The 72,089-nt window shown below is 36.1% G+C and overlaps 5 protein-coding genes across 8 annotated transcripts; 4 read left to right on the top strand and 1 right to left on the bottom strand.

Moving 5' to 3' along the window:
* Positions 8,657-9,710, bottom strand: LOC18779301 (stigma-specific STIG1-like protein 1). The gene has a single exon (XM_007212877.2). The coding sequence runs from the start codon at positions 9,434-9,436 to the stop codon at positions 8,945-8,947; it is 492 nt and encodes a 163-aa protein (XP_007212939.1). The 5' UTR covers positions 9,437-9,710; the 3' UTR covers positions 8,657-8,944.
* Positions 25,674-39,291, top strand: LOC18780404 (UPF0505 protein C16orf62 homolog). Of its 3 annotated transcripts, XM_020562590.1 has the most exons (23): positions 25,677-25,854; positions 26,220-26,441; positions 27,043-27,073; positions 27,205-27,389; positions 27,988-28,147; positions 28,583-28,679; positions 29,013-29,182; positions 30,266-30,432; positions 30,879-31,067; positions 31,249-31,335; positions 31,495-31,575; positions 32,707-32,850; positions 33,065-33,147; positions 33,364-33,502; positions 33,599-33,682; positions 33,950-34,111; positions 34,192-34,279; positions 34,984-35,061; positions 36,776-36,842; positions 36,923-37,022; positions 37,252-37,368; positions 37,455-37,511; positions 38,907-39,291. In XM_020562590.1, exons 1-23 carry the CDS (start codon positions 25,744-25,746, stop codon positions 39,039-39,041), a joined length of 2,754 nt encoding a protein of 917 aa, XP_020418179.1. In that variant the 5' UTR covers positions 25,677-25,743; the 3' UTR covers positions 39,042-39,291. The 3 variants fall into 3 exon arrangements, with proteins under 3 accessions (XP_020418181.1, XP_020418180.1, XP_020418179.1); XM_020562591.1 differs by lacking the exon at positions 38,907-39,291 and having other exon boundaries at positions 25,675-25,854; positions 37,437-37,517; XM_020562592.1 differs by lacking the exons at positions 37,455-37,511; positions 38,907-39,291 and having other exon boundaries at positions 25,674-25,854; positions 37,012-37,022; positions 37,252-37,329.
* LOC18779743 (splicing factor, suppressor of white-apricot homolog) lies at positions 40,878-46,096 on the top strand. Its single transcript, XM_020561533.1, has 4 exons — positions 40,878-41,338; positions 42,355-42,512; positions 42,961-43,773; positions 44,392-46,096. Exons 1-4 carry the CDS (start codon positions 41,056-41,058, stop codon positions 45,868-45,870), a joined length of 2,733 nt encoding a protein of 910 aa, XP_020417122.1. The 5' UTR covers positions 40,878-41,055; the 3' UTR covers positions 45,871-46,096.
* On the top strand, positions 53,692-56,549 carry LOC18780663 (probable WRKY transcription factor 31). Of its 2 annotated transcripts, none has more exons than XM_020561375.1 (6): positions 53,692-54,138; positions 54,292-54,391; positions 54,585-54,757; positions 54,849-55,262; positions 55,614-55,727; positions 55,848-56,549. In XM_020561375.1, exons 1-6 carry the CDS (start codon positions 53,896-53,898, stop codon positions 56,439-56,441), a joined length of 1,638 nt encoding a protein of 545 aa, XP_020416964.1. In that variant the 5' UTR covers positions 53,692-53,895; the 3' UTR covers positions 56,442-56,549. The 2 variants fall into 2 exon arrangements, with proteins under 2 accessions (XP_020416964.1, XP_020416963.1); XM_020561374.1 differs by having other exon boundaries at positions 54,292-54,396; positions 54,587-54,757.
* Positions 58,850-62,346, top strand: LOC18781157 (60S ribosomal export protein NMD3). Its single transcript, XM_007213867.2, has 3 exons — positions 58,850-58,975; positions 59,523-59,569; positions 60,486-62,346. Exon 3 carries the CDS (start codon positions 60,488-60,490, stop codon positions 62,018-62,020), a length of 1,533 nt encoding a protein of 510 aa, XP_007213929.1. The 5' UTR covers positions 58,850-58,975; positions 59,523-59,569; positions 60,486-60,487; the 3' UTR covers positions 62,021-62,346.

Below are 72,089 nucleotides of genomic sequence, written 5' to 3'. Positions count from 1 at the left end.
TTTGAGTAGCTACTCCAAAACCAAAAATTGTCATTCATCAATTTATGATCTCACCATTCTCATGTGCATGCGCATGCATCAATTATAAGCATTTCTTTGCTTTTGGGTACCCAAGCCACTTCATGGGGCTTTTATTATGTGAGAATGTGGATTATAACCTCCAATGGAGCATTATTTTACAATAGGGCGTGGAAAATCTCCATTTAGGGAGTTGGAACATTTAGAACCCATATATCTGTCATGTTGCAGGCATGCCACAGATTAATACATACATGTCAATTAATTTCTGAGACCTTAACCCATATTATGGGACTTTAACCCATATAATTTGCTACGCATTAGGCGTGTATAATATCAATATTGACATGTCAAAGGATTGTCCTTTCGGGACTTCAATCCACATCATTTGCTACGCAACAGGCGTGCATCATATTGATCACTGCTGTACCCATATTCTGTTCTTATGGGACTTTAATCTGTGCAGTGTATTATCAATGTATCTAACTTACAATCTGTAAAATTTGCATTAATAATTCATGGATACATACAAGCCATTCTTTTGGAACGGACTTATCTTTCAAGATAAAATATCAAATAAGTATATAAGCATAAAATAACACAAGTATTGCTTACGTTCTTAGGTGGGAGAAACTTTTCTCAAGTATCATTCAAGCTTGTATCGGCCCAGTAAATGTAGCGCTTGATGATCTAGTTATATCCTGCAAGAGTAAAATCACAACTCTTTTCTCTGTCAAAAACAAATAACCCTCAGAGAGTTACAAAAAGAGAAAAAAAATGCAAAAAATTGTGATATTGATTGCAAGAGAAGGTAAGCAATTGTGATATTGATTGCAAGAGAAGGTAAGCAATCAGGGAAGGAAACTGGTGGGAGCAGACAACAAGCTCAGCAATCAAGGAAGGAAGCTGGTGGGAGCAAACAACCAGCTCTCATTTCTCCTAGTCTAGAAGAACTTCCGGAGATTAGAGCATAAGATTGCCTTCACAGTTCCCTCATGTGGCGAAAACGTGATCAGGGATAGTCTCGCTTCCTGAATGGATGATCAGAGATAGTCTTGCTTCTCGGGCATGTTAAGTGCTCACTGATAAGAAAAACAAGTAGATATCGCATCACTAGGTGTGGAGAAAAACTGGATGTCTTCTGCAAAGAAACTTGCGTTAGTAACACATTTATACACAAATAAGAGGAATAGGTAGAACCGGTGAATTTCAAATTAACCATAGGGAAATTGCGAGATTCTCGGGGCACTTTTGAAAAAGTAGCTCCGTGAAATCCGCAAAGCAAGATCGGCTTTTGACAAAAATAATACTTGAAAACGCCGAAAGTGCCGACAGGCATTATCAGAGGCCACGTGAAGTTTTGGACTCTGGGAAAGAAAATATGGGGATCCGAAAAGATATTGGGATCCTGAAAAAACTGTAGCCATATTTCCTCCTATAGATATTGCCTTTGCAAAACTTGATTGGAGCAACTGCGTTTCAACTTAACTTCCTTCATTTTCTGAAACTTTAGTTTTCTTAAGGTTTTCTTCGAAACCTTCTTAAAAATGGCTTCCTCTTCTTCCTGCCCAGATTATTTCAATTTAAATGATACTCCCACAACAACCAGTGACGCCCAAGTTTGGCGTCCATCCTTTGTATCCAAAAATCGTCATCTCACAGTTAATGATTCTGTGATGATGAATGATGCTACTGCTGTCATAGTAGCTAGGAATTTCATTACTCCAATGGATGAAATGCTGTTAACAGGGAGATCAGAGGAAGAGGCTATTGATGACTCACTGGCTTTTAGCATTCAGAGTGCTGCTTCTGTTTCTAACATGGCTGATCGTTTGCGTGCTAGAGTAAACGAGGTTCAGAATTTAACAACTGAAAATTCGTCTCTCCAAAGAATGCTTCATGAGTCTCAACAGGAGGTTGAGAAACTTAAAGGAGAGAATAATGCCTTGTTGAAACTGGTGAGTTCGTACTCTGTTGATACACTGAGAAGGCTAGACATGCTGCAGGTCTCCAATGAAAGAATTTTGGGAGACCACGAGAGGCTCATGGCAAAGCTTAAGAGGCGCCGTCCTCTTCCTTCAGAGGCTTCTAGAACATAATGTATTTTTATAAATTTTACAGGGCCTGCATCTTCATTGCAGGAAAAAAATCTATCTGTTGTATGTTCCTGTAATAATAATTGCGCACATTCTTAAATTTGCACTTGTGGTTTTTACGTCTTTTCAAAATGACGGTTTGGAACCTTGTGCCTTCTAGGTTCAAATAACCACATCGACTCTCCCAAATTTCATATTTCAACAGATGGAACTTTTGGCCTGGGCTAAACACAAACTCAGAATTTATTTGCCCTTTTCAAATGGACATGAAATATGAATTGAGTAAAAGCCATGATAATATCACAATATAGTAGTGAAGAGCATTAACTACTATATACCCACAATCTCAAATTTGGGATTTCTCATATATTTGAATCCATGTGCTTCCGGCCCAGATATATCAAAATATGTGGGGAGCATCAATTCATCATTTGAGATTTATATTGATATTATCCATTTCACGGTGTATTCTTAACAACCGAAGTTCACAAAATATATTTCTTACTTGAGGTGTCGATTATAACATAATCGAACTTTATTAAATTCATCAATTTCTTATGCCAAAGAAATATGTGGCGTACCACAATTTGCAATAATACCTCAAGAGTTGTCCATTTAATTGTTGGAACTTCAGGTTCTCAACACTGTTAGATTTTGAACGTCGGGCCAAAATCACATATTCTCATGGTATGGACATTTTTACAATTTTCTATACATATTTTTGGACTTCAAGCCCTTACATAATTGTCCATATTTTGAGGAACTTCTGACATCTCATTTAATTGCTCATCCATGAGTTTAAGGAACTGCAGGTTCCCTTTTTGAATGGTGATAGTTTACCCAAAATGGTAAATATTTATGCATACATCACTATTCATGTATACGACACTATTCATGTGTACAGTACATTTGCCAGTACAGTTATCATCCATGTGTACAGCATTATGAACCAATACGGTACTGTTACATCATTAAGGAACCCCAGGTCCTTATTTACATGTCAGGGATCAAGGACCCTCAAGTCCAATCACATGTTTACAAATATAGTACCGGAGAGACTGCCAGCTCTCATATTAACATCATCATCAAGGATCTTCAAGTCCTGATATAATTGTATGATGAGGATCAAGGAACTTCTGGTCATGATCTGCATACTGTAAAAACTCATCATACAGCACAATTAATCCATAAAATAAATTACTGGTAAATAAATTACTGGTATGGACGATAAACCCGCGCCATACTTTAAATAAAAGGAAATATAAAGTATGAGGGTTAATTCCACATCATACTTTTAATAAAAGTAAATGTGCAGTAAAGTAAATTCATAAAGTATGAGGGTTAATTCCACATCATACTTTTAATAAAAGTAAATGTACAGTAAAGTAAATTCATAAAGTATGAGGGTTAATTCCGCATCATACTTTTAATAAAAGTAAATGTACAGTAAAGTAAATTCATAAAGTATGAGGGTTAATTCCACATCATACTTTAAGTAAACGTGCTTGTATGGGCACTAATTCTGCTCCATACTTTTAAATAAAAGTAAAGGCGTGGACGATAAACCCGCACCACCCTTTTAAATAAATACTGTCGTATGGGTAATAATCCTACACCATACAGTAAATAAAATAAATGTGCGGTAAATTAAATTTCATAAAGTATGAGGGTCAATTCCACATCATACTTTAAGTAAATTTGCGATAAAGTAAAGGCAATTATTAGTGGGTTCTTATCAACACCACGATTAAATAGTATAATATTATATTAAATCATTTTATAAAGTGGAAGTCATAATTACCCGGACCGAAGTGCACGTTAAGATTCCAAAGGCAAGAGACCAAGTGGGTGGCTTTTATTTTTTTTTTATTGTTTATCCGACCCCAGCCAATTGTTGTTTGCACTTGCCATTTTGGAAAGCAAACTCACGGCCCACTTGCAAGTTGCAAGTCCATGCTATTGTTTTGGGATGAACACTGATCATCATCATCATCATCAGTACCAGAGGAGGCCAAAGTGGTCGTCTTCTTCAGCCTCACCGCCTCTGCTAGCCATGAACCCAATCTTATCGGATGCGTTGGTGCAAGATCCGCAAGCGCTACTCCTGGGCAGCCTTGTAAGCGAGCATGGTGTCTTCTGCAGCAGCCCAACAAATCGTTGAAAGTAATCGTAGGCGCCGAAGGTGAGAAAGTGGTTGATGCGTTGGATGGGCGTGCCTTCAAGATGGGCCATTGGCCACAGAGGAAGGAGACTAGAACAAGCAGTGTCACTAAGCCATGGCACAACAGAATCCACTGTACCTCCAGACCCACCTCCATTTTTTTTAATTTTTTTTTTATTAAAGCTTCTGCAGATCCTCCTTTGTGCCTCATAGACTAGCCCAGTTAAATTATGGCATTCAGGGTAGTGAGGTGCACGCTGCATGGCCTGTCTGATGGCTCCAAAGACCTGCGAAGATGAAAGATTCCCTGAACCAAGAGCAAGTTTTGCAAGACCCATTTGGAATTCGGCAAGCTGCATAGAAAGAATTAAAAATAAAGGAATAAGAAATTAAGAACACAGATTTGAAGTTAAAGACAAGAAAGCAAAGTTCAGTAATGTGAAAGCTCCTTTGAATAAATCTGCTTCTTTTAGCTGTTCTTTCGGCTCCGAGATTTGGGTTTTTTTTTTTTTTTTTTCAGAGAATTCAGCTGGTATTGTTTGAGCGAATTCGTGCTGATAACGTGTTATAAATCAAGAGGAAATTGAGAGAGAAAAGGGAATAGAAATCTGATTTCTCATTGAATGTTTTCTCAATTTCATTGTGTCTGATACAAGTAGAGGGAGAAGCCTATTGATAGGCAAGTAGAGGTGTAGAGGTGGGCTCCACCATATATTTTACAACACCTTAAAATATATATGTTAATTTTCTCGTTTCTTTTTCCTATCACTTTCCAATTTGTATCTATTTGAATTTGACATGAGGACCTTATTAAAAAGAACAGCCGTTGAATTTGTATTGTATATGCTGCTAGCTAGCAAAGCTAGCATGTCGACTCTGCTTTCAAAGTTATCCCTATAAGTGGTGGTTAACTTTATTACAATGAGATTGATGATGATCATTCCTTTCATCAATCAGTTTCCAGTTTCATATTCTATTATTTGTCAATCCTTTCCCACTATCTTAAGAGTTCAAAGTTTATGATTCTATGAACACCAATGCCAATCATTTACCTTATGATTGATACTTAAAACGATTTGATTGAATTTTTTATTTTATTGTTTTGGAATTAAGTTTCATTAATAGAAAGTCAATGGAAATTACATCATAAATCATAGAGAAACTATATATAAAAAATGAGTTCAATCAAATGCAACACAAAAGGCCTATTAAAATAATAAAACACAAACATGCTTAACGCCTAAAACTAGCATAAAGCCATAGCCAGTGGTGAATCCACAGAGAAGTAAGAGTGGTCAATTGACTTCAGCAACGCTGGACTTTGTTATAGGAGGGGAAGAAATTGACCCCTACAAGATGCCTACAACCTTCTTGATAAAATGCCCCAAAAGGCGCAGCATATGCCAGAGCGCGCTGCTTGTGCACAGTGCCCTTCCCTTTCCAATGCATTTTAAAGGACGACAATTTTCGAAATAAATGGTTGTAATTTTTATCTGAGCCATTTAAAGAATGACGGTCCCAAATGGAACCGTCATGGTTTTTTATGATTTTTTAAAACACGACGCTTTTTAGTTTTATGGTCGTCTAATACGGGTCGTAGTTTTCCATAGTTATAGTAGTGAAACCCTATTTTATTTTTACGAAACACATAAATTTTTGACAAAAAAAGCAATCCTAAATGACGCCTAGGAATCTTCTGTGAAGTTGTGTGTGTTAGTTGATGTGCTAAAGCTTTTCATATTTGTAGGGGTCTTGACCTAGGCCATCAGCGACTCATCCTTAAGATGTTATCTTGGCCTTCAAGCCAACTCTTGCAATACTTTCTATTTTCCAAATTGTTCGTTTGAATGGGTCGTGCCTAGCACATGGTCATTTCTTGCTCAATTTGTGTATGTACCCATTGCATATGTCGTGGGTGGACATTTAAGTCCGATCCATGTTACTCCTCTAATTAATCCTCAATTAATGGTCGAACATCCCCCTTCTAGCTAGAAAATTAGGGTTTCAAAAAGAATTCTAATGCCGAGATTTAGGAAAATCCACATATCTTAGTTTCAAAACTTCAAATCTTTAGAAAAATTTCAGATTGTTTAAATAATAACACACTCACATTTGTCTAATTTGGGAAGGAGAAAAATGAACAACATATGTAATTGCATCTCTCTATGTTAAATATGGCACTAGCACCTACTGGCACGCAGGGACGGACACACAATGGAGTCAATGGGAAAAAAAGACCCTATGGACTCCATGAAAGCAAGGTAGAAGGTCCCTTTGAATGAGTGTGTGACCTCATGAATGCCTGAAGGTGGAGGTTGCAGATATGAGGAAGAAGAAGCTGAACCGGGGTTTTGTTTTTTTGTTTTTTTTTAAAAAAGCTGGCCAAAACGGCATCATTTTGGACCAGCCTAGTGAATTTTTTTTTTAAAAAAAGACCTGGCCAAAACGACGTCGTTTTAGTCCAAGTCTTTAAAAAAAAAAAAAACAGATTATCCCTTCCAAGTTGAGAACTCCCAAACCTCCATTTCCTCAACCCTCAAACCTAGATCCCCAATCTCCACCCCCCACAAACCTTTAACCCTCTCCCCCACCAAGTCTTTAAGCCCCAACTCCTCCATTGCCGCTACATTTTCAAAATATGAACCTCGTTGTGGCCAATTGTACTTTTTAATGTTGTTTTTTACATTAATTATGAATGAATGTACTATAGTTTCATTTTCAATGTTATTTTAATCTTTAAAAAAAAAAAATTAAACTTTTACACTATGACTCTACGAGTCAAGATTCCTGGGTCCGTCCCTGGGATCTAGCCATGCTGCCTACCCAAAAATTGTCAGAAATAAAAATAGGTAGATATGAAGCAACAAGACCAAGGAAAAGAGAAAGGAAAGAAGAAAAAAAAAAGAAAAAATTGAGAAGGAAACAAGAAGCTCAGGGAAAAAAGAAAAAAAGGGGAGAGAGAGAGAGGGATAAAAGTAACAGGAAGTCACATAATTAGATATGAGTGGTATTGGACTCTATAATTATTTTGGACTGGACAAAATTATTTGGACACCCAATTTTTTTGTACACCCGAGCCCAATTTCTTGTACACTAGAGCACACATCGTATCGGTGCTATACACATATCCGAGTTTTTAGAAATTTTTCATATCGACGTACTCGTATCCGTATTCATACAACCTATAAATTTCGCCTACTCTACTTCTAAATTCTGAATCCGCCACAACTAGAACCATTTTTGGCGGAAACACAAAAGCTATATATATGAGGCCATGTGCTTTACAAAGCGACTTTCCTGGAAAATGTTATGGCCATTTGCTTCAACCAGAGTGTTATAGGAAGAATCGCAAATTGAGGAAATCAATGATTTCATCACCTAATTACAAAGCTGGATCTTGCTTGTTTTGTTTGCTTATCAAGTTATCACTTAGCAAACAAATGGCCTATTATTAAAGTAGGAGCAGCGCATGCATAGAGGCAGACCTTTGACTGGCCCGCACTTTTTTAAGTTCTTGCTTCGATCTCAAATGAGGCATCTATGTACATGCTGCTTATACTCCTTTAAAATAAAGAAAATTAATGATTATTTCAACGATAATAAAGTCTATGCCACTTAAAAATTAGTTTTAGTAAGTTAAAATAATGGCAACCATAAAAAAAAAAAAGGAGTATAATTCTAATTTTAGGGATTGAGGAATAAATTTGTTTGGGATTATCCCACTTCTCTCCGGAGAAGAGTTTTCTTACGGTGGACGCATGAGAGGCGTAACTGTCTAATGTGAGAGTAGTTCTTGCATACAATTAGTTGTATATAGTTAAGCATTTGCTCCGATAACATGAGAACTAAAAAAAATTGATTAATGTTTTACAGTCCTATTAACGGCAACTTACAGTGTTACTTGGAACAATTAAATACTAAATATAAGAAATAATTACAGAAATAAATCTTTTAATAAAAGAGCGATTGTATTTTATTGATAAGATAAGCAAAAACAAGTAAAAAACAACTACGGTTGAGCAATAGTATTCAATCTTTAAAATGAATATTGGTTGTCAGTGGGGTATAACTCAGTTGGTTGATTTCTTTTAGCTAAAATATTTGTGTAAACAAACCCCCAACCGCTTGTACTAGGAAAAAAAAAGAAAAGTGACGGTTGGCTAGTTCATGTGAAGTATTTTAATTATTTTTGGGGAATTGTTTTGAAATTATGTTAAAACAAAAACTAAGTCACCCTATTAACTAAATATTTCTTTGTTATGTAAAAAATGAAATAAAATAAAACAATGGGCACCAAAGGAATCTCTTATTATAACAATATCCATATTATATTGAACAAAGTATAATTTACAGTGGTCTCCCTATGCAGACTCTCTACATCTCTCGAACAAAAAATGTATAAGTATTGAATAATTATAAGTTATTGATTCATACAAATTCCGTACTCATAAATCAAGTTCTTAAATAGATCATAACATCGATCATAACATTTAGAGAAAAGCACTCGAGGACTGTATAATTAATAATAAAAGTAGTAATAACTACATAATTATTTGAGAGAACCACCGATTTCCTTTTTCTTCTTCTTCTTATTGTGGTTGTTTTATTGCATAATCAGTAAAATTACGAACCTCAGGAGCACTCACAATCCCTTAATGGACCGTCTTAATCACGCATAATCACAGAGACCATACACGCAATACGTTCCATTCTTGCAGGGATGGTCGCACTGGCCACAATGCCTCTTGTCAAAACTCAGGTCCACGCACTGCCCTCTGCAACACGACTGCGTGTACTTGCAGCAATTCTTGCATGCACCACAGTTTTCCTTGTTTACGGACAAATCCACGCACTTCTTGTTGCAGCAGGTGAAGTTCCGATGGCCCGGCAGCACGTTGGAGCATGTGTCATAGTCATTGCGGCACTGGGAAGCTGCTTTAAGGCTTCTTGAAACCAGATCCTTTTCAGAAAGGAAGCGACTCACCCTCTTGGAGGGCACTATCAACTTGTTTTCATCGTCAGCCGACGGTTGCTCTTTCCATGGGTCGGTGAAAGGGGATTTGCCTTCTTCTTCTTGATGGCTAACCCTTGTCACGGTCGTGAGAGTGATAGACAAAGCCATGGTTGTTGCTATGATCACTAGAATCTTGATGACCTTCATGGCTTTGTCTCTCTCTTTGTGTTCGTGTGTTTTTTTTGTGTCCGTCTGGGTGAGAGAGAGAGATGGTATTGGATTCTGTGGAGAGTTTGATTTGATGGGAGGAGGGGAAAACTCAGGTTTTATAGTAGCGAGGGGTTGACGCGGGAAAGGTGGTAAAAGCTGGTGGTTATTTGGGATGTGACGCAAAGAGTGTGGTCAAATTCTAGGCCCTAGGGCATAGTATATTAGTCTTACTTGTTAAAGAAACTTAATTGATATGGGCACTCAAACTCAACCCCTCCATTTCAAAGACCCTATGATGCATGTAAAATTGCATAGTATGTTGTAATATCAAAAAGATCATTTCTCTTGGACCAATTACCAGATCGTGATCATATTATATGATAGATGATCTGTTTTATTTATTTATTTTAAATTTATAATACGAGCGATATTAGAAGAATGAATTCTTCTTATGAGAATTCGAATCCGATTAACGGTTTGCATCCACTGATCTGCTTATTAAAACTAAAAGGTCTATAATTAATGTAACACGAATGAACCATAGATGCTAGATCTAATGTGATTCAAGCATGAAGCATATTGTTCTTCGCATCTGAATGATCTCACTATCAATGTCACACCAATAAAGTCAAAGGGTAGTTTTGACATTTCACTACCCTTGATCCCTTCCGACCGTGGGGTGCCCGAAATATGAGAATCAAATGTGCCGAAATGGGCGAACCTGAAGAAATTTAGGCATGCTGTGAGGGGAAGCAAAGGGATTGGCCATTGATGAAACGCTACATACACAACGAAGCAAACAGATCGCCCAAACCTTAAAAAACGTTTTTCTACATGACGTGTCCTTTTCTAAACTATACTTGATCTCTAAGTAGGGTGCTCTGTGCACAGCTTATAAATCAAGGGAAAAAAAAACATGTAAATGCAATTATGCAAGTAAACTAGCCCTGAAGGCTTAATACTTCTACCCGCGTTTGTTGTGTAGCACGTAATTATAGAGTATGCCAAGTATCACGGGGAGCCCCCGGCAAATGAATGACCGCCACGTACGCTTTTTAGGCAGCTTAATTTGACACAAGTTTCGTATATTTTAGTATTGCCCTATTTTCAAATCATGTGTTTTAATTGATTTCTACGAGTTCATCAAGCTTGTTCCATTTTTTGTGTATGGAGAAATATTCAGAATGAACATGAATCAAGTGTGTTTTTAAAAGAAGAATTCTGGAATATTCTTTTAACCCAAGGACAAGTTAACTAATTGATGAATCCAATCAATTTCTTTAATCAACTTTTTTTTTCTTCCCAAGTCTCAAATTGTTAATTATGTGTTCTTTGTTTTTGTTTTTTGTTTTTTTTGTTTTAGTTAAGTTGAAAGTAATATGTTCGTAGAACTTGTACTGTCTCTGTTATTTAGTTTTGTGTGTTTAGGAGTTAATCCCCCCTATTTCAAAAAAAAAAAAGTAATATGTTCGTCTTGAGCCACTATAGTTAGTCCTATAATCAACCAACAATAGCGTAAGGATTATATGAATGGATATCCTTGAATGTAAACTCATAAAATGAACGATTCATATCATAAAATTACGTTTTGGAATGAGACTGAACGAGTGATTAACATTGTATTAATATTAATATGTTATATTTACATATACGTTGAGTCTGAATATTATTAACCCACAAACTGCTTTTAGAGAATAGACCTTCTAATGGCTGATGGGTTACTTGCATGGTTTTTTTATTTTTTATTTATTTATATGAACATGCATTGGTTAATTACTTGTATTGTAGATCAACATAGCTTAAAATATGTGCCGATGATATCTAAGATTAAAAAAGATAATAGTTTGAATATTTCAAATGCCATATTCGAAAAGCATTAATAGTATGACTTCATCATGTTCTCTATGAAAGGAATATTCAGGTCAATTCCTTTCGCTCATTTCAACCACATTTGATGTTATTGGTTATAACGCTTTGGGAGGTCAAGATCCGTCTTCTTCTAGAGAGAGAATATAAAATACACCCAATGGACCAATAAGAATGCATGTTAATCACCTGATAAGCCATACTTATTCATTTTCATGATGATCTGTGAGGAACAAATCCCATATAGTTGAAATTCTATGGATCTAATTGGGATATTGTTGTTATAAGAAACTTATGACAAAATGGCATGCGCTCAAATTTGATGTTAATTAATGTGGCATTTATTGCTTAGATTATGATAGCGCTACTCCTACTATCGGTTTACCAAAAATTAAAACCGCCACCGACCGATTTGAAGTCGGTTCTTTGACTGTCGGTAATACCACAAGTAGCGGTCGGGCCGGTTCGATGATGGGCCTACCGAAACAGACAGATTAGACTTTTTTGACCAAAACTTTTAAGCCCACTTTACATTTTCTGGACTGCAATTTGAGATTTGAATGCAGTTTTTAATCCAGTTTTGTTGGGCAATGTTTTAAGGATTGTTTTGGACAGCTACTTGGGCAAACATGATAAAATAAGAAATTTAAGCCTAATTTTTGTAAAACTACATTTAAACACATGCTCAAAACATAAATTGATGCCTAAAACTAAACTAAACATCCAAATCCAAAGTGAAAGTATGACATAGTTAAACTTAAGTTATAAGTTACAACCCAATAAAAGAAGAAGTTTGAATTAGTTTACAACCCAAAAAGAAAAAGTGTAAGTTTGAATTAGTTTACAACCCAAAAAAAAGTAGATGTTTTAATTAGTTTACAACCCAAAGAAAAGTAGGCACTTCACTTGAGCATTACAAATGTGATGGAGTTGGAGGAGGCAAAATACTTGTTGAAGTTGAAACTTGAGCATTACCACCTTGAGCCTTAGTGGCCACTACATGAAAAAAATATATAAGACAATGTACATATTAGAAGAAGCATTAAACTATCAAAGCATCAATAAAATCTAAAGATAAATAATTGAAATACTTACTTGCTTGAATTTCTTCAAGTTCCTTATAAAAAGCAATTTCCTCATCTATTGGTTCCTTGTATAAGTTAAATTCGTCCGCCCTAAGCCAATCATGAGTACACACTAATGCCTCTACCATTTTTGGAGTCAATGACCTTCTAAAAGGATCCACAATCCATTTGCCTAGGCTAAAGACATTCTCACTAGCAACCGTAGATGAAGGGATTGCAAATATGTCCCTAGCAACCTTGGAAAGGATTGGATATCTTGATTGATTCCCTTTCCACCAATCCAAAAGGTTAAAGTTTTTGTTCTTTGGGTTTTCAAATGGATCGGCAAAGTATTTATCAACTTCATTAGAAATCTCTATTTGTTGTTCCTCCTTCCTTTGAAGCAACATCTCCCTCAACATTTAAGAATGAGCATCATCACCATCAAGCTCATCTTCCAAACCTTCCTCATCCCCCTCATCTAGTGTTTGTAGAGGATCCAAGTTACCAACCCCTTTATACTCATTATACAAAGTAAGCAAGGCAATTTTGACTTGATCCCCAATAGTTTCAACCTTTGAAGGTTCGGCTTCAAGATTATGAAAGCTAATCTTGAGCAAGGCAAGCTTCCATCTAGGGTCTAACACATTCCCTATAAACACAAGTTTGTTGACACCCTCAAAGCTACCCCGATACTTATCCCACTTGAGCTTCATTGAAGAAGCCACCTTTTGCAAAGTTTCATCCCCTTCATCTTTAATTTTTCTTTCAATCTCAACTTGTAAGCACTACTTGCCCCCCCCCCCCCCCCCCCTCTTGTGCTAGCATCGATTGGTTTGCATTACCTTTTTTTATATTTATAGATATGAGTACCTTGCACCTCCTTTCTAAGTGAGTTTTCAACCCGGTTGTCCCATTTCTCTTGGGATTCGCCGGCATCTCTGCTTTGTAATAATTGCAAGCCCCAATTATTCTCTCAAACCCCGTATCATCATTCTTTCTAATTTTTGTACAGTGATCCCACACCATACTCTTATTCGGTTTCCTCTTCCCTCCCAAATGAGATGATGACACAACTTCTTCATCTTGGCCTTGTGTTTGGGATTGTGTTTGAGGTTGTGTTTGAGATTGTGGTTGGGCTTGGGGTTGTATTTGGGTTTCAATTGTAGGTGCACTAATTGAGGCATTAAGTATGTTTGATTAGCTAGACTCCATTTTCCTATCATACATAATAAATCAAACAAAATCCTAACTAATCAGCCAACTAAAACATAATTGTAACCATTCAAAAAAAATTCAAACAAAGCAAATGCAAATTTAAAACCCTAACCAACAACCAGTTATAACATTTCATATAAAAAACATACTTAAAACTATAAAAATCTTAGCCAAACACATGAAAACATATTCTAAATAAGTTAAAACAACCTTAATTAGATTCTATACAACTTTAAAAACCTAAATCAGATTCTAAACAACTTAAAAAACCTGAAACAGAGACGAAAACATCAAAGACATATTTTCAAAAACATAAAACAACATAAAACAGATTATAAACAAATTAAAATTTTCAATACCTGCCTTAATTCACCTAGCAAAGCAATAACCACAAGATTGTCAACTCCTTTTTTTTTTTCTTTTTTTTTCTCCAATGTCTATCAATTAAATCCATGAAAGAAAAATGGTTAAAATATCACAAATTCACAATAGAAATGCTCAAATTGAAACCGCAATTGCAATCACAACCCCAAACCCGAAAGCCCCAAGCCTAAAATTCCAAACCCTAATTCGAAATTCCTAGAAAAAAAACTCAAAATCAAACCCAAAATTACTTACCTCTCTTGTGTTATGTCTGTTTGCAGGTGGAGGAGGCATCGTCAGCGAGAGAGGTACGAAGAGGGAGAGACAGATAGAGAGCGAGAAACTGTGAGAGAGAGAAAGGAACAAAAAGGGAGAGATGGAGATTGATTGAGGTTGGGGGATGATGACGACTTGGAGAGGTGGCGAGGCATGGTTGATTCCGTCTTGTAGTCGCGTCAAGGCGTCGAATGGCAAATGAGGAGAGAAGAAACAGACAATTAGGGTGAGAAGAATTGGACGGTCCAGATTATTCGAGGCTTTTTTTATTAATAAGAATCAATGGTCTACATTAATAGTATATATAAATATAATTAAAAAAATATATAATTTTAATTATATCGGGTCGATTCGGTATACCGAACGTTCTCAAAATTGATAACCACTTCGACAACCGAGTTAATCGGCTAGGCCCAAAATACTGGCCCAATATTGACCAACGCCGTAAAGGCAAGTTTTTTGACCCAAATTTTCTTGTCGGTTCGATCGGTTTTTCTGAACAAAATCCCAGCCCTAGTATGTATGACATAGTAAATATTATTGTGTGCAAAAGGTACACTATTTTTCGATGCCATATGGATTCTTAGCATTAGATTTCCAAAGTTTTGAAGGGTATATGCATGCGGGCATTATCCTTAACGACCTGAGGGTGAAGGGGCATAGCGTTTTCTCTGGGTTTCGATCCCTTAAACCTCCGGAGGGAATACGTGAACATACTTTACCAATACCTTCGTGTGAGGTTTAGTCGACGAGGTGTAGCCGATAAATGGACACCCTCGCTACCATACCAGGTAAGTTGGTCATATTTTATGACTGGTAGGGTAGTTGGCCTTTAAGTGATCGGCCGTTAGACAAGCATATTTGGGCGGCCGGAAAACATTTGCGAAAGTTGTGTGAGCATACCAACTTGGATTTTGCTAGTCCTCGAGCAAAAAAAATAAAGAACAAAGAAAGAAAAAAAAAACATACAAAAAGAAATAGAAACACACGACACACAAGACTCTTTTTCGTACAAACCAAAGGTGTTAGTCTTAGTTCAATTTTTCTCCTCGCTAATTGCAATCAATCGAAAGTACATTGGAACACAAATCAGAATTCTCAACTCATAGAAAGGTTTAAAAGAAAGAACAAACTTCCAAAATTTTAAACAATTAATTCAAACAATCAAAGAGATTTACAAAAGATTAGTAAAGAACTCACATGCTTTTCTTGGTGTAGTGTGAGGCCAACATAAACGTAGAAAATTAAACCAATCTCAAGTATGCAGCACCTCTTATGTTATAAAATACGGGACTACCTAGCAAACAACTAACAAAGGCATTTTTTTTTTGGTTTTGGAACAAGCTTTCTAGTCAACCCATGCAACGAGCTTTAGGTCAGTGACTCCCAAATCAAATGACTTTAAGGCACTAAATGTGAAGACATCCCGAAGGACTTACTCACTCGAGTTGAAAAGGCTTGTATGTAATTTCTGACTTTTAGCTTTTAGCTCACTTCAATTTTCACCCTAGCTTCGTTGAATTGTACTTTGATTTTGCATAGGGCTGTGACTTCTTTGGTCACTTTCAATATAGTATACCTTTTTCTTTTAGTTAAATGCTAACTAGTCCTATATTTTATAAAAGAAAAGGATGAGCATACTCAAAACTCATTTAACTCCCTGTAAGAATGTTGGTGTGCATGTGAAAGTCTCAAGGTGAAGCATATGACTAATCCACTAATCCAACGTAAATAACTGTGACTGCAAATTTCATCCTAAATTTCATAATGGAAGCATGTTCAAACCTTTAAACTCACCTATGAATATCAAATTCAAAATTGAAATTTCACTATACTTTGAATTGTCCACAATTAACAAGAAGAACAAGCGGACTAAGAATAACAAGCTCCTTTTTTAAAAAAAAAAAAATTATTTTAATAATTCTATTTATTTTAATAATAAAAATTTTACTAAAAGAAAATAACCTAAACAAATTTTCCCACCCCCAGACTAGAACTAAACATTGTCCTCAATGTTAAGAAAAGAAAACATGCAATGCATAGTTAAGGAAGGAATCATATAGAAAAAAAAAAGAAATAAATAAATAAATAAGAGAAACAAGGAAAAGAAGAGGACTTCCCCGTTTTATGGTGAGGCATGAGGCTCTAGTGTGAGAGGCAACCCACCCCCAAACTAGTGTGAAGCAGTAGCATTTGAGAACAGCAACAGCAGCAAAATCTGGAAAAATAACCTTTAGCGACGGTTTTTCTGCAGAAAACTGCCACTAAAGGGTGTCAAGAACCTTTTCTCGGCAAAAAATCCGATGAACAACCCTTGTAAAAGGGGTTTAGCGATGAAAAATCCAATGAACAGCCAGAAAATATAGCAGTATCAATTTTGGTATTTTGGCCCATTTTTTAACTTCCAATCCACCTAAAACACAATGTATGCCATATGGGACCCCCAAAATTAGTCCAAATCATCACCATAACCATTTGCAACATGTCTGAAACCTTGAATTCACGTGAAACATTCCATAATGAATATTATGAGGAGAATCCAAAAATGACCATAATGGTGCCAAAAGGCAAATTTTAACAATAAAGTTCTCCAAACTAAACCAGCACCCAGAACATCTTCATGAGACCATATGTCACTTGCAGGGGCCACTCCTTGGCCCGAAAGAACTAAAGAAATGATATTGTGCATAGGAAAACTTCACAACTTCTCCAACAAAAATATCAATCAAAATAATCTTTCGTCTTGACCCAATAAAAATGCATATGTGAGCTATTTGGTATTCTTGTCCACAAAAGCCTTATGACGTGGCCCTCAAGCCTTAAAATCTACTCTCTATAGTTGGCCTAGGTGTATAGACATCCACAAAAACTAGTTTGCAGCCTTGGTAGCATTGGATCAAATCTGGGCATTGAAACCTGGAAAATCCCTTTAAATGCAGGTTGTTTATTCTCGAACTGTAATTTGCTGTCCCCCTTTGCTTTGCGGTCCAAATGAGGAGTGCCAATACATTGAAAAAGCCGCTTTAAACATGCTGTGAAGTTTTCGAATTGTTCCTACACACACAAATTAATCAAATGGTGAAGGAAATCAAAAAGACAGCAAAAGAAGCAAAAACTAGAAATTAACAAGGAAAAGTAAGAAAACTTGGGTTGCCTCACAAGAAGCGCTTGTTTAACTGGACTTAAAAATGGTGCTCGTGAATATGGTGATGGAATGGTGTCAAAGAATGACACCACCTCTTGAGGATCAAAGTGAGATTCTAGATAATGCTTGCGGCGATGACCATTCACGTTGAATTGGGTCCCAGTTGACATGTTCTGAATCTCTACAGCACCATGAGGAGAAACTTGAGTGACGAGGAAGGGGCCTGTCCATCTCGAACGCAATTTGCACTGAAAGAGTCGAAGTTTGGAGTTATAAAGAAACACTTTCTCTCCCGTCACGAATGTCTTTCTAGAAATAGCTTGATCATGCAACTTTTTGGTCTTTTCTTTGTATATCCTTGCATTCTCATAAGCCTCATGTCTGAGCTCATCGAGTTCATTAAGTTGTAGCTTCCTTTTCACACCAGCAACCTGCAAAATAGGAGTTCTAGGTGTCCCTAGTGGCTCATATGTGTGACGCCATCTTGGGAGCTGAATCCAAAGCTACTACAAGGAGTTGGGCCTCATTGGAATATGGTAAGAATTTCATCGTCGTTGACATTAGCTAGGAAAGTGGTGCGGGCAATAGTATCAATGGCATCTACACAGAAATACTCGTTCATCTCCACATGTTTCTTAATGGCTTCAAACACCTTGAACTCAACAGTTTGGCCTTGCACAGTCATGGACAATAAACCTTTCTTCACATCAATAATAGTGTCAGCAGTAGTCATAAAAGGACGTCTCATAATGATGGGAACTTCTCTATCTTCCTCTATGTCAAGGATGATAAAATCTGTTGGAAGTACAAATTTATTCACTTTGATTAGTATATCTTCAATGATTCCAAGTGGATATTTGATAGACCTATCAGCCAGTTGCAAGCTCACAAAAGTTGGTTTGATCTCTCTAATGCCTAGCTGCTGAAATACAGAATAAGGCATTAAGTTAATACTTGCACCGAAATCAATTAAAGCCTTTTCAATATGTAAATTTTTAATAATGCAAGAAATTGTAAAACTCTCTGGATCCTTAAGTTTTGATGGCAATTTCTTAAGGAGAACTGCATTGCATTCCTCGGACAACATCACTTTCTCATGTGTAGCAAAATTTCGCTTGTTTGTGCAAACATCCTTAAGGAACTTAGCATAAGTTGGGATTTGCCTCATTGCATCAAACAATTGAATATTTATTTGAATCTTTCTAAATAATTCCAGAATATCCATTGTTTGTTGATCTCTCTTGTGCTTCTATAGTCTTTGCGGAAAAGGAACTTGAGGCATATATATTCTCTCCTTGGAAGGGGCAGTTTGTAATGACCCAAACCTTAATTCATATTTAATTAGTAATTTATTAAGAGGAAAAGACAATTTTGACCTTAGAATAATTTAGCAAAGAAAAGTTGACTTTTTGACTGAGAAGAAATTTGACACTTCCACACACATCGTTGTGTAGAGCACGATGAAACGAGGTCGTAGACATGAAGTGGGCTCGAATCGGAGCTTTAATGAAGAAAATACGGTTAAAATACCCCGAAGGGCAAAATGGTGATTTGAAAAATCAAATTTTTAAAACCCTCAGTCTCTCTCTTCTCCCTCAGTTTCTCTCTCTCTCTCTCTCTCTCTCTCTCGCTCCCGTCGCCACCTTCCCTCCGCTCGATCGACATTTTGTGGCGCTGTCGCCACCACGGACCACCACCGGCCACGAGACCGGTCTTGTTCGAACCGCCACCACCTCCTCTTCTCGTCTCACTTGGTCTCCATCGCCATCAGCCACTCCAGCCGCTGGAAATTGCAGAAATCCGAGCGGGTGTGACCAAAACTTCACGGCCATCGTTCTCCGTCATCTGGCCACCAAATTGGACGAGCCAGGTATGAATTTTGAACATCTCGAGCTGTTCTAGCTGCATGTTGGGTAGGATTTAATCAGTTCTTAACGTAGGTCATTGATTTTCGAATTGGAAATTCGGTCAGTTTTCGGCCTCCGAGTTCGGCCATTTTCGGTCAGTTTTTGGGGTATGTCCAAGAACAAAAGTGGTTCCAAATATGGTGTTATACCTAGGATAGGAGTTTGGAGCCGTGGTTTTGAGATTTTCCTGCGATATGTAATCGCTTTGGACACCCAGCGCTGTCGGCGCGTGTGGTGGAGCGTGGGTGAGGGTAGTGAAGTGGCACTATGTCTTGATGAGATCCTTAGGTAGTCACGAGTGCGTAGGAATTTGCGGATCTTAATTTGGATACCGTTTGAGCCTCGAACAAATTTTACATATTGTGCGATTTCGGGTTCAATACTTTTTTAGATATGTTACTCTAGACAATGTCAGAATCGTGTAGGATTCAACGGATCGTGAATCGGAGTCCCGGATACTCCGAAATCGCGAACCCTAGGGCTAGGGTTTAGAAATTAAGCGATTGTACAATCATGATCAATCCGACCGTCCGATCGAGACCAAACCCTCGGGACATGTGTCCTAGATATATTGAACCTTTTAGCGGCTTCCGGATTATAATTGCGAGGTTATGGACCTGCGGGGTCCCGGATTGACTTTTTAGGACTTTAGCGCTTTTTGAGTCCTAAGATACTGCTAAACTTGTCCAAGTGGAAGGAAAGCCTTTATGGGCATAGGAATAACTTTAATTTTGACGCACGTACTTCTAGGGGCCGGGGGTCAGAGTTTTTAAATTAATATTATATTGTATTAATAGAATATTATGGTCATTGAATCAGGCACCCGAGCACCAGTTGACCCGCAAGAGGGACCTTCAAGAGGTCCAGCGAGCACGGACTACCAGTGAGTGGACTCTTCGTTTTTATAAATGAATTTAAGCAGTTCAATTACAGTTATTGATCTTGAATAAGTTTTATTCAAGCTTAGCGTTTTATAAACTGTTATATGCTTTTAAATACTTTGTTTTGCATGCTGCCGAGTAAAATCTCCTTTACAGGATATAGGAAAAGAAATTCTAGTTAGTTATCAGATTATCGAATAAATAGCAGCAAAGTTTTAGAGTTTACATAAATTCAGTTATTTCTTCAGAAACTTTATATTTCTCTAAACCACCTGATACCCAAGTAGACACATGTTGCCTTCGGATTTTATTGGTTGCCTTCGGTTTAGTCAGCATGCTTGACAGTTGCCCCACGAGTTCTTTGGTACTCGAACTCGTGTGGAGTGAGTAATGCGGATCAGGCTGACTACGGTCCCCTGAATCCTGCGAGTTGCGTCTCAGACTGACCTCGTGTCACTGAGACCTGCGAGTATGTGTCACCCATGGTGATGCAAGGAATTGACGGATATAAGGAATTGACAGAAATAAAGGGTACACCTATGTGGTAGTTTTAAACTGTTTTCAATGCCTTAAGAAATTAATATTGACCATGAGTATGCTTAAAATTATATGAGTGCATTGATTTCAGAAATAAAGAGAATAAGTTAGTTTGTATAACTGTTTTTACAGTGGGGTTAGTATGTTCATATGCTATTTTCTAAACTTTGTTTTTGGGTCCACTCACTCTTTTTAATGTTTTGCGCCCACAGGCAGTAGGCGTGCACAAGAATCCACCACTGGGCCGTTTTCCACCTTCCGCGCCTTTCTTTTGATGTAGGACTTTTTGTTTTGTAAAAGGATTGACTCCTTTGTAAATTCTTAGTAGTTACTCTGATGTTTTGCCCTAGACTTAGAATTGAGCTGTTGGAATGTTTATATATGTATGCTGGCAGTTGGTTGTATATATATATACTTGTTTGGCAGGTGTAAATGTTTTGGTATTGAGCCAGTTACAAGGGAAACTCTGCCTACTTTTCGGTAGAAGTCAACCTTGTTATTGTATCGTGCTTTGCATAGAAGGGCAATTAGGTCATTTGTGCCCGACATCCGCCAGGTGTCAGACAGGCACAAGGTTGAGTTTGGATTCCAAAGCGGAATTTGGATCGGGTCCTGTCACAGTTGCTGTAAGTTTCTTGGTAAGCTCAATAGCTGATGTAGGGACCTCTCTAACATTTGTTGTGGCAAGGATAGGGTGTGGCTGAAGTGTGGTGATGTCCTTTACATCAACTCAATTTCAGTAGTTTGTTTTCCCTTTGTTTCAGCCTTAGAAACATCTTCAGGTCTAGCCTCATAAGTTTGGCCACTTCTCAATGTTTTTATGCCCTTAATGTGCTCTTGGACTCTTGGATTGACTTCAGATTGGCTAGGTAACTTGTCTTTCCCCCTCTCATTGACTATATTTGCAATTTGGCTTACTTGGACTTTCAATTTCTAAATTGCAGCATGACAATTTTGGTAACGAGCTTGAAGGTTATTGTTTGTTTGTTGTTAAGTCTGGATAAACTGGGTCATAATCTCCTTCAAAGTTGGTTCTCTTGGTTCATTCGGATTGGCAGGTTTCTGCTGAGGATAAATGCGCTGCTCACACGGATTGTTGTTGCTCTATGAGAAATTAGGGTGGTTCTTCCATTCCGGGTTATATGTGTTGAAGTAGGGATTATGTCGTGGCTTTTGAAATGAATTTATTTGATTAGCCTACTCCTGCGCAAGATCACTCAAAGGGGAATTATTAGTTGGATAAGAATTGTTAGAGCAAATAGCACAAACAGAGGAAGGAGAAACAAATCTGGTCATTAACTGCATGAAATTTTCAAGCTTCTTTTCCAAGTTGGATACTTGAGATGCTGAAGCAACTCCAGGATTTGTATCGACACTATGCACACTAATCTTCCTTGTGAATCTGTCATCTCCCCATTGCATAGAGTTGGCACCAACTCTCTCAAAAGTTTTGAAGCACTCCTTAGGATCTTTCTCACTCAAAGCTCCTCCACACGCAGCATCGACATTGTTTCTACTAGCTGAGGTTAGTCCTTGGTAAAAGATTTGCATTTGCATCCAAGTTTCCACTCCATGATGAGGACATTGTTGTAGTAGATAATAAAATCTCTCCCAACACTCATGAAAAAATTCTTGAGGTTTTTGTTCAAAGTTCGTGATTTTCTCCCTAAGTAGCAACGTTTTTGAGGCAGGGAAAATTTTCAACATGAATTTTTGAGCAAGTTCTTCCCATGATGTGATGGATCCATCAGGAAGATAGGTGAATCATGATTTGGCCTTGTCTTTGAGAGTGAAGGGGAACAATCTTAGGCCCTCTATTTCTTGTGAAACTCCCTTGATATGGACCGTATCACAAGCTATGTAAAAATCCTTAATATGAATGTTGGGATCTTCATTTGATTTACTATAGAACGAAGGAAGAAGACCAACGGTGCCGGATTTCAGCTCAAACGAAACATCATCAATTTCAGGAATGTGATACATGAAGGCTCTTCTAAAATTGTGAGCTGTGAATACTCCTTCACTGGCTGCCATTAGCTTTGTGTCAGACTCTAAAACAGTAACAAATGCTACAAAGGATATAAAGACTAAAAAGTGCTATTTGTATAATAATCAGTTTTTGAATGTTTGGTAAATTTTTTGTGAAAGTGCTGTGAGCTGTGTATAATAACTAAAAATGGCATTATGTTGAATTGGCTTTTATGTTTAAGTGTTTGGTAAAAGAAAAAGAACTTTCACTTTATCTTATATATATATATATATATTTGTATTACACATGTTCCATCACACCATAAATTTTATTTTAATGATACAATTAATAAAGTTTCCATTAAAAACAAATATATTGTAAAAAATATGGTCATAACAAAAATTAAGCTAGTCATAAACAAGCAATCATATACATTTCTAAGTAGATGAACTCATTAAAATTGCGGCTATATGATTTCTCAATGCCTCCATTTCTTGTGTTGCAGGACCATCTTCTTGTTGTGCATCAACCTCTATCTCAATCTCTTTACCTTGAATACCATTTAGGTCATCTTCAATTTCATCAAAATGATAGTCACGTTTGGCATATCTTCTTATATAGTTATGAAGTGCCATGGTTGCAATAATGATTTTTACTTGTTTTGCAAAAGGATAACTAGGCATGTCTCGTAAAATACTCCATCTCTTTTTCCATATTCCAAAAGTGCGTTCAATAACACTTCTAAGGGATAAGTGTGCATGATTGAATACCTCTTTATGTCCCATCGGTTGAACACCCCTACGAAAATTAGGAAGATGATATCTTTCACCTTTATATGGTCCCAAGTAGCCTCTCATTTGTGGGTATCCCGTATCTACTAGATAATATTTCCCTACAAAAGAAATTTAATTGATTATTCACAGTGTAAAAAACTGAAATATAAATTATATGAATTTTTTTAGTTAGATAGAAATAATACCAGATGGAGGTTTAGGAAAATTCAAACTTTGATAACGTAAAGCCGATAGAAATATCTTTGTGTCATGGGCTGTGCCTTCCCATCCGGCATATGCAAATATAAATTGCATGTCAAAATTGCATGCAGCCATCACATTTTGGGTATGTATCCCTTTTTTACCAATAAATGGTATTTGATTAGAATGGGTTACTATGGCTTGGACATGAACCCCATCTATAGCACAAATACAATCCTACAAGAGATAAAAAGACAAACATAATATTAATTATAGCATAATAAAACATAGATAAATATTTAAGAGTCGCAGATGCAATAGTTACCTTGAAATGAGGCATATATCTAGACAGTAAAATAGATGGGTTCACTAAATCCCTAAATTCCTTTGTTCCTAAATTCCAACATTAGAAAGAAATAATAAAAAGAAGAAATACGCTAGAATTGAAGAACCTGAAAAGAAGAAGTTATGCCCAAGATAATAATAGAAAATTCCAAGTAAAAAATACAGCTTCATGCTTTGGAGGTTGACCCTATTTGCCTCGAAATCTATTTGCCTATTTCCAAGTAGAAAATTCCAAGTAAGAAAATTCCAAGAAGTTATGACCTCCTCGAAATCTATTTGCTATTTCCCTATTCTATACCAATTCAACCAGTTTATAGGAACTTGACCCTATCAGGAAAGGGCCCTAACAAAAGTAGTCTAGGTATGAATTGAATATTTGGTTTAGGTGGTCAAGAAGGCAGAAGAATAAAATACTTATAAGCATATATGATATGATAATTCAGAAAGAAAAAAAAAGTCGCCCACTACGTACGATAACTCCTACTCACACACACACTGTAGTCATATCATCAGTACAAGAGTATGACTAGAGAGAGAGATGGAAGAGTAGCAGCAGGAAAGGGCCCTAAAACCGAAATGGAAAAATGCCATTCTCATGCCAATACGTAATATAGAAAACCAACAGCAGCTACAATTGAAAGTTAAAATCCTAGAAATCAAAGAGAAAGAGGGAACAAGGAAATTGAAAAGAAATAAACATAATATGCGGCTCTTACCTGAGTCTTGTAGCTTAGCAGTGCGATTCAATTGATCCAACTAGAAAAAATCGTAGGCAGTATGTGGAAGAGAAGGAGATAAGTGATCTCTATGAAGAGATGGCGTGAAGAAGAACCAAGATAGTTAAAAACCTAAAAATTAAAGAGAAAAAGGGAAGAATGAAATTGAGAAGAAATAAACACAATATGCCTCTTACTTGAGTCTTGTGGCTTCTTAGGAGTGCACTTCAATTGATCAAACAAGAAAAAAAATGGAAGAAGAATGGAAGAGAAGGAGAAGAGTGCTATGTGGGGTGGGATAGAGAAGACGCACAAAGAAAAGGAGAGCGTGAAATCATATTGGGGTATTTTTGGAATTTTTTAATTTTCATTAAACCCAACGCTTCCTCAAATCTGATTATCGCATAATCAGAAATTGAAAACAGCTCATTATTGCTTTCCTTTATTACTTTCTTCCACAACAATTTTTAGTAATAAGTGATTTTATCTTAGGTTACCAAACGGGCTGGGCTTCCCAAATTTTTTAAAAAATCACTTATCATCCCAAATAAGCAATGCCAAACGAGTACTAAGTCCTTGAAAAGTATATTAACCAAGACATTTATATATATATATTAACTGTTAATACATGAGTACTAATTGGGTATATATACACTATTTTAAATGATTTTTGTTATTGTACAATGAAATTTTTATTTATGTAGGTGATTAGAACTTAGATAAAGGCGATAAGCTCACTACCCTAGCCAATTGGCCTATTTACATCTGCTTCCGTATAATGGATTTTTGAGACTTGTTTATGAGAAAAAATTAGGGGTATAAATTATGATTTAATAACTATTTTCTTGGGAAAAAGCAAGATTTAACATACACTAGCAATTGACAAAAAATGCTTTCTCAACGACATGACGTTTTCTAGTTCTTACGGCCATTTTCCCAAGAAAACGACATCTGGCCAGAACGGCAAACGGCCGTCGCGATACCACCTTTGACATCTTTCTCCACAGAAAAAGAAGCAGCGCGGTCCCATAGTTTGCTTCACCATGGAGTTCAGACCTCGCAATTACAGTGCCGAAAAGCAAGCCCACGCGCTTCCGCGAGTAAGAGCGGGCGATCACCCTCTCTCCGCTCCATCGTCTCTACCTCACCTCCAGGTTCCAATCACATCGATCATATATTCAAATTTTCGTTATTTCGTTACCTCTGCCACTAAGCATCTGTTTGGTTGCATAGAAAGCGTAGGAAATTCAAATTCGTGATCGCAGATAGTAAAAGAATTTTACTTGCTTGAGCAATTTGGTTTGTTAGACAGGCTTGAGCTTGAGCTTGAACTATCATCTACTTGAGCACAATTTGTTTTTGTTAATCATAGATGGATGCAATGTCTCATTTTTATTCTCTAAGTGTGAAAATTCCATGTCAAATTATAGTAAATCTGATTACTTCTTTGGTCTTGTGCTTTGATTATGATATCTTTGAAAGTCTTGGATTGTTTAGAAATTGCAGTATTTTGATATAGGTTGAGGTCGTGGACCATTGGGATACGGAGTTTTTGGACCCGCTAAGAAGGTCCGATAACAATGCCGAAGCTGCTAGAGAGGATTTAGTAGACATTGAAACCAGTTCTGGGGCAGGGCTCTCCAGTGAAGCTTCTATTCAAAATCCATCTAAAGAATGGGCCTCTTTTAAGAGATCCCTGATGCAGAGGTTTCCAGTCTCCAAAACAGTTTCAACTTCTTCAGTAAGCATTTCATGCTTCTTGATTTTTTTTTGAGTTCCACATTCTGTGCTATATTCAAATTTTGTGCAATATTCAAATTTTGTGCAATCTTCTGTGGCTTGATGGTATCTTGAGTAATTTTCAAGCTAGTATATCTGGGTTGCCTTTGTGTCTGACACCATTTTCAATTCTGTATATTTCGTAATGAATTAGAGTTTGGTTCCTGGATGAATGCCACTTCAATTGTTGCTAGCTAGTTTTCAAAACAAAAGCATGAAATATCTTAGCAGGCAAGGCTTATGTTTCTGACATCGGTTTCAGATTCTATATGTTTTTCATATTGAAATAGAGTTTTATTTTTGGGTTTCCTGGATTAATGTTACTGCACTTGTTGCTGGCTAGTTTTCAAAAGTATGAAGTATGCTATGGGAATTCAAATCTTCTTATCTATATCTCTTTTATAAGCTTCCCCATTCATTAGCTTTTTGATAAATCTTTATATTTTTCCCTAAATGGTATTATCATATTTTAAAGTGGCCCAGCTATTCCCTATCCTTATGTACCTTATTGAAAGCTGTAACCTACCTTGTAACCCTTTTTTTCCTTTTCTTAATAATTACAGATGTCCGATGTGATGGTGAAAGGCAGGAAAAGTATGTCAGCCTCCTTTCCTTTGTCTAACTACAAAGTATCATTTTCACCAGATTTTTGTTGCCAATACTCGATGTGTTAAAGCAGCTATAACAATCACTTGGTTTTCTTTGTTAATGATGTGAATTTACAGCATATGAGAAATCTTCAACAAGTATGCATTTGGAGGAACTGGACGATCCAGAAAAATTTGCAGAAGAGGGTGGCAAGGTCATCACAGGGCGGGAATATGTTTCTCGGTTGCATGAACTTAAAGCTGAATTAACTCGTGCATGGCATGCTGATGATCGTGTGACATCCTTGAAAATATCAATAAAAGTAATTTTATTATTTTTTGTTGATAATTCGGTTTGCACAATGTATCTTACCTCGAGAGAGTTTGTGGTATGAAAAAAGATTACATAGGTTTACTATTTCATTATATGCTGAAAACTTCATTGCATCTTCATCCTTTACTATGAAATCATTTATGAAGTTACTTAGCGATATATGTGCTTATACTCGAGCTTTAATATTTCCATTTATTTGGCATAAAACACTAAATTTTAGCTGTAGCCTCTTATGCAAAAGGTCATTTTTTTTATGAGTTCTGAAAGGTCAACATGTTAGATTACCAATTCATGTTAAGAATCCATCTTGTCTGAGAATTAGGCCATTCTGAAGTTAATTTAGCCATACATGTTTATAACTCAAGCTTAAAGTTTTTCCTTCATTGCACACATAACCAGTTTTCTCATTTCCACTTTTATGTAAATTTAGTTTGTCTTAAAAAAAAGGTTTGATAGGCCCATGGATCATATTACTAATTCATGTTCCTCCATCTTGTGAGAGAAATAGGTTTAGGAGTATATGCTGCTGCTTCTTTGTGTAAATGTTATTACCTTTTATCATTTCAAAAGCAATTTTCTTTTGACAGGTTGCTAGGCTTTTGATGGATACATCTGTTTTACAATGCTATCCTACACTCTTTGCTCTTGCTACGGATATTTTGGATATGCTTGGGGATATGGTATGGGAACGCATCAAATTGAAAGCTGAATTTGATGAAGATGAAACCAAATTCTGCTTCTTACCAGGTTTGCTGTTAAATTTCTTCCTCTGTGTCAGTTGTTTTATTTTCCTTAGAAGCAGTACTTTTGAAGTCTTTTTGTTTGAAGCTATTTCTAGAATATGTCGAAGTGCCACATATTTATATGCTGGTTTGTATGGAATAAATCTTTATGCATGTTGACATGGTTGAAAGCGAAACTTAACTTGCCTGATCATTTTGTAAAAAGCAGACAAAGTGGACTGTCATATACATAACTTTAATACAGGACGCGATGTATCATCGATGCCTTGGAGAACTAGCAAACTTATATGCCAGTCTTCCTTATCTCCACTATTGGTTATCATTTTTGTTTGCACTCCTAACATTAATTAACTTCAATTGGTTTGCAGATTGTTGGTGTCGTTTTACTGTATCAGTTTTATGATTTTTTTTTCCTGAAGTTTTGATTGGTTTACGGCAGAGAACTTTTCAGCAAGTGATGTTTGCTCTGATGCCAAAGAAACTTGCAATAACTGGTTCTGCAAAATTGGTGCTGTCCGAGAGCTTCTTCCACGCATGTAAGTTCTTGTTCATTATTTTTATGATTTTTTGTTCATTCTCTCTCTCTCTCTAAAAATGCTGTAGCAATGCATGGAGCCTTACTTTTGTTCTGTTCTAATGGTGTTGTAATCTTCGGTAGTTTTCTTTAATAAATAAATGACCATGTTTAAGATCTCAGTACTTGATTGTTACTGCCTGATTGACTTCCAATGTTTTTGATCAACTTTCTTTTTATGCTCTTTTACTTGTAGTTTCTACGTGCAAGAATTTCCTTCTTGCTTTTTCCTTCTGTCACATCCCCTTTTTCTAAATATGGAATTACCCAGGTATTAATTTGATATGAATTTCAGTTATTTGGAGCTGGCATTATTGCCTTGCTGGCGTTTCTTGGTTGACCAACCTCTTGACAGTCTCCGGCGCTTGGTAATGATGACGAGAGGGTTAGCAGATCCATTGGCATCTGCCTATTGCCGTCTGTATATGTCCCATTGTATGAGGAATTTGCCTTCACATGATACAGGTATATATTTTCTGTGCTACATTTATAGTCACAACACAGCTGATAAATTTACTGGTGACTGGTGGTGGATTGATTTGGTTCAATTTGAAGAAAAAAAGAAAAGAGAAGCAGAGAAGATAAGAATAATGCAAATAGGATTAGTGAGGAAGGACACGATTGTTCATGACGTGCCTTCCCAGTAGCACTTTGTGGCAGCAGGGCATAGATAACTGACCCAATCAGATGGGTTTAGTGACCTGTTGAAATCAAAAATATGTATGGCAGAACACTACTCATCTCACCAAGACACGTGGCCTGTTATATGCTTATTCTCATCCATTCCAATTTCCAATCATCACTATAATGCAATTGTAGGTAGGAGTTGTCTTGAAACAAAAATCCAATGTTTAGTAAGGTGCAGAGAAAATGGTGGACTGTAAACTGAATCAAAATTTCAGTTTGATTAACTTCCTTTTTGAACTAAAATAGATTGATGTTTGGGGTGTTTTTCAATTCATTTATCCTTGTTGCAAGGGGCTTTCAAATCTAGTGGTTAAGAGCGTTTACCCCTTGCACCTGAGATCCCAAGTTGAAAACCCCCTTTCCCTGTCATTTGATGAAAAAATTATTTTTCATCATAGTTTTGTCAGAGAACAACCTTTAGAAGAGTCAGAACTGATAATGGTTGAATGCATAAATAGCCGCTAGAAAGAATTTTTTTTTGCTCTCAATACTTTATTTATAGTCTTTCTTAAAGGTTAAATTTTTTTTGCTAATTTCATAAATTATCAGTTTATTTTGGTGCTTGCCACTTCTATAGGTGATAAGGTTTACTGACCAGAAAGTTTGTAGTATAGGTGAAATCTAATTGTGCTCCTGCTTAAACCAAAATTATGCTAAAACATGTATAACTTGGTCTCAAATTTATAAAATCATTCATGCATTCTAGCCTAGCTTGGACCTCAGATTGATAGAGTTCTTGAATAATCTATTTGAACCTTCTGTTGGTAAACAACATCTTCTTACTATTTACTCTTACTATTTACTTCTAACAGTATTAATAATAAATACTTTACAGTCTCATGTTTGGCAATTATTTTACAGGATGCCTGCTCACTTGTGCGAATGACTTCAAAATTGTGTTGATGCGGGTCATGTCAGCAGAGGAAACCAGTCATGGAAATTTGAGTGACAACAAAAGATTGCTTGTCAGCCTGATGGAACCCACCATTGAGTTTATCATGAAATGCATATTTAAGAACATGTCCGAGGTATGTACTGCATGTAGCAATAATACTTGTCTTCGGCACTCTATATTAAATGGCTATATTCAAAATTCCATTGCCCTGGATATATCTTGTTTTGAAAATATAGGAAGCAAACTTATGTGGTATTGGTAGTGCACGGTGCTTTAGGATTTAATAAGCATTAATATGCTGGTATGAACCCTTTGAAGTAATTATAAAGCAGAACATAATATTATACCATTTGAACTATGTCGGATTTGTTGGGAGTCTCATATTCATTGTGCTCACTCCAAAGCCTTCTTTCATCTCTTAAAAGTTTTAGAGAATGTTTTTGAATATATCCAAACATGATGCTGGTGTGAGATGAATTAATTGGTAGTTGAATCTATCAAATCATGAATAGCTTTTGTGACATGAAGTAGTACTCTTTACTGTGTAATGATGTAGTCATAATTTTAATCTGTTGAAAGAGACAAGTAGGTGATGTGCTCGTTGAGCTTGGACTTGGGGACAACCAAATGGAGTTGTTTGGAAGGTTCCCATATGTCTCAATTGTTCTTCATCATCTACTCAAGCAACTTCCATCGGAAGTAGTTAGCTCAAGGGCTGTGGAGATCCTTCGTCTCATTGAGTTAAGCAATGATGATTCCTTTGATCAGGTATTGTTCATAAGAAGGTGGTCAAGTCATAACTTTGGAACACGTAAAGCACTTCATTATTGATGTGTCACCCTTCCTGGGTTAATCTAGATGTTAGGTCCAAGTTTATCAATGAAAAACCGTCTTCAATGTGCAGTTCTTGAATCATCTCTGTTGCTTCTTTTTTTTTTGGTTGGGAAAGTGCTTGAATTACAGGTTACTTGGATTTAGGCTGTGTGAAAGATCTCAAATTGACACTGCCAATGCTGTGGTGGACAAAGCCATCCAGGTATTTAGAGGGATCTGTTTCCAGTTGCTTAGTTTTTATTTTTCATTGGTTATTTTACCTTTTCTTTTTTAAAATTTCATAGTACTTCATTTCTAAGGAATCCGGTTAAGAATTTTCATTTTAAACCTAATTTATGTATTTTATTTGATGATAAATCAGGTTATTGTTCAATATGATGGCCTTGATGAGTACTTGAAGGTTGCGGATGCTTATGTGGATATTATCCTTCAAAATCATATGGTGCGTCTTAGTAGGTTTTCATATTTATTAGACGAATCAAAAGTTCCAGTTGGTTGTAACACCGTTCTGGTTGACTGGTTCTTTGTTTACTTTAAATTAATCTATTTGTTGAAGTTGTTGTTGTTGTGGGGGGGTTATGAAACAGAGAAATATGATATTACTTGAATGTGATCAAGCAGTCCACCAAAACAAAAACAAAAACAAAAAACAAAAAAGAGAAAACCCCAATAAAACCAATTAGCAACTCATTGAACTCTTATAAACAACACTCTTTCAACTTAGTATTTCTAAAGCTGCCTCCATAAGCAGTTGTCCTTATTGTTTAAACTTTGAGGAAGTAAGCTACAATAAATATTAGGCTTAAAACCCATTAAGACCCATCCCTATGTCTATGTGTAGGCGTGCTTGACATGTGAGGTTTCCATGTTAGAAAAGGAATATACAAGTGGAGACATTAAGATTTGAACCAAGGTTTTGCGGACATTCGAGCTCCAATACCATACTGGAGAATTGCCATAAAAGCTTAAATTGTAAGGAATTGGACCAACAATGTATACTAAACTTAAATTGTACTAAAGTGCAGCACTTTAGGTCTTGCGCAGGTAAGTAAAAGGGAAACTAACACTTTGTTAAATCATATTGTCTAAGAACAACTCCAATTTCTTGCACAATTTAAATCATAATGCCAAATGTAATTTGTAACATGAATAGTGACTTTCTCCTAGTTTTGATGTAAGTTACACCAGAAAAAAGTGGAGTGCTCGTATGGACTATGAAGGGTAAAATAAAAGATTATGCAGTTTTGAGTTTCCTTCTCATCTGTATATATCAAGGGTAATTGATAAGAGAAATTCGGCTTGCTACTTATAAACTTAAACACTATTGACAATTCCCCCCACATTTAGTTAAGATTAATGGGCAATATGATGACGTTGAGCTGAGTTAATTGGAATGTCTTCACTCTCTGGGTTTGTTGGGACATCTCTTCGATGTTCTTGTTATAAGATTTTTATTCCAACTGTAATATTTGTTTTTTGTTAACTTCGCATTGATGAATGCAAAAGTGTGTATACCACATTAGCATCTACATGCTGTCTCGGTTTTCTTCCTCTGAATCTAATTATATGCCAGGATGACCATCTGAACTCCATTTTAGAAGGTATTTCAAAACGAGCATGCAGTGAAGAGATTGCTGATGATGAAATGGCAACCTTGCAGTCCATCTTGGTGAAGCTTCTTTCTTATTACAAGGATTTAGAAGACATATTTTCCATGGTATGCTTTTCCTTGTACTTATGGTGCAGCTGGTTTCTTGGTTGTATTCTCTCTCTCCTCTCTCCCTCCTATCAAGCAGTGTTAATACCATGATGGCAAGGAATTTTAAAGTAATGATCACCTTGCTTGTAGTTATATAATTGGTGTGTAGTTTTGAACCATAAGATCTTGTTGAACTACCCATGGGTAATTAGTTGTGCTTTTTATTTTGTAGAATCATTTTCTCAAGATCTTGGATCTAATGTATGGAAGTTCGCGAAGCATCGTCAATATGCATATCCTTGATATAGGGATAAGGTGCCTTTTTAGTTACTTTATATTCATTTTCTACTTTATCTACTTAATGCCTCACCTCACTGTTATTGTGCCTTTTGAAAGACAAACATCTTCTGAACTTCAGAACTTTTTGAAACTGCTTAAATTAGAATTTTCTTTTTCTTTTTACTATACATATGAATGATGTGTCCTTCAATTTCCTGGGAGCAGTTTAACGTTTGCTTATTCATTTGGCAGGAATGGTTGTATACGTGATCCGCGAACCATACAGTTTCTTCTCGAAGTTTCTCAGGCTCTACATCAGGACGAAAATTTTGGGAATCTAAAAGATGATACTAACCAACCAGCACGTTTGATTTCTCAGTTTGTATCTCTGGTGATTAATTTTGAACTACATAATATAATGTTGTGACTCTTTTGGGGTAGCAATTCATATGATCGTCTGGTATTGATTGTTGCTCTTCATTGATAGGTTGATTATGGGGCAGAGATGGAGAGTCAGTTGGCATTCTTAGTTGAATGCCGTGGATCTTTTGGTGGCATTCGTGGGCTTAAGGTTTTTTTGATTTCCTGATTATGTTTTGTTGTTAACTTCGACAAGTCCAATATCTGTTTTTAACGATAGTAGTGATTTGATTCTATGTAACTGCATTGAACTGTCTGATGATAAGTTTGGGTTGAAAGATGCAATGATGAGAAGTTCTTGTTTTAATACCAACCCGGATAATTTATCGGAAGACAATTTTCCATAATATCAAATATATGTACTTTCATTTATATATATTCCTTTCTACTGTTAATTCAACACTTAATTTACTTTCAGGAAACTCTTATTCACTCCAGTAATTGTTTAGCGATTAAGGCTTTGAAAGATGGGAATAGGCATCTTGGTTTTGTAAAATCCTGCATAGCATTTTCTGAAGTCACATTACCTTCTATTTCACCCCAGATTAGACAGTTAAATCTTTATCTTGAGACTGCAGAGGTAATGTTTTCTTCTGGTGTGATCATGTTGTGTATCAACTTAGCCATATATGTTTCCTCATTCCTGCATTATTAGTTCAGGTAGCTCTACTGGGTGGCTTAATTTCCCATTCGGATGGACTGATTGATTCAGCAATCAACTCTTTGCAAATTTTAGATGTACTGGATGGTTAGTTAACCCTTCCTTCAAAGTGAAATTTTCATTTGACAATAGTATTTTATTCAGAACCACCGTTCTAGAACCCTCTTTACCCCCTCTTCAATAAAGTTTTAAGGAGTTGTTGCGACTTACCTCCTCCATCAACCAAGCATGCATTCAGACATGATTTGATGCCTAATAAATGGTCTTCAGTGATATGCCACAGTATTGGGCAGACAAAAAAATTCTGTAGATGTATTGAGAGAACTCTCTTTGTCAATTGCAATACAAATTGTCCAATATACTCTTGTCCAAAACTTAAGTAAAGTATGGTAACAGGGCATTGTTCCATTCTGGTTCCTACATATCAAACCCTCTTCCTACTCTTAACTCCATCACATTGCATAACTATGTGTGCATGATCACCCTATTGTACATGAATAATATATACAAGGTGTATCACTGGTGTGACATAGATGCGTGATGCCCCTTGATGCTATTGATCACATTAACTTTCACGATCAATGGCCCCCATGCTCAGTGGTGTTCCATGCTAGAAAATCTGTGTGTGTGTGTGTATATGCTGTTGCCTATTTTCATTCTATGTATATAAGCTTACTCACTAGGTATTATTTAAAGGCAAGGTGTATATATATATAAGGTAACTTCACATTCCATTGGGGTCATAGCATTTGAATTAAAAAGAAAAAGAAAATTCTGGTTTTCTTGTGCAGGCTCCAGAACACCAATTGATGCTGATGGAGTACTCTCCTCAATTCAAAAATTATTTAGTCTCTTGGTTATGGTTCCAGGTTTTTACGATCTTCTTTTTTCCTTCATTTCCATTTTGCTTGTAGTTCTGTAATATCTCAATAATGTGTAGATTAGATTGCATCTGTATTTTATCTTTCTTCTGGCCATCTTCTGAACAATCTATAATGATTTTTTTTATGAACTGTGCCTGCAAATTAAAAATTGAATGCCTGCAAATTTTTTTTGGGTAGTCTTTTGAGGAATGCCTGCAAGTTAAAAATTGTCATGCTTCTTATAAATGATATATACAATGACCAGAAAACTTGGAAAAAATAAGGGAAATTTGCACAAATACCACCTGGACTATTAGGGGTGTGTGCATCTACCGCCCAATACTTTTCTTTTGGCAGTTGGCCTCCTAAACTTCATTGTTAGTGTTAATGTGCCACCTCCCTCAACTTCCATCCAGTTTTCCATTAAAATACTCTAAAGACACCCCATCATGCTATCTAGTCACCCATTCCCCACAATTTCATTATAAATATCCAAATTTGTCCCTCAAATAAATTAATGAAAAAAAACACTAAAATAAAAAGAAAAACAAGGCCCACTCAAACCCTTCCCCTCCCAGGCAGCCCCTCCACCGACCACCCCCCACCCCCCTCCCCTCCCCCTTCCCATTCTGGCCCCTCCCAAAAACCCACCTTCACGCAGGCCCCCCTCTCTCTTCAAGTTTCTAATTTTTCTCTGATCTGTTTTTTTTATGAAAGTCCTTTCTTTTTGTCCTTGGATTCTCAACTTCTATCAAACGCAAGTACAGATAAATCATATATCAAGACCTTGTGGCATGTAGAACAAGCCAAATACAACACAAGTAGTTAAAAAATTTCCATGCTTCATGTGTCAACATTAAAGAAAGGAATTAATCACAAAAGAGGCGATGGTGCTGTGTGTAAGATAAGGTTGTGTAGTGTGAGTGTAGAGAGATTGGCACCCATTGTTGGGGTTAGTGCTTTGCTTTTGGCTCTGTGTGTGTGTGTGTGTGTGTGTGTGAGAGAGAGAGAGAGAGAGAGAGAGAGGGAAGACGGGGCTGGTAATTTTCTTTTTGAAGTTTTTCTTATCTTTTTTCAGTCCAACAGAAAAAAATTTGTCTTTTAATTATTGAGGCAATTAACAAAATTGCCCTCGTAGAACACCCATGTGCACATTACATGACTTGATTTAACAGAAAATTGGATGGAGGTGGTACATTAACACTAAAAGTCAAGTGTGGGTGGCAAATTGTCAAAAACAATTATTGGGTGGTAAATGCATGCACCCCAAGTAGTCCAAGTGGTATTTATGCTACTTTCCTGAAAAACAATAATGAAAGTCACACTATATGCCAAAGTCATCTAACTTTGGATTATGTAAAAAAGGATGACAGTACTTTATTTTTTAAAAGTTGATTCTTCTATTAAGGAGTTCAAACATTTTCATAAAAGGAATGCTAGAGAGACCACATTATTGTACCACCTCTCTAATAGAGGTAGGGCTGCTCACCAATACAAGTAGGTCCAAACTCCATTAGAGAGGCGGTAAACAATATAGTACAATAATATGGTCAACCTAGCATTTGCCTTAATATTTGACAAATTATAAAACGTGCCGAAGTATCATAAATTAATTAGCATTGTCCATTCACTTTTTGAGTTTCTGAGTTATCACCTGCCCAATCAAATCATATTAAGTAACATTTTTATATCTTTTATTTTGTATCTTTTCCAAATGAAGGTAATCTTGAGCATGGAGTTACGTACTTACCAAAGAACTTGGTGTTGCTGATCAACTCACACTCATGGTGAGCCTTAATGTTGAGAACCTTGCATCATTATAATTTGTACATACTTATTGTTTTGATGTTGTAAGATATTGTTATAGGATGACTCCAAGAATGAGGGTGAAATTTTTGTGTGCAATTGTTTCGCTGTTAGCGGCACTATCTCAACAAAATCTTCCTTATCATGCAGATAATGGAAAGGTACACAATTCAGTTCTTTGTGGAAATTCCTAGATCTCAAAAGTTTGCATTTGTCGAAGTTCTAAAAGTTAAAACAAACAATATTCTTAAATGCCAGGAATGCCTAGAAAATGGGGGAAAACGGTACCTCTGTGTGCACTATCTTGTGCTTTTGCTATAGGTCTTGTATTTCATGTGAAGTTTCGTTATCTTGTGGCTGCTAATATATTCTATTTTTTTATTTCTTCAGCTTCTAGGAAATGACGTATTGTTCTTTGGTGATTCATCATATATGCATGAGCTTGCCTCATTGTGCCAGTTTGTTCTTCAGAACCTGGTTGATGCTATTCAACAAGAACCTTCCATGGTAACAATGACTTTCAATATGGAATTTCCTTTTTGCCCTTGTATTTTTGTGGTGCTGATCTGTCGCAGTGATTGATTAAAACTTAGCCTGCTCGTGGGAGCATGGCGCTTGAAGCTTGCAACTGCATCGCGTCATCTTTGATTGTAAGTTCCAGTGAAATTGCTGAACTGACTTTTTGGTAACCTTTTTCGTTTTTATTTCTTTGTTAGAGAGAGTGAAAATATATAATGGAAAGGAGGGATGAAGATGGGTGAAGGGAGGGTGGTTGGAGGGATGAGGAAGAAATGAAGAGAATGACTCAAACAAAAACTTAAAAAAAGTAACTTTTTTAATTTTTAATTTTTTTTTTAGTTTTCATATACATTTCTCACACCTCCAACCTCTCTCCTACCACCCTAACTCCACCCTTTCGTCTCTCCCATATATTTCCCCATTATCTCTAACCCAAAAAAAAAAAAAAAACTGAAAAAGAAAACTGAAAACCAAACACGATGATGTTACCAAAAGGGCCCGAATAACACAATAATTCAGTTCATCAGTGGAAGATGTACATTAAATGCCCTACAAGTGTGTGTATGCATGTGAAGTGGGATTCATGAGTGGCTGGACGTTGATCTTGTGATGCTTTCGACTTTGAGTTTCTTCCTTGTCACACCTCTGAGGACTGCCAGAAAAAGGTTCTAATATGATGGCTTGATCACATAAATCTTGTATGTTGTACCGTATGTTTGTCATAGCTGCCTAGAGGTGTGATAGTTTTACGGTGTGTTTGGACGGTGAAAAGAAACTTGGAACTTTGACAGATTTAGAATGTCTAAAACGCCATATACTAATTTCCTTATCGGGATTCATAAAGAAAGAAATTCATAATTGTACTTGGAAAAGAACTTGGAATTTAGGGGTCATGCACCTATAGATTGATACCTGAACATAAAGATAAACTTCAAACTCCGTATGTAATTCCATTATTCTTCATAGGTTTGCAAAACAAAAAATTTCAAAAATTCTAGAACATACCATCGTTTTCAAATTTCATAGTACTCTTATACTCCTTCATCCAAACTCATTCTTAGGCTCCAAGTGTCTTTTGGCTGCATAGTCAAACATTTAGCTCCTGGGTCCAACTCTTATTCGAAAGTTAATTTTCCTGTTTCGAGAACCCACCGTGGCTGGTGGTGGCCTTCAGTAACTGTATGGGGATCTGGAATTCCATGTTCGGCCTCCAAAACCTGCTCATAGCCTCAAACTGCTTAAGATAACCAGCTACCAGAAGCTATTGCTCAAAAGCTCTACGTGTTATTGGAGGCAATCTATATGATTAGCTTCCTACATTTCCCATGCTGATGCGGGGACAAACCTGGCTGAGGCAAATGCTGCTTAAGCAACTTTTAAAGAAAATGACTTCATCTTCTTTGATGGCTGAACCAATTTAACGTCTGCATCTTTGGTTTCTTTGGTTTCTTGGACTTTCAAATCATATACAGTATTCATTTTCTCCCCTCATTGTCTTATTTGCTTTTGTCTACTCTATTTGGCAGCTAAGTCAGGAAATATCATCAATTTGCTCCAAACTGATAGAGACTGGGAAGTCATGTTTGAGCACAAACAATCGATATCTGCAATCGACAATTCAATTTATTGATCACTTGTCACATTCATCTGTTGCTGTCTGATTTTATGTGAATGTCTTCAGTTTGCTGTATCATCACTTGGCTTGGCGAATATTTACCTTAACTCGTTGACAGTGGCATTGTAGAGTAGCAGTTAGAAACTACACAAATATCTGTTTATACTCAACCTGTACATGAGAGTTATACAAACACAACGAAAAGCTTGTAAAATTGTAACATGCCAACAGAACAGACACAAGCCAAAGCATTTTTCCATGAGTACGAATTTGGTTGCTCTTGTTCTACTTCTGAATAATGAGTTACAGTTTCGTTCGAAATTTGCGAGTGTGGAAAAAATATTGGTTGGAATGTCTTCAAATGAAGCCTAAGTTCATCAAATTTATTCAGGCCCAAAAAAACAAAATGAAAAAAACTCAATTAAATCTTTACTAATCTAAACCCCAAGATTGATACCGTTGGGGACGTTACATTTACAACGTTGTCATCTTGTTCGAGTACTTGTGTACCTACAACTCGATTTACAAGTGGACTTGGTTAGCTTAGGAAGTTCTGGCATGCAACACTCGCACAGTTATAAGATGTGACATTGGCACCCAGCAAAGCAAATCTTGAGAGCAACTCCACCCCTTAGGGCAAAGTCTAAGGCAAGGGCAAGCTAGGGCAAGCAAGGGCTGACACTATTCACGTGAATAGTGTCAGCCTTGCCATTTGTGGTTCCACCCACAAGGGCAAAGTCTAGGGCAAGTCTAGGGCAATTACTATTCATTGTACTTTATTTCCTATTTTTTTATACTTTAAATCATTAATTTTGATAATCTTTTTAATTAAATTTTCGGATAAGATTTTCGGATGTGAATCTCGGTTGCCACGTGTCTTATTCCAGATAAAAAGATTTGGTGTGGAAAATGAATTATGTGAGTGGAGAGTAGAAAATATTGTATGGAGAAGAAATTGTATGAAGATTTGGTGTTGAAAGTAGATAAAATGGTTAGGTATTTATAGGGAAAAAATACATACATTTTTGGTATTTTTTTTAAAAAAATTTCAGAATTTTTTCGAATTTTTTTGGATTTTTTTAAATTTTTTTGGCCAAAAAAATGAGAACCGTAGGATTTCTGAAAAAAATCCAATTGGAGCCACCCGGTGACGACACGTGGCAGTAGCCGTTGGAGCTAACATCATCGATGACGTCACGATGACGTCAGCGCACTTCAGTCAAATTTTTTTTACCGTTGGCGCGTGTATTACACGCGCCAACAGTAAAAAAAATTTGATTTTAGTGCGCTGACGTCAGCTCAACTCGGGCTCGAGCCCAGTCTGATTTCGCCCTTGGGCTTGCCCGGGCTCGTGGGACCCGCAGCTTGCCCGGGCTGGATTGCTTGCGCTGGAGCTGGACTCGGGCTCCTTTTTGCCTTTTGCCTGGGCCAGCCTCTACCGCTGGACTTGCTCTGAGAGATACACCACTTCAAGGTTAATATCATCAATGCCTTCAATGCCACAAAATGTTTGTAGACGTTTTGATTAAACAATATTCTAAGTTACTCTAATATATAAGGAGGGAGATTCAACTCGAGTGAAAGAAGCGAACACATTATTTTGATAAACTAGTCTATCTTACGTGTGTGACATTTTCGCTTTGAAATTTATCAAATGAAATTTGGTATTTGAATTTTTTTTTTTTTTTTTTTTTTTTGGTTAAAGCCTGAATTTAACAATAAATAAATTTCATGAGTTCGATCAATGGTATAAACCTTTAGTAATCTAATAAATAAATAAAACATTTACGGGCATAAAATTGAAATCAAATTAAATTATCGGGACGAAAGTAGAAACTCGTTAAACTATGGGGACGGGGATGAAAAGTGTATTCAGTGATCAAACAACAAAAACACAGAAAGAGAGAGTCAAAATAGGTCCACCTTGTCCTTTGTCGAATCCCGACCCTTAAGAAAATCACAATTAGGGTTTCTCCTGGTGCCTAAATCCTAATCCCATCTCCTCTCTCTCTCTCTGTGCTCTGTCTCAAATTCCGACCCAATACGACAGTCGTGAAGAAATGGATCTAGAGGTGGTGGGCCGCCACGCTCTGTTCTTCGACGACGACGCCAGCGCCTCGTTCGTGAACTCACGCGACGCCCTCGTCGAGTGGAACTCGCTCTTCATCGACCGCTACGATGTTCGCCACCTCCTCTCCGGCCCTCTACCCCCTATCACGCGCCGACGACATCTCACGCGTTCATCCTCCTCGCCGCCGCCTCAACCTGATGCCGCTCTCGAGTTCGAGCTCGATCAGGAGCGGTACCTCGATTTACCGTCACCGTCTGAAGAACCAGAACAAGGTAAATTAGTCAAAATCAGTGAAAAAGTTGTCAGCTTTTATTTTGAATTTAAGTAATTGTTTTTTTATTATTATAGTCTGGATTGGTCTGCATTGAATTAGTTAAGCTTTGGTTATTGAAACATAAGGAAATGATACTTTTAAGGGAAGAGAGTGGTGAAGCAATCGCTTTCATATTCAGGATTTGTTATTTGGTAGATATTGTATGGTTTCTGAGAAGAGGGATATTGTAGAGGAAAATTAAGGGCTAAAAATTAGTTTGTCAAGATAGCACACGGGAAATAGTTGCATTAGTTTTATGCTTTATAGATGAATTTGCCATGCTGCTGTTTTGTTTGGTGCTTAGTAAGGTTTCATTAAAATCAAAATAGTTTTTGCACTTGAAATGCATTGGTTTTTAAGATTTTCCTGCCTGGTAATGTGGTTTTAACTTGCCGAGAATCCAATAAATACGTAAAAATTGTTTGGTTGCTACATGAATACAAACATTTATCTGCCTGAAAATAAAGAAGGGATTTGTGGGCTTAGCTTGATATTTGGCGTGCAACTATCAGATGGTAATAGAATTCATGGCGATTGAATTAAGTGTGGACTTTGCTTTATGAAGACCCCTCAGAAGAATATGCCCCACATAGACCTTAGGTCTTGATTCATTGGCCCTCTTGTTTTGTATCGCAATTGGAAATGAGCCAGATCCTGAGAAGAGGTGTTCTTTTCTTGCCTCATTTTCTTGGGGCTGAGTGTAAGACTATGATTGAGAGACGGAGTTTGGTGACTATCTTGTATTAGTGCTATTGTTTTTGCATTATTTTTTCAGTTTGCAGGATGGAATATAATTTGCAACAGTTGCATATATCAGAGACACGAGTAAGAATATTTCTGATCTAACTGTAGCTTTTATTGTTATTTTCTTTTGCCTCCATGTTTTGTGCCAGTTGGCTGTGTGTATCAATGACGCCGCTTCGGGTAAAATTGATGTTTGTAAGAGATTATGATTATTAAGCCTTTTATGTCCAGATACAGGTAATGATCCAGAACAGGCAGATGCTGGTGGCTATCATACTGTTGGCTTCTCATATGGAAACCCAGATGAGTTCACTGAGCAGAAGAATAATGATACTGAGCCTGTTTTTCAACCAGCCTTTCCAGTGCCGGAAAGCTTAATTCAAAACCTTGTAAGCCTACTCCCTCATGTTTCCTATTTGTCTCTGTACAACTTCATATGACCTGGATATTATTGTTTGTTTGATGGTTAACAAATGCTGCAAGATGATAATTGCTAGGGTACATGTGTTATTCTAAGGCTTACCATGTCTAAGTTTCAGATGCTCGGAGAAGGCATGCGGTTCTTGTGACCCAAGGGGCTGTGCAGGTGGGATTAGGATTGTAGAAATTTACTGAATCTTTACTGCTTGTGAGCAAATTGGAAGAAACATATCTTGGTAGAGTTGTGTTTTCTGATATTTGTGGTTATCTGACATATGTGAGGTTCTGAGTGTTTATTTTAGGTATTCTTTTGCGGTATTTATTTGTCTTTTTATTTTGAGGTGAAATCTGCATTTGTGGAATTTCTCCATATTCTGAAAGATTTTTTTTTTTTCTTTTCTGTTTTTTCTCCCTTAGCCTCCAACAGAAAAGTTACATCAGATCATTTCAAGAACTGCTACATTCGTCTCCAAGCATGGTGGGCAATCAGAAATTATTTTGAGGGTGAAACAAGGAGACAATCCTACGTTTGGGTTCTTGATGCCTGACCATCATCTTCATGCCTACTTTAGGTTTCTTGTCGATCACCAAGAACTCCTGGAGTATGATACTGATGGAAAATCTCTAGATGAAGAGAAGAAAGCTGATGGTGGGATTGACCAGACAGGTGGCGCATTGTCTTTGCTTGGTTCTGTATATGGGTCTGGAGAGGATGAGGATGGTATAATTGAGGATGCACCTGAATTGGGAAAGCTCAAGTCCGTCGAAGCTGTTAATGCTGTTAGTGCATCTGTTCCTCATGGATCAGAACAGATAGAATCTTCTGGAAATATAGCTGGGAAAAATGATATTGTTTCCAAGAGTCCATGTATTCCTTTGAAAGAAAAAGTTAATGTCATTAAACATAATCGCACGGTTAGCACAGTTAAAGGTGGAGCTATTAGTGGGACGAAGAAAGGAAGTGATGCCTCAGGATTGGTTTCCACTGCTGCCAATAAGTCACATGCTCCTGCTATGCCTAGCACACCCAAGGTTGAACTACCCATTTTGGAGCCACCGCCTGATCAAAAGAAAGTGGTTGAGAAAATAGTTGAGTTCATATTGAAAAACGGTAGAGAATTTGAAGCTGTTTTGATTGAACAGAATTGTAAACATGGAAGGTTTCTGTTCCTTATGCCATCCAACCAGTATCATTCTTACTATTTAACAGTTCTTCAAAAAGCTCAGGAGGTGCGTATGTGCTGATCCTGTAATGTCTTTAATGATTTTATGCTTTTTGATTGAGTTTCTTTTTGATAAAAATGAAAGAATTCTGGGTGCCTTTGCCCCCAAATTTGTGAATCATCCAGCTATTCTATTTAGGGTGCATATGTTCCTCTATATGTTGTCTTGTATTAGTAGGCTATTTTCTTAAACTGCCTTGTGTTGTTTATCATTCATGTACATTTTGGATATCAGTTGGAAGTTATTAAATTTATATTTGATAAGAAGAGTAACTCTCCATTGCACACAAGAACTGATGTATGTCTACCTAAAAGCCGTCGGGTTGCCAGCCTGCATATGGTTTACTAGCAATCCAAGGGTCTTTAAGTAGATGCAAATCTGTGTACATTGGAACATTGCTGTTTGTGAGAATATGTAAATTTGGATTTTGTGAGTTACCAGAGAGTTTGATAGTGGTAATTTTTTGAAGTCTAATTTTTTAGCGCATATAGAGGTTAAATCTATGTTGTGAAAATTTAGGTTTGTTTATGTCATTCTTCCTTCACATCCTTTGTTAGTATCTGACTGATTGATGCTGTATAGTTTCCATATTACTGATATTTATGACTGTCTCTTTTCCTGCAGTCCAAGTTACCTGGCAAAGGATTGGTTTCTGAGAAGCATGAGTCAGTCGGGCATGTAGTGGACAAGAAAACTGCTAAGGAAGGTGATACCGCCTCATCAGGATCTGCTGGTCATGATCTACCTTTTGATTATGACAGGAAAGAGAAATTTAAGATGGTAATTAGCAAGTTAAAGAAGGATGGACATGATCCGCCTTCTAAAGCTAGCGAACCTCAGTCTGGAGTCAGTCTGGATACAGCTGCAGCTATTCTTCAGGCAGCCACAAGAGGCATCAAGAATCCGGGTCTAGAGATATTCCCAAAGTCATCGAGTGGTATAGGTCAAGGCCATAGCAATGAGGGTGGGCGAGATTTGAGCTCGGGGAGTCTACATACATCTCAACTTCAAACTTCCGTTCAAAAGGAAAATTTTTCTGGGGAGCCTCACATTCCCGTCCCTGTTGCCAAGGCTATTGCAGAGACGGCTGCACTTGCAGCCGCAAATGAGGCTGATTCCTCTGAAGCATCCTTGACCAGAGAGCAGAAACTGAAGGCTGAGAGATTGAAACGAGCAAAGATGTTTGCAGCCATGATAAAAAGTGGATCTGCACCATTGAAAAGTGAATCATTGCGTGGCTTATCGGCTGAACCACCAGAATCTGGGATTTCCTCTTCAGGTAATGAGGTTGTAAATCTTTCAGCCAAAGAAAGAGAAGGCAGTTCAGTTCCATTAGAAGCTGATATTTCAGATAAGGTTGAGGAGTTTGAGAAGAAGCATTCTGTTGATGATTGTAACGAGCGGCGATCAAAGAGGAGCTACCGTGCCAGATCTAAAAGGCATGAAGGAGAAGAAGAAAGTGACAATGATTTAGAACAAGAGGCAGAGGAAGAAGAAGATAAAAGGGGTCACAAACACTCAAGGAAGAAGCGTCGGTCTCATCATTCTTCAGAACATAGTAGGGATAGGCATAAACACAGAAGGCATTCCTCTTCTAAGGATGGAGATTCTCGGCGCCATCGTAAGCATGACAGTTATGATGATGAGAAGCATCGGCACACGCGGAGGAGGCATAAGAGAAATACCTCTGATGATGAACATCAGCCTCGAAAAAGGAATAGGCATGAGAGTTCCTCTGATGATGAGCATCGGATTTCCCGACGAAGGTATAAGCATAGTGACTCTTCTGATGATGAGCACCAGCATTATAGGCGGCGGCATAAGCACGATAACTCCTCCGAGGATGAGCATCTGCACCGCAGCAGATCGGGAAAGCATAGGAAACCCGAGCCTGAAAAAGAAGCGGATTTAGAAGAAGGGGAGATCTATACAAAGGTAGATCAATCAAAAGCTAGTGAGGGTGATCATGCTAATAGGGAAGCTTTTGTGGATTTTTCGAAGTCGCATCAAATTGGAAGAGCTCCATCCCAGCCCTCTCAAGCTACTGAGGTCTCGGATGATCTCAGAGCCAAAATCCGTGCCATGTTGATGGCAACCTTGTGAGAAAGGCACGATTGTAGGTTTCATTTGTTGTAAGTTGTAAAAACAGTTCAAACAATTTGTCTTGATTTTATCTATAACCCGAATATCATTATTCTGAGTTCGAACTGCAGACTGCTGCCTATCAAGTCCTATCCTAGGCCCTGCTCAGGACACTTGTATCTTCAAGCTTTTCAATTTACAGAAATCCCAAAAATTAACATATATGTAGAACGGATCAATTGCATAATTTGCATCAAGTTTTTGTTATTCACACAAGCAAATTCTGTATGGTACTTGTATCTCCGCTTATTTTATTAATTTGTTCAAAACCTTTTAAGATAACTGATAAATTTTTTTAATTAACAAAAGAAAACGAAGGTGGTGATTGCAACCATAGCTGGTATGTTTTGTATATAGTTTAGGTTTTAAAGAAAAAAAAATGTTTAAAAATTAAGGATTAAATACCTTTTTGGTCACTGGTTTTACATGAAAATTCAATTTGGTCATTGAAAAAAAAAAAATTTAGCTAAATTGGTCATTGTGTTTTCCAAACTTTACAATGTTTAGACATTCCGTTAAGTGCAATTTCTCTTTTTAGGAAGCACATTCAGTTTCTTTTTTAGGAAGCACGTTTAGTTTCTTCCTCTAACTCAATGAATTAGGGTATATTGTGCTATTAGTGTTTAACAAATTAGGAAAAATCTTGGATTGAAATAGAAATTGTGAGGTATAAGGTCATGGATTGGATGCTATATTGAAGCCTGAATCAATTGAGTGAGAATTGTATTGTCACTTCGGATGACAAGGAGACGTACTCAAGGTGATAGAACACCAAAAAATATTGGTAAGTTGTTGATTTTATTTTAATTTGGTTTGGATTTTTTTTTTTTTCTTATACCTCATAATTTTGATTTCAACTCAAGATTTTCCCCAATTTGTTAAACCCTAATAGCTCAATATACCCTAATTTGTTGAGTTAGAGGAAGAAGACTGAAGATGCTTCCTAAAAAATAAAAAATAAAAAGTACACTTAACAAAAGATAATGAAATGTCTATAAATTGTAAATTTTAGAAATACAGTGACCAATTTGGTTAAATGTTTTTCTCATTGACCACATTGAATTCCAAAAAAATATTTAGCCCAAAAATTAACGAGGACAAATTTTTTGGAACCTAGTATAATGAGAAAACTTAAGGGTGGAAAACTGGAAACCGTTTGCATAAGATCATATGCCAAAACCATTGGCTGAACAGAATTCTTTAGGAGAAGAATGAAGAAAAGACAAAAAAAATAAAATGGTCTTCATTAGTCAAAGGAGAGGACAGGTGAGAGTAGTTGGAGGAGGAAGCCTAGTCGGAAGAAGGTCAGTCGTGCCAAATCTGAATCTTAGAGCATCCACAGTGGGGGGTGTATTTTCGGGGGTGTAAAGCCATTTTTACATTCCCTTTACACCTTTAGGGGTGTGAATATGTTTTTTGCTCCAATGAGAAACAATGTAAATCCAAAGATGCATATTCGATTTGTTTGTGATAATTCTTTTATGTGTGTTTTTTTTGTATGTTTTTATTTTTTAAAATTAATTTTGTGCATGTTGTTAGATTTATTTTATTTTTCCAAATAAATGGACCTAAAAAAATTTAAATTTGGAGAGCATATGATTTTACCTACAAACTAACATAAAAATATCTATGTAGAAATCTGGGCCATTGGAAGTGCAATGCAAAATGCATGAAATCTAGGCCTTTCATTTTGAATTCCAATCCTTCTCATTCTCTTTTTTTCTTGTGACTCCCGCCTGCAAAGGATGTAAAAAAAGATGCAAATGTGCATCTAATTTTACATCTCAATGGTTGTGATATATTTTTATAACCATTTACATCTTCCCATTAGAGATGATTCCGGCTACAAATGGTGTATATTTAACATACACCTCCTTATACACCATCCTATTGTGGATGTTCTTACTTGCATTGAGCACTCCAAATACCCTTTTTTTTTTTTTGGGTGCAGAATTACCCTTAAAATAAAATGGTACTTGAAGGCTAATAATGTCCTAAAGGAGGACTCAACCTTTGACAAAGTGAGATGTCCTATGCTTCTAGTAGGTCTTCAGCGTTAGAGTTATATTTGCGATCTTTGACTAATTTAGTTGGTCAAGGACCAAAACTTTGAAGTACAATATAACATATTGTATTAAGATATAAACAAGTAGCTGCCTTGAAAATAATGTTGCAAGACCGATTAAATTGTCTTGCCAATTAAGAGCTTGAGAAAAATGATATGTTAACTTATCGGGAATGGCTACGAGAAGAAATATAATTATTTTAGTTAATAACTTTCCCATTTTTTATTAATACATATGGAACCAGACAATATATGGGTCTCATTTTGAAAATAGTAATGCAATATCGTCAAAATTAGGAATTAGATCAACTAAAGAGGCTAGTTGATTCAATTCAAATCCCTTATTTTCTCTAAGTTCTCCGATTCCTTAATTACTTCTCTCATTCCAAGTAAGTAAACATGATTGGTGGGAATTTGGTCCAATAAGAAAACTCGAGTATTGTCTAGCTGTAAATTTTATCGCTCTATGTTCAAACCTTTAACGAACGTGAAAGACCTAATACAAATGCTTGCAGATATGATTCAAGATTCCCATTGGTTCGCGGAAAAGATTTGATGGGAATAATTTCTCATGTCCTTTCTCCAAGGTATGAGAAATTGAAGATTTCTTTCCCATGTTTTCTAAAGTTAGGAAAGTAATCAGGAAATACCACTTTATTTCATTTTCTATGTTTGTTTTGCATTTTGCATTGGAATATAAAACAAAGTTTGTTTAATTTTTCAATTATACCCATATGAAATCAAATATAAAAAAAAGAATGCATTTAATGCTATATTGTAATTCTAAATTGTTAAAAGAGACAAAATGGTCATGAAAAATGTGCATTTAATACTGGCCCATTTTCCCAAAGTTTCTCAGGAGAAGGGAAAATGAAAACATAAAGGGGGAGGAGAGTTACATTTCCCCTCCTATTTTTCCATGTGCCAAGCAACCGCTTCCCATGTCATGAACTTACCAAACATGAAAAAACAATTGATTTCCTATCCTCAAGCTTCTTTTTTCATAAACCAAAAGCAGAAAGTGGAAATTAAAACCACTTATTTCCTTTGCTTTGACAAAATTGTAACTCCTATATTAATTAATTTTGGTGATCCAATCCAACCCGACGGGGGATCTTAATTTGGCCACCATCTTGGTCCAACCCTAGCCCCTATCAATAATGAATATTTCCCTACCAAATGTATCATAAGGTAGAGTACTCTTTTTCTTCAATATAATGTTTTTCTGCTCTCTCAATGCTGTCTTATTAAATTCCACCGTCTCTCACTACAATTTTTTCAAACTCTATAAACTTTTTCTTTAATATTCGACCTAACTTTTTCTTTGTGTTACTCTGCAAGTAATTGCATGCCATGCTGAATTGAATCTTATGTCAACACGGCAAGCTTTATTTGTTCGCATTTGGTAAGCATTTTTCTTGTTTATAAAATTAGGGCAAGCAAGCATTGAACCTCAACAAAATAATTTATTAGTCGGTCAAGTTTCAACCCCTTTTCTAAAAAATTATACCATTAAATTTTATTTTTGATTGGAATTATGCCGTTGACGTTTGAGGTAGTACTTTGTGTTATGAAAATAATACACACATTTAGTGGCTTTTTCAAAGTCATCACATATAACTCAGAGACACTACTAACTTTGGAATGGAATGGAAGAATAAATGGAAATATGAATATAAATTTGTTTTTGAGTAAATATGAGACACAACTAATATGGGTATTTTCTTTTTTGCAATAAATTATGTTCGCCACCACTTGTTGGGATGATTCCTTTTTTTTTTTTTTTTTTTTTGTTGGTCTGCACTTGTTGGGTTGATTCCATACAAGAAAGTTTTGTATGCTAATTACATATTTTACAATAACACTAGCCACCAAAACCTTTCGCAAATTGTGGTAGAAATGGGGAGGAAAGGAGATCTTGCGATTGTTTGGACCAGGCTGTTAACACTGTTATGTTAACGGAGGTGTCAAAAAATTGAGATAGGTGACGGGGAGGACACAGGAAAAATGGGAACAAGAGAAGTGCGGAGTTAGGATTTTTAGATTAGAAAAGACCAAAATTTATAATTTATAATAGTAAATGACTTTATAATCTTAAATGAGGAGGCCAACACTGTCATGCGCAACTATATTAAGCTTGAGGGGCTTATCTATGTGCAACTATATTAAGCTTGAGGAGGTGCACGAAGCATGTCTCATGCGATGCTTCTATGGCTTTATTTTTAAGAGGATATGCTAAACTTTCTTGTGTCATATGTTAGGGTATGTTTCTTATCACTTTTGAAAAATAAGTTTAATTTCATCGTTTATAGAGTGAGATAAATGAGAATAAACACCAAATCGATTAATAATAAATCCGTATATATAACATATCAAACTATCTAACAAACACGAGCATCAATCTTAACTCTACAACCATTTAAAACTTGTGAGCAAGCTTTGCCAACTAATCCCTTTTAGACTAGTCTTTAATTAAGCGAAGGTTACCCATTTTGTAGTCTAACTTAAAGTAGTACATGTATATATAGACTCTTTGAATGGACCTGAAGGCTGTACTTATTTGGACGAGTGACTTTCCCCAACTTATTAATCAAAAGGTGCCTATAAAACCAGCCATATCAAAATCAAAAGGTTTCACAGCTATGCATGCAGAAAATAAAAAGTTGATTTTCTAGAGTATTCTGCAGTTTTCTAGAAGTGCAGTCATATTTATTCACAATTATTCAAGCAATATGAGTAATTATATGTAGAGTGGTCCTAAATTACAACTGAATAGTTATTGATACCATATAGTCTCTAGTAGTTTGCCTCTCTTTCAAATTAACTTTCAATACTCACCAACCACAATGTCGTTGGTGCCATTTCAAACCTCAAGTTTGGCAAAATCCACAGATTTTAAAAGGGTTAGAATTTCTCATATTCAAGTTTGTGTGTGTCTTATTATAAACGAAATATGATGAGAAATCTTTAACATATGTAACAAAAAAACCTTTTAAAAAATATAAAATAACTAAAGAAAGGAGAATGGACATGATTTAGTCTTAATGCGTAGGGCGGGGTGAGATGAACATCACCTAGTTAGTAGACCGTGTACATTTTGAGTTGACTGTTGAAAATTAATCTATATGATCATCCTTAATTTTCATATGATAGGCGAAGTCAATTATTTACACGAGCATATATAACAATACTTAAACTATGTAAGAATATTCAAACGCAAGCAGTTCAAGTGGTTAAGAGCATTTATCCCTACATCAAGTGGTTAAAACATATTGACGTAAAAAAAAAAAGTGCAGTTATATATAGGATACATCCATGGCACCATATTTTTTCCTCGTATAACTTTTGAACTATTTGTCATGTATTGCCTCTATATAGATATATAATATTCAAGTCTAAGTCTGCTTAAATTTTTGGATGGTCTCCGATTCCATATCCAGATTCACATAAACAACATGAAATGAAAATGTGAATCCAGACTCACAGAGGATAACTTTTTAGACTTTCTGTGATATTGGAACATTCTAATAATTTCTATTTCAATTATTACGGGACGGAGGCAAAGTATGAAAAAGTGAGAAGGTCGTGACCATATGAATCTAAGAGATAAGATAATATTGTGAGCATAGCATTTCCAAGTTACGTCTTTATTTGTACTTTTGACTTCATTTGGATGATGCAATGTTGGGATATATATTCATCAAATTAAGACTTGAGACAGATAGCGACTTACTTTTCTAAATCAAAATTATTGATGGATTTATATATTTTTTTAATGCATACACAAATGTGTACAAAGGGAATTTTGGGATCATATAATTGTATGATAATATGAACACTCATTTATTTATTTATTTATTTTCTCTGAAACTTGGAAACTTGATTAGCATTAGCCAAATATCTCATGTGAGGAATCAATTAGAGAATCAAGAAACGTGGCAAGTCGAGAGGAGAAATCACCAAACTCTATTTTTAAATCATAATATAAAAATGCTAACTACTTTTTTGTCGATTTTTGGTGATATTATTGGGAGAGAGAAATTTAGATACAGATCCTCATATATTTGGTTAATGCACTTAACCATTTAAATTACAAGTCTCTTTACTATTGATCCAATTATTTATTTAAAAACTAAGAAAATATACACATTATCTTAATTGTAATTAGTCGCTATTTTATAAAAAATCTTTATGCGCGATGGTAAAACCACTTGCATGTTAGTATGATGCTACAAATTTACCCTAATCAAATTATAATAGGTGTACTATATTAGGTTTAGAAATATTATAGTGCTACGTGGCGTTATCAGTCCACTCATGTTAGATTATTTATTTCTATTTATTAATATTGTACTATAGGTTCCTGAAATATAAACCATGTTGTCCATCCATATTATAATACATGTATCGATAAAACGAATATTTCTCCACATCAAAGTTTCATTGAGTACTACCGTGACATACAAATTACTTTTGTTTGACATATTTTTCCTCTTTCAACCAATCCATTACGTATATACTTCATTTTCTCAACTGCTATAATCATATCACATTTCACTCGATTCATCGGGTGACTATATAATGACAATATTTGAATATTGGAACACCTTACCTCACCAAAATTACTACAATTAACTTCTTTTGTACGCCTTTTGTTTTCTTTGATGATTGATTTGATCCAAAACGAGGGCGGTCAAAGAAAACATAAATGGGACCCAGTATAGTCGCAAGGGAGCTTGGCCGTCTATATCGTTGACTCTGCCTTTTCCTCCCTGCACATGGATTGCGCCGGACCAATAGCCCCAATGCACATCAGGAATCAGTCAAACTCACTTCTTTGACACACAACTACACACAACTACATACATTCTTGTATTTTCTCTCCAACAAAATTAGCAACATTTCTTATCTACCAGCTCCTTTTTACTTTTCCTGAAAAATTTCAATGAGTTTTATCATTATCACTTGAAAATTTTCAATGAATTTTATCATTATGATTAAGCTCTAGCAAAATTTCCATGAATTTTAGGTATGAGATAACGTGAGGTTGAACGAAAACCGCCATAACAAATTGTAGAAATGCATAAAAATATACCATTAGATATTATTCAATAATTTTAATGTTATAATACTTTGCAACCATTAGATGATCTCCGACCATCATTGCAAATAGACGCTTTATTTCTAGGTACTTAAGCGAGTGCATTTGATCAGGATGTGCACTTCTATATCTTCTTATTTTTTTCATTAGGGTAGAGTTGAGATGACCATTTTGGAATGCCAATAACACCTATTAGTGAAAATTAATTTCCCAATTTTTTTATAAAAAAATCTGTAATAATTAAGCATATATGTCTTATTGACTTGTGCTAGTAACATGCATGTACCACCCTGCTGCTTTTATCCCTTCCCACAATTGTTATAAAGGAAATGAAAAAAAAAAAAAAAAAACAGATGGAAGGAAGAGTTACCCCCTCTCTCTCTCTCTCTCTCTCTCTCCCCGGCGAATGTGTAGCCACGTGGTGGCTTGACGCATCACCTGACCTCACTCCTCTATTCTCTACCATATTTCATGATGTTGTTGTATGTTAGGATCGATCTCACTCATTTTCAGAATACACATGTTGGTTGGTCTTAGTCCAACCAAACCCTTTTAAAGCCGAGTCTATTGCATCTCTTATGACTTCAAACTTCACTCTTTGGCCTTCATTTCTCTCTCTCTCTCTCTCTCTCTCTCTTTATATATTTTTATTTTATGGACAAACCAAGACGACTGCCCTGTCCACAACAGCTCTCTTTTTCTTCTGCTTCTTCTTCTTCTTCCTACCACCAGCAGCAAACCAAATCCTTCACACATAGAAATAGACTGAATTCAATTTAAACCCTCCAAAACACCATTTCATTCATTTCTTACACAAACCATGGAATCTGCAGCTAGGGATCATTCGATTCACAACTGCAGATCAATCGAGCAGCCTCTACTTTCTCCGGAAACAGCCGTTGATCACGATCATCACGGGAAGCGGATTGTTGATGAGTTGGACTTCTTTGCTGATAACAAGGGTCGTCTGATGGAAATGAGAGATCAGACGGTTGAGGTTAAAGAAGAAGGCGCACATGATCATCACGGCGTTGGTCAAGAAAAGCAACTACCCGACGTAAATGTATGAAAAGTTCTAGTCATATAGTTCGTCCAATATATTTACCGAGTCTTCTTTTTTTTTTTTTTTTTCCTTTGAATTTCTTACACCACCTGAATTAGTGCTAATTGTTTTTGTTTTTCATTTTCTTTTTTTTCATGGTTTTGATTATTATAGACTGGTTTAAATCTTCTCACAACATACACCAGTAGCGACAAATCATCCATGGATGATGGAACTTCATCGTTCCATAATATGGAAGACAAGCATAGAACAAATGAGGTAGGCACGTATATATAAATGAAATATTTGTACTGTTTTTTTTTTTTTTTTTTTGTTTTGGGTTTTTTCTTTCTGGGACTAAATAATTACAAACTATAGGAGCTTGAATTACTATTAATTTTGTTGGTTCATTAATTTAGATGAATTAATATATATTCATGTGAGAAATTAATTTTGGGTTTTCATGCAGTTGGCAGTTCTTCAAGCTGAATTAGGCCGTATGAGTGTAGAAAATCAACGGTTGAGAGTTATGATTAGCCAGGTGAACAACAATTACCAGGCATTACAGGTGCAAATTGTGACACTGATGCAACGCCAGCAAAATCAAAAGGCTGATCATCAAACTCCAGAACAACACAAGGTATATATGTATATATTAATCTGATTCCTTGACTACATAATATATATTTCTTTAATTTCACTAATATCCGCAACTTCATGGGTTTGCTTAGATGATCAATAATGGATCAGTCGTGGTAGAAGAGAAGCAGATGATGAACGGGTTCAACCATATTGTTCCAAGGCAATTTATGGATATGGGCAGGGCTGAGAAAGATGAGCTTTCACAGTGCTCTTTGGAAGGCTGCAGATCCCAAGATTGTTCCGGGTCGCCTCCACGAAACGACATCGTTGAGTCAATGGAGTGCGGCAAGAGTACTAGTCATGTACTTCACAGGGATCTTAGTGGAAGAATTAGTACTACTAATGGAGGAGAAGATAGCCCTGACCAAGAGTTTCAAGGGTGGGTTCCTAAGAAAGTGTCCAAGATGATGAGTCCCAGGGACGTGGATCAAGCCTCATCAGAAACCATGTCCATGATTAAGAAAGCCCGCGTTTCTGTTCGCGCACGATCTGAAGCGTCCATGGTAAGAAACTGTCCTATAGTTGAGATTTGTTTGTCAAACTGTATAGATAGACCATTGATCGATCATGTTGATTCTCATCTGAAAGTGTGATACAGATTACAGTCTTCAATATTAGTAAACGTATTATAACATTAATTGGAAAACTCTGAAAGAAATGTCTTCTTAATGAGATGGGTGTGGACAAATTATGCAGAACATATATATTCAGAAGCAAGTTCTTTTCTGATAATTTCAAACCACACCTCAATAACCCAAACAGAAAACAGGAAATTAAAACACAAATGCTTCTGTTGGAGTATAATTCAACGAGAAATATGGATTTCATCATCCTAATATCAAATTCTCTTGCAGATATCTGATGGATGCCAATGGAGAAAGTATGGTCAGAAAATGGCTAAAGGAAACCCATGCCCTCGAGCTTATTATCGTTGTACCATGGGAACTGGTTGCCCAGTTCGCAAACAGGTACATGCTCTCTTTCTTGTTCTTAGGTTAACAAGTACATACCTCTTTCTTGTTTTTAGATTAACAGTTTGACAGCATAACATGTTAATAACTGGACCTAATTGGAATCGTAATTGACAGGTACAAAGATGTGCAGAAGACCGAACAATACTTGTAACGACCTACGAAGGCCACCACAACCATCCACTCCCTCCTGCTGCAATGGCAATGGCGTCTACAACATCAGCAGCAGCATCAATGCTACTATCAGGCTCAATGCCTAGTGCTGATGGCCTAATAAGCTCAAACAGCTTCCTGGCAAGAAGTGCCCTACCAAACTGCCCACCAAGTTTGGCAACACTCTCAGCTTCAGCTCCATTTCCCACTGTCACATTGGACCTCACTCGAACTCCAACTTCCTCAGAGATGCCACTTGGCCAGCCAAACCAGCTGCCTCCAAGTTTTCCTCAAAACATGATGTCTGTGCCACAAATTCTAGGTCAAGCCCTTTCCAGCCAATCGAAATTCTCGGTTCTCGATAGCTTTCAGGGATTGGATAGCGCTACACACTCATTGGCTGACAAAGTCAATGCAGCTACAGCGGCCATCACTGCTGACCCTAACTTCACAGCGGCTCTGGTAGCAGCCATCACCTCTATCGTTGGCAATGTTCATTCAAACAATAATACCAACAACAATGTTACAACAAGAAACAATAGTGATAGCAATACATGAAATTAAAGTCGTTTTCTTTGGTAATAATAATAGATGTGCACAGTTCAATTTTTCAATATTATCACTTGAGATTAATAAAAGATTCTCATTGATTCAGTATCTTTTTAATTTTCATTCCAATTTTCTTTTGAATACAAGTGATAGTCTAAGCTAGAATCGAGAAGGGGATTTCTCACACTATTAAGAGCACTTCCACCTATCGTGCCATACCCTATTGCTAGGGCAGGCACTATTCACATGAATAGTGCCTGCCCTAGCAATATTTTGTTTGTTTTTCCACCCATTGCCATGGTAACCCAAGTGCAATTACAATTCACATGGGATTAATTTTATTTTTATGTATGAGATTAATAATAAAAAATTGCTAGGTGTATGTATAAAAAAAATTATTCTAAATTATTTGGTAATTTTTCAGATTTTTTTCGATTTTTTTTTTAAAAAATTTCTTCCTTGACGTCAGCGCCCTCAGGCAACAACTCAAGCTTTTCTTGCCTTCGGGCATGCTCAATCTTAATGAAGCCCACCATCTGCCTGGGTTGAATTTGTGAGATGGGGTGGGTTTCTTCAACCTGGGGGGGTCTTTTACCAAGGCTGGGTTTTGCGGTGGAAGTGCTCTAAGGGGCTAACGGAGTTTGAACCTGAGACCATTTGTTTACAAGTCAAGGCCCCAGGCTAGAGCATGTTGACATTCTCATTTCAATTTTCAATTTTCAATTGAGGGATACATATTTACATTTTTATTCAAAAGAAAAGCGTATGTCAAAGAATTTTAAAATTAATAGCCCTTGTTATTTAAGAAAATATGGGAAGCTCAAATATGACAAACGAAATTACAGTTTCACATATTTGAGATGAAAATTTTTGGAATTTGTTATAGTGAGTGGAAGGTTTCAACAGTACACACACACACATATATAGTCCACTAATTTATTTTGAGTGCTGCTATTTCTACCCCCTTATCCTATTTTCTCATCCACTTTATCTTCCCACCCATCATGTAAATTTGAAAAAAAAACAATCCTATATTTCCACCCATCTTTATTCCTAAAATACCCTTTCATTATTAATTCAACCAAAACCCAAACAAACCCAACAACCTCTTCTTATTCTTCTTCAATCACAATTCTAAATAAATCCCAAAACCCTTTAGTCCCAATTCCCTACAGCATGCCCTTGCTTTCATTGAAAGCATGTTAGCCTTCAACCCCCTGCCAATCCAAAACCCAATAACCCTTTTTAGCTATTTGACCTAAAACCATACCAAATAACAAACGAAAGAAAAATAAAGAATTAATTCATTCATAGGGGTTGCTGTCGAGAGGAGGGATGAGAGAAATAAGGAGAAAAAAGGAGGAAGGGGGTGGATGGGTGCGTGGGAAAGATAAGACAGATAGTAGGGTGAAGAGAGAGATAGAGAGATTTACAAATGGAGAGGTGGGTGAGGGAGATTTGGTGGCTGTTGGGTTTTTATTTTTTATTTTTTTAAATGATTAGTTTTTGTTTTTTGTTTTTGTTATTGAACATGTGTCTAAAAATTAGATAGTCCTTAAAAGTCATTTTACAAATAGATAAATTTGTCTATAAAATTTTGAAAATAAGGTGGGTGGCAAAATAGGACAGGTAAATGGAAATAACATTACTCTTTATTTTTTACTTTTCCCTTCCTTTATAGAAGTCAAACAATTTTCTCATAAAATACATAACTTACGACCATCCCAATTGCCAATTGTATAGTAACGAAAAAAAAAAAAAAGAGTCCCCAATTGCGGTAGCATGATACTAATGAACCCAAATCATGCAATTGTTTGTAAGTCTCTCATAGATCAGTCATACCAATACAATTTCGTATCATATCAATCGTGTTGGCATGCATGATTTAAAGAATTCAAATCTTGCCCCGTTTCATGAAATTTTCTCACATCTAGAACCTAATTTTTTTTCTTCTCATAGAATTTAGTTTTGGTTCTTCTAGAGAATATAATGGAAAGTTCAACAAAAAAAATGACATTCTTCAAGGACATTAATGAGGAACAGTTCCAATCTCTTGGACCACAGGAGTCCAAGATATTGTGATCACATATCGTTTGATATTAATCCAATGATTCAAAAAAATTTCTTAAAATGAATACAAGAGTGAGTGAACCATTGAATTTACATCTAACGGTGAGTGACCACAAATCTCTTGAACTCCTGTAGTCCAAAAGATCGGGACTGTAACGAGGAATTTGAATCAAAGAAAGACCAAACTAGTATAATCACCCAAACAACCAAGCTTTAGTTTAAGGGAAAATTCTACAGTAGGCCTGGTGGATGGATGCGCCCACTGTTATAGACCATTAGACGAACAGTTGGTGATGTGGAGTTATCCACACCGTTGAGTTAGTTACCGGTTAAATCAGAAAGACATTTGAAGTTGAGTTAGGGGTGGGTTTCTCTTTTCCCTCTCTCTTCGAGTTCGACTCCTTCCAAAGTCGCTCCTCTCCTCCTTCTGTGACGACGAGACAGCGCCACCAACACAACTCATCTCCTCTCAGGTATCTTTCTCTTTCTTTCTCCATAATTGTTTCTCTCATCTCTATATCTTATGGTCTCTCAATCTCTTTCCCAGGCTTCGTTTCAAAACCAAACCCATACCAAAAATCTCAGCCCCAATCTAAACCCCCATTTTGCTCGATCCCTGCCGTCTATCTCTCTCTCTCTCTCTCTCTCTCTCTCTCTCTCTCTCTCTCTCTCTCTTAATCGTTTCAGCATTCACTCTCCGTCTCTCACTCGATTCTATTTCTCTATAGCTCTGTTTTGCTCTCTCTCTCTCTCTCTCTCTCTCTCTCTCTCTCTCTCTTAGATACGAGCACCAAACTTGGGTGGGCACAAATCTGTGAGCGATGGGCATCCTTTGAAATAGAAAGTTTAGGGTTTCAATTTTGTTAAACTGAAACCATCTTAGCCAGAAAGTTTAGTGATGGGCATCCTTATGGGCATCACTCTCCCTATGCCAAAAGATAATTTTAATTATTCAAGGTTTGAGTTTTCTAATTTATACTGTAAGTTTTAGGTTTTAATTTTGCGCTATGGTCTGTGCAGGTTTTCAACTTTTTAATTTGTATTTGGACCATTAATTTGGAGACAAGGTGAGGATTTCATATTAGTAATGTCAGCTTCTCTCTTATCTCTTCTGTTTTTCAACTTGAATTTATAGAATTAGGGTTTGTTTGCTGTTAATTTGGTGCTTTTGTTCTAATTGAGCTGTAGGAGGTTTGTGAGGTAAATTGAAATGCTTGATAGAGGATTTTAGGGGGATGCATGATGTTGCAGATATCATTTTGCCTTGTGTTCTAAAATATCTCAGCTGCTTGGTCTTTTAACGTTCTCCTTGTGCATATGATTTTGTGCGTTTGAAACCCAGGCTCTGAATCAGTTTTGGGCTTACTTGTGATGATGAAATGAAATCTAGGTTGATAGGGGTCAGATTGTTTTTTTCCTTGGGCAGGATGGGGTGAATTAGTACCTCTGTTTTTCATTGTTGATGTTACGTCTTGTAATAAACTCTACCAATTATCTTATTTCAACAATGTTAAAAGTGGTTTGGTTACTGTTGATGTAATTTTTTGTAATAAATTCTGATGAAATAGGCAATACATTAATTATAATTGCTTTCTTTTGAGATGATTGGTTTTCTATGGTGTGGCCCTTTTTTGGGTCTGCAATATATAAATTTATGATAATCTGGTTTCATTTTTTTTTCTCTGTTTTGGTATGTTTTTAGTGTGAAATTACATCTTTTTCTCTTTTGAATATAAATTTGGTCTGTTTTTAGTAGCTCGAAACCAGTTAAAGTTCGAATTGTGGATTATGAGATTTCCATTTAATTTGAGGGATAAGTGATTCATGACCCTGAAATTATATAGTTTTAGGAGCTAAATGCAAGGATATATAATTTTTATTGCTCAAATTTTTCGACCTTTGCTGTTATTATGTTGGTATTGTAAAATACTAACAATTTGTCTCTCTCTCTCTCTAATTTTTTTTTTTTTTTGCATTCACCAGCAATGGCTGAAGAGGCAGGTATGTTTATGGTTCATCAAACTGTTGGCAGTGTACTATGTTGCAAATGCGGTATCCCCATGGCACCAAATGCTGCCAATATGTGTGTCAAGTGTTTGCGCTCTGAAGTTGATATTACGGAAGGTTTGCAGAAGCATGTGACCATTGTTCATTGTCCAGAGTGTGATTGCTACTTGCAGCCTCCAAGAACTTGGATCAAAGCCCAATTAGAATCAAAGGAGCTGCTAACCTTCTGTGTTAAGAGATTGAAGAATTTGAATAAAGTTAGGCTAGTTCATGCCGAATTTATTTGGACTGAACCTCACTCCAAGAGGATCAAGGTTAAGTTGAAAGTTCAGAAGGAGGTTCTTAATGGAGCAATACTTGAACAATCATATGTTGTAGAGTATGTTCAACAAGAGCATATGTGTGAGTCTTGTTCAAGGGTTCAGGCCAACCCTGACCAATGGGTTGCATCTGTGCAACTCCGCCAGCATGTTTCTCACCGACGCACGTTTTTCTATCTGGAGCAGCTGATCCTGAGGCATGGTGCTGCTGCTAGTGCCATAAAAATAAAGCAGATGGAACAAGGTATCGACTTCTTTTTTGCAAACCGAAGTCATGGTGTGAAATTTGTGGAATTTGTTGGTAAAGTTGTTCCAGTAAGGAGTCGCAGTGACAAACAGCTTGTTTCCCATGATTCTAAAAGTAATAATTATAATTATAAGCATACATTCTCAGTTGAGATAAGCCCCATTTGCCGTGAAGATTTGATTTGTCTGCCTCCCAAGGTCAGGTCCAGTTTGGGAAACCTCGGTCCTCTTGTGATCTGCACTAAAGTGACCAACAGTATTGCTTTGTTTGATCCTTTCACCCTGAGACATTGTTTCCTTGATACTGATCAGTATTGGAGGTATTCCTTTAAATCTCTACATACAAGCAGGGAGCTAGTGGAGTATATAGTGCTTGATATCGAGATTATTTCGCCTGAAGTTAATGTTGGTGGCTCAAGGTTTGCTTTAGCTGATGCACAAGTTGCTCGCGTCTCTGACTTTGGAAAGAATGATACTATTTTCAACATTAAAACACATCTTGGCCATCTTTTAAACCCCGGGGATTATGCTCTTGGTTACGACTTATATGGGGCTAACAGTAATGACGATGAACTAGAGAAGTACAAGGGTCTAGTCATTCCTGATGCAATTTTAATAAAGAAGAGCTATGAAGAAAAGCGACAGAAGAAGCATGCGAAGGCTCGTCCATGGAAGCTTAAATCCCTTGGCATGGAAGTTGATGATAAAGCTAAACTTGATCAAGAAAAGGTGGACTCTGAGTATGAGCAGTTCTTGAAGGATCTGGAGGAGAACCCTGAGATGAGGTTGAATATATCATTATACCATAATGAAGAGTACCAGCCGTCAGAGAGGGCATCCATGACTGATGGGGAAGATGCACCTTCTGTCCCACTTGAAGAGTTGCTCGCTGACCTTGAACTGCGTGATGACGAGGATGAGGATGATAGTAGCATGAGGGAGTAAATGAAGAAAAAAATAGAGGTGATAATTGGTGAAGTTTATCACAGAGTAGTTTTTATGAATCTGGTTTTCCTTTCTACTTAGATGTTTAAAATTATCTTTCATATGCTGTTTCCTGCTTACAACAGTGGCTGTTTTGCAACATAGAGTTGAGTGTAGGAGCCATTGCTTGTTGGTCTTTATTGTAGCTGTAACAGGGAGGTGAATGCACAAATTTGATTTTCTCGCGATCATATTTTATTGTAGCTGTAAATTATCGTTAACTGAGAAAGAAATTAGAAAAAAAACTTGTCATATCTCATGGGGTATGATGCTAATCATCTGGCTGATGCTACTGTTTCCACTGATTTTCATGCTAGTATATTTAATTCCAAGATGCCAGTTGATACAATCTACCCTAACTTATTAGTACTTAGGATCAGTTTCAAAGTCCCATCTAAACTACAAGCTGATGCAAATATGGCCCAACCTGTTGGTACACTTGAACAATTCCGTAGCCCTGTTGGGTCAACTTTATCAACTCATGAAGAATGAAGCTAGTTTTATGGAATTGTAGAGGCATTTTGCTTATAATCAGATGATTAATGTACTAAATAGGAGATTCAAATACTAAATACTTTTCATGCTACTGCAACAGTAAAAATATAATTACCAAAATTCAAAATGAGCTTAAATCTCATTGTTCAAGATTACCACCAACGTTTTAGCCTTGATCATAGTATTGATTCAAACCTATTAAATTCCTTTCTGAATCATATACAACCTTGTATTTCACAGGCTGATTTTCAAAATCTTATAGCCCCTTTTACTTCTCCTGAAATTGATCTATCAATATGACAAATTAGTGGTCTTAAAGCACCACGACCTGATGGTTTTCATGCCATTCTATTTATTAAAAAAAAAAAATTGGAATATTATTAAGGAAAATGTTTATGCTATCTTAAGGCCCTTCATTCGAATATGTCTTTGCAAGAAATTAATCATACTTATATAACACTTCTTCCTAAGGCGAAAAAACTACTCATTACCGACATGTTAGTCTTTGTTATCTTTCTTATAAAATCATCTCCAAAATCCTCGTTAATAGATTACGACCAATTCTGCATTCTTGTACCTCTCAGGTTGCTTTTGTACTAAAGTAGTTAATTTTTTATAATATTCTTATTGGACATGAAATTTTATCAAATTTTCCTCAGAACATTTTTAAGAAGCCTCGAATGGCAATTAAATTAGATATGAAAAAAGCTTATGATAGAATCAATTGGAATTATCTCTTTACTTGTCTATATAAATTTGGTTTTCCTCCACTCTGGTTTGCTAAATGGCAAACCTCATGGTATGATTGAAACTTTGTGTGATTAAACCTTTGTATGGTTTTAGGGAACTATGTTGTTTGTTTGGTGGCAATTCAAGGGGGAGTGTTATAAATATATGGAATGTGGATGACCACCATAACATCCACTACCTCCAGGTTTTAATGGTTTGAAACCTATTGTATTACTATTGTAATTAGTATCTTTAACCTACAATTTATGAGTTAATTTCCTATAGTTGTAAGCCTATGAATAGGTGATTATCAAGGATGAATGATACAAGTTTATAGAACAAATTCTATTGTCTTTCTCTTCCTCTTATTTCTCTATACAATTTCCCCTAGTTTTATAACACGTTATCAGCACGATACTCGTTTAAGAACAAAAAAAGTTTCTTATTCTTATTACACATGAATATAATGTCATGTTTTATTTATTTGTTTGTTTATTTAATTTTGAGCATGATCTTAATTAATTATAGCTTGTTATGATGAGTTTGTATTATACAAAAGATCAAGGCCTGAAGTTCCTCGATCCTCATCATATAACTAGATTAGGAGTTGGAGTCCTTTTGATTGAATCATAACCTAAAGTTCTTTGATTCCAAATAATTGAGGGCGTGAAGTTCTGCGAATTTAAAAAGCACATAAGGACATGAAACTCCTTCATTTTTTATTAATCAAAATCAATTCCATGAGGCCTACATATGTCAAGAACCCAAACCAGAAGTTTCAAATGCATATACATTGATTTGAATATAAAGTTCAAAGCACAACTATTAATTCAATTTAATTAAATCTACATATTCGAACCTAAAGCTTCGAATATATGTTGATATGAACCTGAAGTTCATAGCTTGTCATTGATCTTAATACTATATATGAACCTGAAGTTCTATATCCATGAGATGAATTATCAAAAACTCAAATTTTATGATTTCATGGAAAGTAGCCTACTTTGATGCACATTGAATTGGTTGGAAATCCGATTCTTAAACTTGTAGTTCTATCTACATATTGAATCCATATTAATATTGAATTATCTTGGAATTTCTTAGTCTTTAATTAATTTAGTTTACTCCTTGTTTATACCACTTTACTCATTTATTATTATTATTATTAGATTTTATTTATGTTGGGTTATTAGTTAATTTTGTTTTACAAATGGTAATATTTTGTTACCTCCCCAATATTGACAGTCAGAGGTGTCTGTTGGAGAAATTTCATACTTTCTTTTGTGGGTTGTATTACACAACCATTATGATGTCATGAACTAGAAGTTCATTGACCCGATAACTTTTATGTTGTGACATGACTGTCTTGGCAATCCATAGTCCATAATGATGCATAAGATTTTTATAAATTCGTAAGGACATCATTTAAAGACTCAAAATATTGCCTTGTCTAACAAATACCATTGCAAACCATGCTCACAAAGAAAAGCTATCATAGGACCATCTCAGTCAAAAATTGACTTTGACCCCTCTTTGTTTAAATAATTAGAGGGGATTGTGAGCCTATACAACATTTAATTATGGACCACTTCACCAGTTTTACTGGATGCGCCTAACAGATGGTCACATTTTTGTCTATCGTCAAGACGCTTACGAGCACAACTCCTACATTATCCAATCTAGTCAATTTGACTTGATAATTATCGTGAGTTTATTTTCCTAAATTTTGAGACAATTTTCCCACCATTAGGGGCCAAATGGCAATTCCTAAAGAACGTCGTGAAATAGTGTTGAATTAGTCTGCTTTTGTCTCATCAAGATAATGCATGTATAAGTTATACATATGCTAACAGGGCTTGATATTCTCATATCACAATCCATTAACATGACAATAAGTGACTATATATGTTGCATGACATAAATATAGGTTCTAAAGTCTTAACTGCCCAGAAGTGGAGATTATTTGAAAAATTCAAACCCTATCGAAAATAACGCTCTATAGGAGGTTATAATACACATATTCTAAATAATTCATATTAAAATAGATGTTTGTCCCATAAGAGACAATAGAAGCCTAAAAAGATATTGGTTCCCCAAAGCAATGAGATGCTAAAAACTTATGCATGCGCATGCACATGTGAATTGTGGGATCACGAATTGATGATACATTTGGTTTATTAGTAGCTACTACAATCATCAAGAGCTATGATTATATTAAATCATATTTCATGAATGTTGATAAGTTAAGTGATAGACCAAAATATAGAAATAGGCAATTCTATTTATCACTAAATATGAAGTGTTGGATATTGAACCTGTAACTCAAACACCAAATTACAAATGTTAAGTATAAACGTTACGAATTGGTGTTTGTGAAGTGAAATAAGGTCACTAATATCACATAAGGGTCCCTGGTAGAGACATGATTTTAGTCTCCCATCCCATCGTAGATGTATCCACATTTCTATAAGTTTTTTATACCATATGTTAAATGCATATTATCACGACCTGATTTGAAAATAAAGAATATTCTAGAATTTGGGTGCGTGAATTGAAAGAAATAAATAAAAAGACTGAAAAATTGGTTAAAATACATTACCATTATATATATATTATAATAATCTTATAAGTGTACAAGATATAAATAAAAGTTTATCACTTTAAACTAATCCAACTTCTTTGATTTCAGCTTTGTCTTGCTCACTAATTGATATGAAAAACAACATAGGTGAGGGATGAGCAAAACACTGCTCAGTGAGTAGATTATTTAATATGACAGTCAAGCAATGTCATTTTACACACTCTAGAAAAATATAATAAAAAGATACACAATCCAAATCATATCACATCATTACTTCATATCTTTCACAAATTGTACCTAGTACGTGACCTCTATCGGCCTCACTGCCCTATGTCCCCGTCTGGTACATTTATTCTTCGGATACCCCGTCATTGAAGTTCTCATGTTCCATGAATAATGCATACTTCACAAACACTCCAAATAATATATATTATGTGAAATATTGCACAAATTAGACATGCTTGACTTGAAAATAGAAGGATTGGAATGAATGATTGAAATAAGGAAGCATGATACTTATAGGAGAGGCTATGGATGCACCCAAATAATATTTATATATACATATTTTAAACCACCAAAGGATAAGATAGAAAAGTAAGGGAATAATGTGACTCATCCCCCTTTGGCCAATGATATCACAACACCACCACCAAAAGATAAGGTAGAAAGGTAAGGAATAATGTGAGTCATCCACCTTTGGCCAATGATATCACAACATCACTTGTTACTAGCATGTAAGGTGGCATGGCAATGATGATTTGATTAAAACCAATTCTAAGAATGGTGTCATCTTTCAACTAAAGGGATAATCTCATACTAAGCTTAAGATTTAATAACATATAAGTCTTCACAATAAATATTTAAATAAGAAAAATTCATATTAATCTATATATATAAAGCAAAAGGCAGAGAATGGTAAAACAATCAAAATACCAAAAAATGTCACTAGTTAATTCAAATTTTAAGAATTGAAATTATTAATTAAATGAGGATAATATGGTAAATTTATATTTTTCATATTAAAAAATTAAAATTAAAAGAAAAATAAGATAATGGATCCTATTTTTATGGAACACAACTACCCATTATCTTTTTTAATTCTAAAATAAATTTAAAATTTTCTGAAAGAAGCCTCTTGCAAGCGCGAAAGCACGTGCGAAGAGACTAGTAAATAATTAATATGTAGTATGAATAATTATTTTATATATATATATTTTATAGGTTCTCACACATATTTATTAAGACTGTATGGTAAAAGAAAATCTTCAAAACTCATGAAATATTTTAGATATATCACATGAAGCGACCCCTTGAAGGATACCACAATATTCTTAATTAAGAGTTAACACTAAGAGTCTAAGTATTTTGAATTCAAATTTGATATTGGTGTAACATATTCTAACTATTAGATTAGTTGATGATGTTCCTAAAGAGTTCAATTATTTGAAAAGTGAAAAACAGGTCGAATAATGTAATAAACGATAATGTATGAAGGCAATGTTGCTTGTATTGCTCAAATCAAAGAAGGGTTCATCAAGGGTGACATAGTTTCCAAAAAAGTCAAGAGATTGGAGTCAAACAAATTCGTTCATAAGATAATCTGGCGAACCTCTTTTTACCAAACCCTTTTTGAAGTTTAGATTCCATAAGTTATTCAAAATCTGGGGGAGATATCAATTAGGGGGAGCATCCTAGTTCTACTACACACAAGACATATGCGCATTGTACTCTTTTCCCTTCGCCTAGGTTTTTGTCCCACCGGGTTTTTCCTAGCAAGGTTTTAATAAGGCAGTATAAGCACTTCCAACACCATATCAATGATCCAGAAGAACGTTGCACTCTTTTTCCGTTCGCTTAGGCTTTGTCCCACTGGGTTTTCCAAGCAAGGTTTTTAATGAGGCAACTATGTCGTTTATTTGGTGGTCATCTAAGGGGGAATGTTATAAATATGTGGAATATGGATGACCACCAAAATATCAACTACTTCCAGGTTTCAATGGTTTGTAACCTATTGTACTACTATTGTAATTAGTACCTTTAACTTCAATTTATAGGTTAATTTTCTATGATTGTAAGTCTATAAATAGGTGATTATCAAGGATGAATGATACAGGTTTGTCTTTCTCTTCCTCTTATTTCTCTCTATAATTCCCCTTAGTTTTATAACAAAATCTTTATTCTGCAGATGATTGTTTACTCTTTTCTTATGCTACTTAAAAGGCGGCTAATACAATTAAATAACTGCTTTATATTTTCCAACAAACTTCAAGACAAAACGTTAGCTATCATAAATCATGATTTACTTCTCTTACCATACTAATAGACAACTCAAGGAAAATTTTTCCACAATTTTATCTATTAGTTCAAATTGGGGCTAAAGGAATTTTTAGTAAGTGGGTCCGACATTGGCGAGATATCGAATGGGCAGCAGGATTCGTCACAGATTTGAAGAGGGAATCCAGGGCGGGTCCTGTCATACAACACATGATAGTAGACTTGTAAATGGGGGCGGTGGTGTTCGGTGGACGTCAGATGACCGACGGTGGTGGTTGGCGATAGTGTAAGGTGGCCCCTTCTTAAACAAAAAAAAAGAGTAAAAACGTAAACTTAACCCCATAGTAAACATGCCTACAAGACATGGTAGTAGACTTGTACATCGGGGTCCGGTTGACGAGGGATGATCGGCAGTGGTGGTTGGCGGTAGTGTAAGGTGGCCCCTTCTTTAAATTTATTATTTTAAAAAAAGAAAAAAAAAAGAGCAAAACCGTAAACTTAACCCCATATTAAACATACCTATAACATATGGTAGTAGACTTGTAAATGGGTCAAAGGTGGATCAAATATAGAATGATCCAATTCGATTTAAATATAAAAAAAAAATTCAATGTAATTTGATTCAATAATCCGAAGGATCATTCACGACTATATCCATATTCGGTTTGTTAGATTATTGGAAATCAGATCCAATAACATGACTCGATTTCTTTTATGTCATATAAATAAATAAATAAGTTGAAAAGTATCCTTATTTATTGACAAAAAAAGTTCACAATATTTTTACATGTGCATATATATTTAGTAAATAAAAATATAATAAAATATAGGGATTTTACCATATAAGGACAAATAGGAGGGCACAAAGAAAAAATGGTCCAATGCCTCCAAATAAGTACAAGCCAGTCTAGTTATTATGACCTTGTAATTCTTCAACAGTGACCTTGATCATGTCGTTCTCCGACAATGACATGATTAGTATTTTGATTTTCAGAAGGGTGCTTTTTTTTTTTTTTGTTAAAATGATTGGTCTCTAATAGAGTTTTTTATTCACTTTTGTGGTCTTGACATAAAAAGAAGAAATGGAAGGAAAAGCATAAAATAAAATGAAGCAACTAAACATGGACACCCTACCCAACAGTGACATCCAGTAGATTACTGTTCAAGAGTGACATCCATGAATGTTACGTTTAAAATGGACCGAAATAACTTCTTTTTTTCTTCCGCTTCAATCGGAAGAAGAAAACTTAATTATTTATACTAATTAGACTATTTAAGGCTTGAAGTGGACTTTTTAATCATTTTCTCTGAAAATATATATAATATCAAATTGGAATGATTTTTCGATCAAATTAAGACAAATTAGGATTTGTTTCGTTAAGTTAAAGGGTTATGAACACAAGTGTTATCGTATTAGGTCACCAAATGCATCTCTTATTAATTACATCGGATTTTGATCCCAATTCGATGAAAATGGCTCATGTATGATATGCTAATGGGAAAGTCTATATGAACCCCATTATTTGCTCTTTACACCCTATAATTTTTTACACCCCATTGAATTTTAATAAAATTTCAAATTACTCATTATACTAAAATTTTTTCCTAAATTACCCTATTCCCTAACTCACTGTGTAAACCCCATCCCATATCAAACTCCACCCATCGAAAACCCTCCTTCCCTTTCAAACACACTTTATGTGATATCAAACCCCATCCCATCTGATATCAAGCCCCACCCCATCGAAAATTCCCTCATCTTGCAGACACACCCCATCGCACACCCTATTAGATTTACAACAAACTCCACTGCACACCCCATTCCCTTTGAAACAAAGCCATCGCACAACCCATAAAGATTCCATTGGAACTCTAAATGAGGCTCTATCCACCATATTTATAGCCCCAACCATTGGGGATGGCCTAAGAATATGAAGGACAGTTTTAGAAGGCCAATTAAATAAGGCTAAGTTATTACTTAATTGCAAATATTAAACTAGACAAACTAATTTTATATAAAATAAAAATAAAAAACAAAGTCCACAAAATGTGGGTATTACAAATATCTAGATTGCTACACTCTAGAAGTTTCCTCTTTTCACCTATAGCAATCAAGTTTCAAAATTGAACTGCACAGATGAAATGGGATCAGAATTGCTTCGGCTTTGGGCGGCTATCTCCATCATCCCCAAACTTCTTCCTAGCTACCCAGAACTCAACCACAAGACTTATAAGAAGCATCAATAGTTAATTGTCTCTTAGCTCTTTCATCATTGGAAAGCACCTTACCTTGGTAAACTAACCAAAGAAACATCTGCAGTTTATGAGGGATCTTCAGCTTCCACAAAATCTTCCAAAAAAGATCAACCCAATCCTCACCTGGAAAAAGTAAATGATAAGCAGACTTGACTATAAAGATACCATTAGCAGATGGCTTCCAAACTTGAGCATATGGCAACCTACTGGCACATTAATAATGTGTTGAATAAACTCATCACTTAAAACACCTCTAAGCTTTTCAATTTCCCACCAACCATGCTTAGAATATGCAGAAACAGTACAATTAACATCCTCAATGCCATCAAGATTTGTCTGCTACAACAAAGGAGTATCATTACACCAAGAATCCTTCCAGAATCTAACATTGTCCCCATTACCAATCCTCCACTGCAAACCCCTCCCCAACAACTAGACCCATACATAATACCTCACCAAGTTGAGGAACAATCATATTTCGAAGAAGGATCCATAACAACTCAGACCCATACATAATACCTCACCAAGTTGAGGAACAATCATGTTTCGAAGAAGGATCCATAATTGAGTGACCTTTCAAATATTTTTCCTCAAAAATCCTGGCCCATAAACTTTGATCCTTAGAATGTAGCCTCCAACCAATCTTAACATTAATTGTAGAGGTTACAACTTGCACCAAAGTAGCTCTACCAGCATAGGAAAGCATTTTAGTTTTCCAAGATACCAATCTTTTATGCACTTTATCCACCAAACTAGTGAAAGTAAATTTGTTGGCTCTATTATGCAATAAATGCATTCCCAAGTACTTCCCCAAATTGTAAGTTAGAGGAGAACCACATAGTATTGGGAGAGCAATACATAGTAGATTTGTCAAACTTAACACTCTGACTAAAGGCTTGATAAAACCAATCCAAACAAGTCTTCATAATTCGAGCTTGAGAGGCACTAGCTTCAGCAACAAACCAGATCATCAGCAAAGAAAAGATGAGAAAGAGAGGGGCTAGATTGAGATGAGCTTCTCTATACATAAGACAAATATATAAGAAAAAAGGGGATCTCCTTGTCGAATACCATTAGTAGGAGTAAAGGCTTCAGTTAACTCACCATTAACACAGACTTGATACTTAACAGAGGAAATACACTCTATGATCAACTATACAAGTCTAGAAAGGAACCCAACTTCAAATAGCACAGCCTTAATAAAATTCCAATCTAATCTATCATAAGCCTTGGATAAATTTGACAGGACCCGATCCCAATTCTGCTTTGGAATCCGAACCAGACCCTGTGCGTGTCCGACACCTGGCGAATGTCGGGCACAAATGACCTATTTGCCCTTCTATACAAAACATGATAAAAATAACAAGGTTGACTTCTACCGAAAAACCGGCAGAGTTTTCCTTGTAACTGGCTCAATACCAAAACATTTACACCTGTCAAAACAAGTATATATAGACAACCAACTGCCAGCATACATATATATACACATGCCAAGAGTTCAAAGCTCAGTCTAGGGCAAAACATCAGAGCGACTACTAAGAATTTACAAAAGAGTGAATCTTTGTACAAAATACAAATCCTACATCAAAGAAAGACACAGAAGATGGGAAGTGGCCCGGTGGTGGATTTCTGTGCACGTCTACTGCCTGGGGGCGCAAAACAACAAAAAGGGTGAGTGGACCCAAAAACTAAAGT

Source organism: Prunus persica, chromosome G4 (assembly GCF_000346465.2).
Source record: "Prunus persica cultivar Lovell chromosome G4, Prunus_persica_NCBIv2, whole genome shotgun sequence".
NCBI lineage: Eukaryota > Viridiplantae > Streptophyta > Magnoliopsida > Rosales > Rosaceae > Prunus > Prunus persica.
This window is presented reverse-complemented; position numbering and strand designations above follow the sequence as displayed.

Coding starts and splice junctions, on each gene's coding strand:
- LOC18779301 (XM_007212877.2), bottom strand. CDS start 9,436: ATGAAGGTCATCAAGATTCTAGTGATCATAGCAACAACCATGGCTTTG.
- LOC18780404 (XM_020562590.1), top strand. CDS start 25,744: ATGGAGTTCAGACCTCGCAATTACAGTGCCGAAAAGCAAGCCCACGCG. Junction 26,442..27,042: donor AAACAGTTTCAACTTCTTCA/GTAAGCATTTCA, acceptor TAATAATTACAG/ATGTCCGATGTGATGGTGAA. Junction 31,336..31,494: donor TGGTGGACAAAGCCATCCAG/GTATTTAGAGGG, acceptor ATGATAAATCAG/GTTATTGTTCAATATGATGG.
- LOC18779743 (XM_020561533.1), top strand. CDS start 41,056: ATGGATCTAGAGGTGGTGGGCCGCCACGCTCTGTTCTTCGACGACGAC. Junction 41,339..42,354: donor GTCTGAAGAACCAGAACAAG/GTAAATTAGTCA, acceptor TTTTATGTCCAG/ATACAGGTAATGATCCAGAA. Junction 43,774..44,391: donor TTCTTCAAAAAGCTCAGGAG/GTGCGTATGTGC, acceptor CTTTTCCTGCAG/TCCAAGTTACCTGGCAAAGG.
- LOC18780663 (XM_020561374.1), top strand. CDS start 53,896: ATGGAATCTGCAGCTAGGGATCATTCGATTCACAACTGCAGATCAATC. Junction 54,758..54,848: donor AAACTCCAGAACAACACAAG/GTATATATGTAT, acceptor GGGTTTGCTTAG/ATGATCAATAATGGATCAGT. Junction 55,263..55,613: donor CACGATCTGAAGCGTCCATG/GTAAGAAACTGT, acceptor ATTCTCTTGCAG/ATATCTGATGGATGCCAATG.
- LOC18781157 (XM_007213867.2), top strand. CDS start 60,488: ATGGCTGAAGAGGCAGGTATGTTTATGGTTCATCAAACTGTTGGCAGT.